Source organism: Hypomesus nipponensis, chromosome 18 (genome assembly GCF_054491055.1).
Source record: "Hypomesus nipponensis isolate SF chromosome 18, ASM5449105v1, whole genome shotgun sequence".
Lineage (NCBI taxonomy): Eukaryota > Metazoa > Chordata > Actinopteri > Osmeriformes > Osmeridae > Hypomesus > Hypomesus nipponensis.
In genome coordinates this window covers 6229420-6298104 of record NC_140378.1, presented here as the reverse complement: position 1 = coordinate 6298104, position 68685 = coordinate 6229420, and the positions used below count along the sequence as shown (strand labels likewise).

Genomic DNA, 68685 nt, shown 5'->3' with positions numbered 1-68685 from the left:
AGTTTAGCGTGACAACTCCTGTTGAGCTTGCCCTCTATAACCTGTGTGTGTGTGCCAGTGTGATTATGCGTGATTATGTGTGTGTGTGTGTGTGCGCATGCAGGGCTAAGCAAGCAAGAGAGAGAATGCCAGCGAGAAAAGGAGAAGGAAAGCAATAAAAAGAAGAAGGGGAGGAGAAGGAGGGGGTTGGGATTTTCAGCGAAGCGTGAAATGAGAGTTTGAAGGGTTTTACCTGGTACATAGACAGCACACGCACCACTCTCTCTCTCTCTCTCTCTCTCTCTCTCTCTCTATCTTTCTCTCTCTATTTCTCTCTCTCTCACACACACACAAAGCCTCCCTGAACCTCTCATCACCCTCCAGTCCCAACCGAAAACTCTCACTTAAAATTCAAGACCCCTATCTCCCTCTCCCTCTCCCTCTCCCTCTCCCTCTCCCTCTCCCTCTCCCTCTCCCTCTCCCTCTCCCTCTCCCTCTCCCTCTCCCTCTCCCTCTCCCTCTCATTCTCCCTCTCCCTCTCCCTCTCCCTCTCCCTCTCCCTCTCCCTCTCCCTCTCTCTCTCTCTCTCTCTCTCCCTCTCCCTCTCCTCTCTCTCTCTCCTCTCTCTCTCTCTCTCTCTCTCTCTCTCTCTCTCTCTCTCTCTCTCTCTCTCTCTCTCTCTCTCTCTCTCTGTCTCTCTCTCTCTCTCTCTCTCTCTCTCTCTCTCTCTCTCTCTCTCTCTCTCTCTCTCTCTCTCTCTCTCTCTCTCTCTCTCTCTCTCCAACCGTCAGCTCTGCCCTCCACCCTCCTGTCACCCTATCTGGCCCAGTGTCTGAGGTGGCAGGCGCCTGGATGGGGGTGTAGGGGGGGTCAGCCGTCTGGGAGACACATCAATACCCCCCCACCCCCCACCCCCCTTTCTGTCCACTGCCAGGTCCATCAGAGCAGCCCCCAGGCAGGCACAGCTCACCTCCATCTCTCCCTCTGCCTGGACAGGGGACAGGTAGACAGGCTGGTGGAGCAGGGAGCAGAGAGAGAGAGAGAGAGGCTAGTGGAGCAGGGAGCAGAGAGAGAGAGAGGCTAGTGGAGCAGGGAGCAGAGAGAGAGAGAGGCTAGTGGAGCAGGGAGCAGAGAGAGAGAGAGGCTAGTGGAGCAGGGAGCAGAGAGAGAGAGAGGCTAGTGGAGCAGGGAGCAGAGAGAGAGAGAGGCTAGTGGAGCAGGGAGCAGAGAGAGAGAGAGGCTAGTGGAGCAGGGAGCAGAGAGAGAGAGAGGCTAGTGGAGCAGGGAGCAGAGAGAGAGAGAGGCTAGTGGAGTAGAGAGCAGAGAGACAGGCCGTCTCTCAAAAGACAGCGTGGCAGTGAGACAGGCAGACACACCAGAGGAGCAGGGAGACATCTGCTGGTGGCAAGGTCAGGGCTTCTCTGTCGCCACTGATTATCAATAAGATCAATACTCACAGAGAAGAGGAGAGGAGAAGTGAGCAGAGGAGGCACACATTCCAAGACTACATCTCTCTAGTTTCAGCCTCAAGGTGAAAGCCAGACTCATCTCTACCGTTCCACCAGTACATGGTGTGTTTTTGAATGTATGCTTGACAAATGAAAGACACATTTATCAAATAGAACAGGTAATGTGTCCTTTGTGAAGAAATCAGCTCTAAGAGTCATGAATAATTATGCGTCACAGTCAGACATCAACTCCTTTTAAAGCTCCGTCATTCAGTAATGACAGCCAAAGGCATTAACCTGAACTTGATGAAAGAGAGTGATTCTAAGCATGGTTGAGTATATGGAGCCTGAGAAAGAGAATGATGAAAGATATTGCAAAAATCAATGGGGATTTATAGAAGAAAATACCCATTCCCAGTTTGAGGCTGCATCTGAGACAGGGCTAAATGCAGAGGTTATAGAGTGCAAGGCTGGAGGCAGGGGTAGGAGGCAGGTCTGGAGGCAGGGGTTAAAGACGAAGGACTGGAGGCAGGGGTTAAAGACGAAGGACTGGAGGCAGGGCTAGAGACAGGGGTGGAGGCAGCGCTAGAGGCAGCGCTTGAGGCAGGGCTGGAGGCAGGGCCGGAGGCAGGACCGGAGGCAGGACCGGAGGCAGGACTGGAGGTTCCAGAGGCAGGGCTGAGGTGCTGACTGATGTGTAATGCTGGAGGTGTTTGTGTTGGCCTGTTGATACAGAGAGCCAGTATGTGGAGGCTGAAGGCTCTCAGACACTCTGATGAGGGCTGCCGAGAAGCTCACACACTGGAGCTGGAACCGTTTCTAGTCCTCAGAGGGGCTGGAATTATGCTGACACCACATGACATGATAAACACCCCCCAATGAATCACATCAGTTCATTGACACCCACATATAAACAATTGGGTTCTCGCACTGATATTGCTAATGAGATGAGTGAAGGCTCTGGCTCTCTAAAGTTATTCAAACACACACACACACACACACACACGCACACACACACATGCACACACACTCTCCTTTGGGGTAGCAGTAGATTACCCATGCTAGGCTGAAAGCAGGGCTCCCTGCACCATTCCTGTCTTTGTCTGCCTCTAACAATGTCAAACAGCTTTCCAAGACAAATCCAGGAAGTCTGGCCTTTTGGAAGTTTAAATCCGGATCAAACCTGATCGGTTCCACCCGGCCTCTCCGTCCACGCTCTGACTACTCCTCGTCATCCAGCAGAGCCCAACTCTGCTGACAGCCATGGGGGTGCCACCTAGAGCTGAGAGCCCAGTCCTCCATTCCTCCAGTCCTCCATTCCTCCAGCCCTTCAGTCCTCCAGTCCTCCAGTCCTCCATTCCTCCAGCCCTTCAGTCCTCCAGTCCTCCAGTCCTCCAGTCTTCCAGTCCACTAGCTCTCTAGTCCTCCAGCCCTTCAGTCCTCCATTCCTCCAGTCCTTCAGTCCTCTATTCCTCCAGTCCTTCAGTCCTCCAGTCCTTCAGTCCTCTATTCCTCCAGTCCTCCAGTCCCCTGGTTCTCCTTCTCTAGTCCTTTACATTCCTCCCCTTCTCCCAATCCCTCCCTCCTCTCTCTCCCAGTCCCCTGGAGTGAGTCAGCCAGTCTGTCGGTATGAATACTGCATGGTGTCAGGGTCTCAGAGGATGGGGGGGGGAGGTGGTCTGGAGACTCTGACCCACTTCAAACACAGCAGGGAGAGGGGTAGGGGGGGAGGAGGGGAGGAGGGGAGGAGGGTGGGAGTCTAGGTAGAGGCAGTGAAAACCATGTCTCCAAAACGTGCATTACTTCTAAAATCGCCCTCTCTTCCGTCTTTCTTCCTGTCTCTCCCTCTCTCTCTCTTGTCTCTCTCTCTCTCTCTTGCTCTTATCTCTCTCCCTGGCTCTCTCTCTCCCTCTCTCTCTGGCTATCCCTCTGCCCCCCTCTCGTTATCATTCCTCCTCTCCCTATTATACCCAATCCGGCCTCTGACCCAAGAGAGCCAGCAGAGGGAGGGTCACTCACCCTACACACACACACACACACACACACACTTGAACCCCCCGTGTCAGTGGGCCGGGCTCGTTCTGGAGAGGATCTGAACCAGCGTGATGTGGGGGGCAGAAGAGGCTGCAGAAGGAGGGGCAATGATCCATGAACGAGTGGCCTTCCTCTAACTGGATTAAACGGATCACAGCATAGCCCTTAAGCCACGCTGGGTGTTTACACATGTTTCTATTTGTTTATGTCAATGTGTGTGTGTGTGTGTGTGACCAAGTGTAAGTGTGTGTTAAGATACATGCGTGCATTTTGTGTGCATTTGAGTGAGGGGATGCACATTAGTTCAGCCATGTGTGTGTGTGTGTGTGTGCGTGCATGCGTGCATCCGAGGACATTTGTTGTTTTTTCTAACAAAGCGGGAGAGGACCCTGCTGTTCAGTATAATACATGTCAGATGACTGTTAATGCAACCATCGCTCCACCGAAAAATCAGTCTGTTGTGTGAAGTGACACGCACCCACGCACTGACACGCACAAACACACCAACTCGCATGCACACGCACGCGCCCACACGCACACACCAGAGCCCCGCTGTTCCTCAAGGCTGATGAGACACACATATGCTGCAGCCATTCCAAGCTTCTAGTACCACACACACAACCTCAGCCCTAACCTCTAGTACCACACACACAACCTCAGCCCTAACCTCTAGTACCACACACACAACCTCAGCCCTAACCTCTAGTACCACACACACAACCTCAGCCCTAACCTCTAGTACCACACACACAACCTCAGCCCTAACCTCTAGTACCACACACACACAACCTCAGCCCTAACCTCTAGTACCACACACACAACCTCAGCCCTAACCTCTAGTACCACACACACAACCTCAGCCCTAACCTCTAGTACCACACACACAATCTCAGCCCTAACCTCTAGTACCACACACACAACCTCAGCCCTAGCCTCTAGTACCACACACACAACCTCAGCCCTAACCTCTAGTACCACACACACAACCTCAGCCCTAACCTCTAGTACCACACATACAATCTCAGCCCTAACCTCTAGTACCACACACACAATCTCAGCCCTAACCTCCCAGTAGATCAAGTCTGATCCAGCAGCTCTCACCTGGTGCCTTATTTAGACAGAACAGGAATTTTATAGGGCTTGTCACTGAAATAACACAATGCTTCTGGGAATCCAGGAGTTGTGTGTGTGTGTGTGTGTGCGCACCCACATACCAATGATTATGTGTGAAAGGTGCTATGTTTGTGCATGAGTCATCTGTCTTTATGGATCAATAAAACTCACATTCTGACACTGTCACAGGTGAAAGATCTGACATGTGTTGCCACGGAGACGACCTTGAGTCTGAAATTACTTTCACAGTATCAGGCACTGGACTGGCAAATGTCTGTGTTTGAGGATGCTAGTCTTCCTTTGTGTCACAGTCAACATGACTTGAGCCATCTTGGACAGCATATTCCTAAAGTCAACACATAAAATAGTCTGAGGCTAGGGCTGCTGTATTAGGACACACACACCTGTCAATCAGTTCAAAGTTCAAGTCCTGACAGGAAACACTGCTAAATCAACATCGCAACACAAAACCACAACAACAGCCAACACGTCCTCGGTGTCCACACCCCCTTCTCTCGCCTCGCATTCTCTTCTTCCACAAGTGTGACGTCAACCCCCTGCCGTGGCTCCCAGACCCGCGACCCAACGTCAACCCCCCGCTCATCCCGTGTGCTCCTCACCCTGCCTCCTCTGGCGGGCCGGCGGGGGTGCGGGCGTTGGGGGTGGGACAGGAAGCGAGCGGCTGGTGTCTCAGCCTCCCGGAGCCCAGCGGAGCCCCAGCGGAGCCACGTGCTCAGCTGCAGGACGGCTCACAGCCCCCAGCTCCCCTCTCCCCCTGCCCCAGCCCCGCCACAGGAAACACATACCGCCAGGCCCCTTTAAGACGGACAGAGAGAGAGAGAGAGAGAGAGAGAGAGAGGGAGAGAGAGAGAGAGAGAGAAAGAGACAGAGAGAGAGAGACAGAGAGAGACAGAGAGAGACAGAGAGAGACAGAGAGAGAGACAGAGAGGGGCAGATGGTGCGGTACAGTGCTGTGTAATGTAGCTGGAGCGAGGGAGCCTAATCTGTGTTGCACTACAGTACCTCCTCAGAACTCCCAGAGCCTGCTTACATCAGCACGGCCAGAACGAACAAGTGCCGACATTAGAGAGTGTGTGTGTGGGGGGGGGGAGAGAGAGAGAGAGAGAGAGAGAGAGAGAGAGAGAGAGAGAGAGAGAGAGAGAGAGAGAGAGAGAGAGAGAGAGAGAGAGAGAAGAGAGAGAGAGAAAGAGAGAGAGAGAGAGAGAGAGAGAGAGAGAAAACAAGCGAGAGTGAGAGAGCGTGAGAGAAAGAATGAGAAAGAGAGAGAGTGTAGGAAAGAGAGGTAGAGAGAGAAAAGAAAAGTAGAGAGAGAGAGAGAGAGAGAGAGAGAGACAGAGAGAGAGAGAGAGAGAGAGAGAGGGAGAGAGAGGCAGCGAAGTGAAAAGTAGGACAGCCACAGTACCTCCCACAGCAGCAGGTCCAGCGTGTCTCGGGGTAGCAGGTGTTGTCCCGGGGTGGCGACCCAGCAGAACCACAACCACAACCAGGGGAGCAGGAGGAGGAGGAGCAGGGACCAATCAGTCAGCCATCTCCTCTCCGCCGCTCTGCTCCACTCCTCTTCCTGTGTCTGTCTGTCTGACCTCTACTCTGCCTCCACTCTGTTTCTTCTCCGTCCCCACTCTGTTCCTGCTCGCTGTCTAACTCTGTGCGTCTGTCTGAGCATATGTGTGCGAGCGAGTGTGTCGCAAGCAGCCTGACAGCCTGACTGACCACTGTTAGCTCTCAGACGCCCGTACAGAGGAAAAAAACACTCATGACACACAGAGAGAAGAGAAGGAGGGAGAAGGGGAGGGGGAGTTCAGAACGAAGAAAAAAGTCCTTTTCTCCAGAGTTGCACTTCTCTCTCTCTCTCTCTCTCTCTCTCTCTCTCTCTCTCTCTCTCTCTCTCTCTCTCTCTCTCTCTCTCTCTCGCACGCGCGGTCACAGAGTTCTGGGTGCAGTAGCGGTAGTGGTGGGGCAGGACAGGCTGAGCCATCTGTTGCAACACGTCTGCCTGCCGCTCTGCTTTACCCAACTACTCACTCTCTCACGCACGCACGCACACACACACACACACACACATACACAGCGGCGGAGCAAGCTGGGAGGGAGGAGGGTGAATAGAGGGGAGGATTGGCCTGCCTTCCTGTACCCAATCTGAAAACAGAACACTTTCTCTTAGTGAGGCAGGCGGAGCCAAAGGATTGGAGGGAGGGGGGAGACCAGAGGGAGAAAAAAAGACATGCACAATTTTTTTTAAGACACGGCAAGTGGTACAAAGACCAAAGGAGAGAGAGGGGGGGGGGAGGGAGAGATAGAGGGAAAGAGACAAGTTTATAAGAGAGGAGTGGCAAGACAGAGAGGGAGGGAGGGAGGGAGGGAGGGAGGGAGGGAGGGAGGGAGGGAGGGAGGGAGGGAGGGATGGAGGGAGGGAGGGAGGGAGGGAGGGAGGGAGGGAGGGAGGGAGGGAGGGAGGGAGGGAGGGAGGGAGGGAGGGAGGGAGGGAGGGAGGGAGGGAGGGAGGGAGGGAGGGAGGGAGGGGTGAAATGGAGAGCTTGGCTGGGTTCCTGTGTGTTCATGTGTCTGGTACCTCTGGCTTAATGGGCTGACAGCGCCAGGACAGAGAGAGGGAGGTAGGGAGGGAGGGAGAGATGGAGAGAGGGAGGGAGGCATGGATGGAGAGAGGGAGGGACAGGGGTGCAGTGTTACACTGCACATGACTTGAACACAGTAAAGTCCGCTAATGCGCTCTAATACTGGAAACTTACCAGCACATGTACAAAACTTCACAGCACGTACGCTATACACTGAAAAACAGACAGACAGACAGACTCACAAAGAGACAGACAGGTAGCCAAACATACCGACAGACAGACAGACAGACAGACAGACAGACAGACAGACAGACAGACAGACAGATATAGAGACATACAGATACAGATACAGACAGACAGACAGACAGACAGACAGACAGACAGACAGACAGACAGACAGACAGACAGACAGACAGACAGACAGACAGACAGACAGATATAGAGACATACAGATACAGACAAACAGACAGACAGACAGACACAGAGAGACAGACAGAGACAGTACAGCAGGGTACAGTGTTCTAGGAGAAAGACATGCCACAGCTCTCTCTCCTCCTAACCGGCGGGCTAGTCCCTCCACGCTGGACCCTCCCCCCACCTCCCCCTCCGTCCCCTCCACCCGCCCTGCACCATGGGAACAGTGGGAGGCAGCTGCTTCCCCGGGTCCAGGGCTCTCTCAGGGTGGGTTCTGTACATGCTGTCTGTGTGTGCGTACGGCTGGCAGCTCACAGCTGACTGGGAGGAGAGAAGCAGCAGGCTGAAATCAGCCATGACCAGCTGATCCTCCTACAGCACTGAGGGGGCACACACACACACACACTACCACACACACACACTCTACCACACACACACAAGCTGCGATGCACACACACGCACACAAAGTTTAAAAGCATGAACTGACTTCCTAAAGCAAGGTGGAGAGATGGTGAGGATGGGTATGTGAGCGTGTATACGAGTGAGTGAGTGAGTGAGTGAGTGAGTGAGTGAGTGAGTGAGTGAGTGAGTGAGTGTGTGTGTGTGTGTGTGTGTGTGTGTGTGTGTGTGTGTGCGAGCATGTAGGAACTGAAAGAGAGAGAATAGAGAAGCTATGTTTAGATTCTGAGAGCCTACAGGCCTCTTCTGCTCCCTTAACCTCGATTACAGAAGAGACATGATACAATAACACCCCAGCTTCAGTCCACACATTAACCAACACCACATACACACACACACACATCTACTATACCATAAAAGCTGCTATTTGGCAGGGAATGATGTCATATAATCCCATCTGTGAAATTAGATTAATGGTCCAGCTTCTCAGACAGCCATCCAGCCATCCAGCCATCCAGCCATCCAGCCATCCAGCCATCCAGCCATCCAGCCAGCCATCCAGTCAGTCAGTCAGTCAGTCAGTCAGTCAGCCAGCCAGCCAGTCAATAAATTGGCATGCACAAATTACACTTACCTTAGTTCTCAACTAAATACACCACACACAGGCCGCGCACACACACACACACATACACTTTACACACACACACCACGCGCACATCCCCCACTGACCTTGGTGGCCTCGTTCTCCTCTGTCTCCTCTCTCTCTTCCAGTCGCCCCCCCCTCAGCAGCTTTCAGAGGCAGCTTGTCTTTTCAGCAGGGCTGTCATGTTCCTGAAAGACAGTCACCACCAGTTAGACCACCCTGCCTCTGGAACAACCCCCCTCCCCCCCCACCATGGGTACAGGGGGAGGCTGGGGAGGCAGGGGAGGCAGGGGAGGCTGGGAGCCGGGGGGGGGGGGGGGGGGCAGGTGGTGGGCTGGGAAGAATCAGAGTGGGAGATAATGATGCATGAGCAAGCATGAGTACACACACCCACACACTGACACACACACACACACACACACACATACACCTCCTGCTGGAAGCTGCGTGACTGACCCCGCTCTTCCCTTCCCCCCTCTCCTCCTGGAAACAACAGCAACCTTCGGGCCCTTGTATTCTCTCCAGCCTCATCTTTATTTATGACTGCATGTTCACCCAGCCGCTCTGTGTTCCGCTCGGCTGACAACGTCGCTAACTGCATGAGAACGGCCCTTCCAATCACCTGCTTTTGGAGCCAGAGACAAGGAGTCCTCACGTCATCTTAATGAATCAGCTCTAATTAGCGTGTTTACCTCCAGGCCTTTGACAAGGCAGGTCAAGATGTTTTTCCTCTGATCACTCAAAGACACTAACTCTGCTGATTCAAACATGCGGTTAATGGCTGTAGCGCGTACACAACAGGAAGCTGCCCAGCTCCTGTTAGGAGCTCACGTTGAGGTGGAGAGGTACCAAGTGCGCATGTCTCTTTGAGTCTGTCTTTCTCACACACACAATTTCACAAGTCTTAATCACATTGATCTGTGTTGCCGTCATGCCGGTAGAGACCTGGCCAGTAACATCGGACTTTAAAGGGGAGTAACCAATCAAATGTATTGATGCTAAGGACCCTTGACACACATTAAATGGTCAGGCTGGCTATGATCTCATGGCTGTGGCCTACCACACAGTGCACACCCACACACACATTAGCTACAATAGAACTGCACTTTCAGCTGTAGCCTTCAGAGAATGAGACTTTATATGACCATGTCCTGATGGAACTCCTGTCCTGATGGAACTCCTGTCCTGATGGAACTCCTGTGCTGATGGAACTCTTGCGCTGGTGTAGATCCTGTGCTGATGTAACCCCTGGTTTCCATGGTTTCAAGGTTTCCACAAGTACTGAGAATATCATAAGTCAGCCAGGGGACAGATAGACAGTCCACCTAGCAGATGAGATTGGGGAGAAGAAGAAGATGAAAAGAGAAAGAGAGAGAGAGAGGGAGAGAGAGAGAGAGAGAGAGAGAGAGAGAGAGAGAGAGAGAGAGAGAGAGAGAGAGAGAGAGAGAGAGAGAGAGAGAGAGAGAGAGAGAGAGAGAAATGAATAGTGGGAGAGGGAAGATGGACAGTTTTTAATAGCCTATTGTGTGATTTACAGACTGAATTCATCATCCTCCACACCAGGTCTGGTCGTCAATCTCCAGGAGCACTTCCTGTGCCAGTGTAGGTCACATGGCATTATGTCAGCTGGGTGAGGGACAGACAGTTAGTCTGGTGGATGGATCCTTCATGTCCTACAGGAGGAACGCAGCTAGTGTCTGTCTGTCTCTGTCTGTCTGTCTGTCTGTCTGTCTGTCTGTCTGTCTGTCAGTCTGTCTCTGTCTGTCTGTCTGTCTGTCTGTCTGTCTGTCTGTCTGTCTGTCTGTCTGTCCTCGTCCCTCATCTCTACGGCAACACACAGCAGCCAGACACTCCTCAAGGCCTTCACTCCCTGCCATCACTCACCAGCTTTCACCTCAACAAAAACACCCACACATGAAAACTCATTTTTGGATTTCCTCATTGGTTTTGAGGTGTGTTCTTTAAGGAATGTGTGGACTGTGGGGGTGTGCATCTCCTCAACACTTTGTAACAACTGTGTACACTTTAAAAAGTTTATCCAAAAGAGAGTTTATCCCAGTTTGTGTTTCCCGGGAGTGTGTGTGTGCGTGCGGGTGACTAGCGGGGCTAGTCAGTGTGGCAGTGCTGGGCTAATTAAAAGCCAAGTGGTGTGAAGTTTTAATTGGCCTGGTGTCAGTCTGATGGATGCAGTGCTGCACATCACTGTAAAACTCCCTCACCACAAACACAGTAATGAGTACATGTATAAACACACGTCTCTCTGGGGAGGGGCTGCGCGTCTCCTGGCAACGAGTGATGCCAGAGCAGAGAGAGGATAATCCCGTCCTCCGTCTCCTCCTGTAGGAACTGAGATGGCGGTGGTCATCCTTACCTCCTGCTGATGCCATTACTGCTAACTGTACTGCCACACACACCCAGACACACACACTTCCTTACATACTGCGCACACGCACTTCTCCCACATATAGTGTCAGGGGGCTCTGGTCCGTATGCAGTATATGCCTCTGCAGCTGCACCTGCTCTTTGAAATCGGAGGCAGAAGCAGCTCATCTTGTGAACCTGGTTCCTAACCCCTCTGCTGTTCAGGGCTGCTGTAGGAAAAGATCTCATTTTACTGTCACTGAGAGGCAGGTTAGCCTTAGGCAGATGACAAAGGAGATACACGGTTGCAACAACATCTAGTGTGTCAGTCCTACAGCAAGACTGCACATTAGCTCGGGAATAACCCCGTGGAATACTTTTGTGTCCACATCAATAACCCAATATGGTCCTAGCCACCACAACAGAGCTGTCTAAGAGCAATCACATGAGCAAGGTGTGTGTGTGTGTTGGGGGAGCCAGACAGAGCTAATCTGATCCCTGACGGGTTATTGATGGGATTTAAATCTCCTTGTCAATAGAAAGAGAGGTCAAAGTCATCTCTCCTTCATCCCTTAACCCATCTCATTCCCTCAACAAAAATGTGGCTGACCCCCACCCCTCTCCACACACACACACACACACAAACACACACACGCCACTATGCTGATCTCTCCTCTCTAATAGTAACTATGTTAGATCTTTAATGGAATATCTAAGGCCACACGCTCCATATCAACATGGAGACAGACAGACAGACAGACAGACAGACAGACAGACAGGCAGGCAGGCAGGCAGGCAGGCAGGCGGGCAGACAGGCAGACAGGCAGACAGACAGGCAGACAGGCAGAAAGATAGACAGGCAGGCAGGCAGGCAGGCAGAGACGTCCGGCAGCACAGAATGAGGGAGAATAACAGACCAATCTTCCTGAGTATCTGCTCCACTCCAGCACTGCATAGAACATCTCCAACATGAGGCAGCATCTCCAGAGAAAAGCCTTTTTGTGTTCTATCAAAGGAGCAGCCAGAGTGATGGAGGTGGAGTGGAGATGTGAGCCAGTCAGTCAGACAAAGACCTCCTTCTGCTCTAATAGCAGCTCCTCTGTAATGTCCCTCTCATGACAGTGGCCAGTGCCCCACCACACAGATGCTACTCACAGCTAATGAGACCAGAGCCTTGGGCTAGGACACACACACCCTTCTCTCTATCTCACACACACACACACACATACCCTTACAAGAACACACACCGATGGACACACGCACAATCACATACACACGAGCAAACGAGCACGCGCACACGCCATCCCCACGCGCACGCGCACTCACATGCACACATCCTCAAACACATGTACACACACACACACAATCAGCCACTCACAGTCACGTGCACACACAAGCAGGCGGCCAATATTAGCAGTGGAGCTGTCTGTGTTGCATCCGGCCATGCTGGAGCTGTCTGTGATGATGCGGACAAGAGTGGCCACAGTCTTAGCAGAGCATATCTAATCTCAGCCCTCAACACAAAGCCTTTGCAATGGGCCTCTCTCTCTGATACACACACACACACACACAGAGCGGTTGCATCCACAAACGCTTACACAGAGCCATGCATTTATCAAGGGGTTGGCAGGTTTCATAAGTGTCATCTGATCTAGTTGTTGTGCAGTGCTTTAATCTGCTGCAGGTTGCATAAGAATCAGCCAATCCCTCTCTCTTTCATATACCAGGTCTGGGGATTGAGGACATCTGAACCACTCTCATGGCAGGGATAAACCTGATAACCTGGTGCTGCTGTTGTTGTTGTTCTACATGCATGGATGGTTGCATAAGTAGGACAAAACCCTGTAACCTCTGACCCCAAATATATAAATCTAGATTTCAGTCAGGGTAGGGTAGGGTAAGGTAGGGCAGGTAAGGATAGGGTAGAGTAGAGTAGGGTAGGGAAAGGTAGGGCAGGTAAGGATAGGGTAGAGTAGAGTAGGGTAGGGAAAGGTAGGGCAGGGCAGGGCAGGGCAGGGATTGCTGTGCAATCCACCACTAAAAGCTATCTAGCACTGCAAGCATTGATTTGTCCAAGTCATAAACACAGTGTGTCTATATAACAAGTAAACTACATAAACTATTACAACTATGTTTATCAGTGGACCGAGCAGGAAAGCCTCTTTATAGCACAGTGATCAAGGCAGATTATCTCACAAACAATTTAAAGCCTGCCTCCATAAGCCCTTTATTGGAATAACCGTGGAGAGAAATTCACAGCTGAGGCAAATAAACATCTAAGCCATTAACTGTTTTCTCGCACACTGCAGGCCTGTTTAGAGAGGGGAGGTCTATAGTGGAGGGCAGTAGAGAGTGGTGAGGATCTGACCTCAACTGTCCATTAACATTCTGGAACATTCATGTTCGAGGCCTCTTAACACTGTACAGCAGGACACCAGAGGATGACACAATAACTCAATTCTGTTCCCCTGAAACCACATGTTTATGGAAAAGTGAATGATTTACTATCTGGATAGAGACAGAGAACAACAGGAGAACAGAGTTTGCTCTGTGCTTCACTCTTCAGCTCTTCTTTTATCTCCCTCTCTCTCCTTTTGTCCACTCTGTCCCTCGTTTAGCCATGTTTTCGTGTTTAGAGAAACCAGCCCATTGAGACTCATTGTAGCTGTCCATTGCTCTGTCGTTGTCACTCTCACAACAATGGAAACCTGACTAACATCTCTAAATGATGGGAACCATCACTGTGTGTGTGTGTGTGTGTCCGTGCCTGCACGCACCCATCTATGCGTGCGTGTGAGTCTTGGCATGCACGCGTGCATGTGTAAAAGGGCGGGCATGCTTTCCCACAGCCATGTAAAGAAGGCTTGGCACAGGTCTGGTATGTTAGTCATGTTTGTGTTGCATCTATAGACCGCCACTGACAAGGTCATAACACCAGCCCCTTGTCTCACCCAGCCCTCAGGCCCCATTTACCCCCCAGGCCTCCCTAGCTTCTCACCCTGAGCAGCCTTTCTCCCAGGCAGGCTGCTCCTCGTTAATTAGCCGGTTTGTTTTCCCCTCTGTAAAGGCACGCTGACTCTGCCGGGGCCCACACACACAGGGCCCTGACAGGGACAAACGCGGCTCTTTCACTGCGCCGTGTCTCTCAGGAACACGGCTCTCACACAGAGCAGGGAGAGCATGTTTCACACAGTCCCAATAGTTCCCACGTCCACACAGACGGAGGCGAAGGCGTGCCTCTCCGTTGTTTGTTAATGAGCTGAGGGTCTTGGTCCTGTCTCTGGTACTGGTACTGGAGATGCGGCAATTATAACGACTGTGATTAGCTGTGCTGTCCATGGGCTTTCAGACATGACTGATACACCGATCGCATTACAACTCTTTACCTATTTAACCAGCAGCAGAGTGAGGGGGAGGGGAAAGGATACTAAACGGAGAGACACTATCTTCCCTATTCTGGCACTTATCTGCTCAAAGCTGCTTATTAATCTGTTAAACACACACTCTTACTTACAATGTCCAGGATGGTGTACTTTACAAGTGGGTCTGGTCTGGTAGAGAGGAGATGATAAAACCGTGTGTCAACAGAGTTTGGATGTGAAGCCAGGCCTGCCCTGGCCGGAGGGGAACCTCAGCAACCACAGGCCTGCCAGACACTGCCCACACGGCAAACCAGCTACACACACACACACACACACACTGTGGGGGAGAGGGAGAGAGACAGAGAGAGAGGACTAACCACTTGACACACACATAGAACTGACCACTCTTGAAACCACTCCTCTGAGGTCCTCTCCTAAGCCTTGAGGACAGCACAGGCTAGCTTCTCTTCTCCTCTGCCCACCTCTCTTCTCTGTTCTCTTCCCCTGTTCCCCACCCCCCCCCCTTCTCTTCTCCTCTCCCCACCTCTCTTCTCCGTTCTCTTCCCCTGTTCCCCCCCCCCCCCCCTTGTCTTCTCCTCGCATGTCCTCTCCTCCCCTTCTCCTCTCTGTCTAATGGGATGGCTCTATAAACGCCAGTCTTGTTCATTAGAGGCCCAGCCTCATCTGGGATGACTCCCACATAAAGAGCCTGTTGGTGGGGGAGTGGGGCCAGCTTTCCACCAAAGCCTCCACAGACCCCATTAAACTGTGGCACCAGATCCATGTGGCTGAACAGAGAGAGAGAAAGAGAGAGAGGGAGGGAGGGAGGGAGGGAGGGAGGGAGGGAGGGAGGGAGGGAGGGAGGGAGGGAGGGAGGGAGGGAGGGAGGGAGGGAGGGAGGGAGGGAGGGAGGGAGGGAGGGAGGGAGGGAGGGAGGGAGGGAGGGAGGGAGGGAGGGAGGGAGGGAGGGAGGGAGGGAGGGAGGGAAACAGACAGACACATAGAGACAGACAGTGTGAGACATTGACAAGGAGACAGGTCACAGGAATGTCGGAATCTATGACAGAGGTGCTCCCTGTTTGGATCTCAGCCATGGAAAACTGTGAAGCTTCTCCTCCCAGCCCTACACCTTCTCCTCTCTCCTCCCCCTCCTCCTCTCCCTCCCCCCCTCCTCCCCCCCTCCTCCTCCCCCAGTAACACCACAGGAAGGAGCAGCACCACCACCACCTGTGGCCTCTGCGTCAACAAAACATGCCTGTAAGCCTACTTTGCTTTCCTGCACATGGACCAAATATATCTACACCTACATAGGTCAACAGAAGATAAACCACTCCCACAGCCACATACCTCACCCACTCAGTAGACGCTCATTGGCAAACACCATTTGCGCAATTTCCCCTTGCTGATGAATAAAGTACCCGCCGACAACGCACATGAACACACACATACACACGCAAAAACACACTCAAAAGCATGAACAAACCTGAAATATGTGTTGCCTGAGACCGTGCGGTGCCCCAAACCACAGTGACTCATCACAGGATAATTCTCTAAAACATTTCTGTGGAAGATTTATCATAGGGAATTTCACTTAGTTCTCCCTCTTTTTTCTCTCTTTTCTCTCTGTCTCTTTCTCTCTGTCTGTCACCCTGACTCAGCTAAACCAGGTGGAAGGGTGGAGAGATGGAGGACTCCAGGAGGTCTGGGCAGAGCAGGGGTGTGACTAGACACTCCCTGTATCATAACAGACTCTCCCTGAGAGAAGGAAGGAATGCCAGAGTAAAAGAGAAAACATTCCCAGCTGAATCAAAACCATGTTCAACCACGCCTGGGAACATGATACCAGCTACCAAATGTACAGTCTCCATGGTTTCCACAGCCAAACCTCACCCCAAAAGACAAAAACTGGATCTGTATTGAGCTTTGGACATGGTAGCTGGAACACCATTCTGCCAAAACCTACCTGTCAGGACAAAAAGCCTTGCCCTAACCATCAGGCATTCTGGCTCCACCACCATGAAGCCTGAGCATACAAGCAGGTAATCTGAAGGTCGCCAGTTCGATTCCCGGCCGTGCCAAAAATGCCTACTTGCCTTTGGGGAATGTCCCTGTACTTACTGTAAGTCGCTCTGGATAAGAGCGTCTGCTAAATGACTAAATGTAATGAAAACGTGTTATAGTAAGGCCAAAGTGAAGTAAGGACAAAGTTTACAAATGCTAGGAGAAGCAAATCTCAGCAGAAGAATGCAGAAGAATGCAGCAGTCTGCATTCCTGAGAGAGAGAGAGAGCTCTGAGCTCATGGGTGTTGGACAAACTTAGTGGACAAACTTAATTGGTCCTCTTGATGACTTGCATAAGGCATAAGGCCTAGGCAGATTCCACTGTGCAAGTGCTTGTTCTCGCCAGCCTTTAAATTATAGATGAACACATTTAAAATACCAATACCTGTTCATAATGCAAAAGCACAAGCACTGCAGGAAAATATCCTCTAAAGTAGCTTAATTAACACCACAAGGAATACATTCTTTATCAATATCAGAGGGAACGCCAGAACTGCAAAGGAAGCTAAATGATGAAAGTAGTTTGACGTAGTACCTGGGACTCCAGTTAGAGGAGTGAGTAGCCCTTAGCTTATAAGCTTTTATTCATGAATCTTCAAAGTCCTCGATGAAAACACCACTGAAATATTGATGCTGCTCTGTCACTGAACAACTCAAATAGGCTACCGTAGGCATGGTTTGACATGCTGTCAATGACTCTGACACAGACAGAGCATACCCAAGACTACGCGAGGTTTATTTCCTACCATATCTGCCGATTAATTAACCCAGTGGTTAGTTGGATGTATAACTGGTCATTTAATGTAGACTCAGCAGTATTAGGACATCTAGTCTAGTTCTGCATTCATAAAACATGTTGTTTACTCTCTCCTCCGGCAGTGCTTCGCTTTCTCGATCTGAATATGCCACACCACTTAAGGGTGCCTGACGTCTAAATATAATATTAACACATGAAAAATACTTATTTTTGTATCAGTCAAACTCATCTCTTCCTCTGTCATTCTTTTCATTTAAGATAACAGGTGTCTCCTTGCAGTTGTGTGGTCTATCGTTGATCCCCAGGATGAGTAGCAGTGCTATGCGTCTCCTGCTTGCAATTATCCTTGAGCTCATGCGTCTCACATGGAGGGATAATTACCAGGGCTAAACCTCAGACTGGCTGTTGCTTCCCCTCGATTAAATATTATGAAACGGCCTACTGTAACATGGGCAGGAGGGAACACTATTTTAATTAATTGCTGTCCAACAGAAGGTGGTTTTACGCATGGTCGAATTAGGAAGGAAATCGATAATCCGGTCAAGGACAAATTGATATTTACAGCGTCTTTTGAAGGGCTTAAGAATTAATTGCAGTGTAGACAACAGCTGGCACCTCAGCAAAAGGAGTAGCGACGAATTATATAATTGCATTTATTGAGCAAAGGTAAAATAGTTTGGTCGGGTCTGACAGAAAGGCTGGCTGTAGCCCATCCATTCATGTAAAGGCAATTCATGCCTGGTTCAGGTGGTACACACATAGCTTCTCTTTCTCTGGAAGGGGGAAGAGAGCCACAGCATGGCCTCCTGTAGCTCCCTACCTCAGCCACCCACCCTCCTTCCTCACAGTCGCATTCAATCATCTCTATCGAGCCCATAGTCCCCCATCTACCCTGAGAACCTGTTGCTGTGGGTTACATGACCCTGTCAATCATGCATTCACAATGTGGGCTGCAGAGGGCTGACAGAGCTCTCACCCCAGGACACAAAAGCTGAATGGGGCCTCACTGTTCACTGGGGTGGGAGCTAGAGGGTGTTTTGAATAATTAATGAGTTGTTTACAGACTAAAGGTTGGGACCACCATGACCCACCCCTAAGCAGACACACACACACGCATCCTTCACTTCCCCACACTCGCACACAACACACCACAAATGGCAATAGATTACTAGTACACTTCCTGAGGGATGACAGATAAGGATGGACAGAGAAAGAGAGAGAGAGAGAGAGAGAGAGAGAGAGAGAGAGAGAGGGGGGGGGGGGGGGGAGGTAGAGAGAGACTAAGCAGCAGGTACACTCGGATCAAGATGAGTTTGAGTGTTTTTGGTGAGGTGAGGTTGCAGGGACAGTCTACTTACCTGTACACACACGTACACACACACACACACATAAACACACACACATAAACAACGCTCACATCCCAGCACTCAGGTTTAATGAGCTGAAGCTGGTCCTTGTTTGTCCCAACACAGCTGTCCTCTGAGCTAGTTACCCTGATACGTTAACAAGGTGTCATTTTGACAGGTGCCCTCCCCACACACACACACATGCACACTCAACACACAACCCTTTCTCCTGCTCCAGCTGTAATGTAGCTAACCTCATTACAGTAGAACAGAGCTGCTCTATGTGAGACAGCTGACCAACAGCACCTCTTCACTTTAGTTTACACATAATTCACTTAGTGTGACCTAACAAAACAACAACCTGTAGCTCAAACCTATCTGATGAACTCAATATCTTGACAAAGTGACATTTTCCTATTATGTGTGTGTGTGTGTGAATAAGTTAAATTCTTAGTTAAAAGTACTTAACCAGTCAAGTTAGTAGCAGTGCTGTTTACAGACCCAGCTAGATTCAGACCTGATTCTAAACTCGACAGTGAGGTCCTCTTGCTCCCAGACTGTAGCTTTTGATTAATGGCAACAAGCTTGTCGTGGTGTAGTGAGACATTCAGGAGAAGATGAAGGAGAAAACGGAACCTCTGGAGATGTCAAGAACACAGCTGAACACTCCCCAGGGACATAGGAGCCGTGTACACTAGGAACTTGTCTTATCAAAACCATCAACAAAAGGTGGAAAACACTTTGCTCCCAGAAGCCACGCGCTGGAAACCCGGAACAAGATATTTTCTTGTTTATTTATCTGTCAGTATATCTGCTTTCTTGCCACAGCCTGGTGTTCTTAACAGGCTCAGGGCATTCTTCTATCAGAACACAACCTCTGAGATAGAGGCAGAGAGAACGAAAGAGTAAAAGGAGCAAGAATCGAGACACAGATTGTGTGAAATAGGAAACCATTCTCAATCTGTGAGAGAAAATATCCAACTGACAAGAGCGAGGAGAGGTGAACAGTGTGAGGGAAGACAGGAATGGGACGGAGATTTAGGACACAAGATCCCCACTGAAACAAACTATCTCCCACACATAAACAATTACACACACCCCACCCCCACCGAGCCCAAGAAGTTGACAGGTATTGTGTAGTTTTCTGTTTCTTCCCAACCTTGTGGGTACAGATCACACACACACACACACATGCAGGCAGACAAACAAACACAGAGGTAAGGTAAAGACATGATGTGTGATGATTTCGGTTCAGGTCACACCGTGAGACGTTTGAGCAGTGTGGAGAACTGCCTGTGTGAGAACTGCAGGTATTCTGGGGGATCGGGGTTGGAGAGTGTTCAATGCTGGGGTACGTGAAAGACATGGAGTAATAAAGAGAGGGAGCAGTAGAGGAGGAGAGGGAGAGAGAGGATGGACAGAGAGGGTATATGAAGTGGACAGCTGTCATCTCCCTCCTGATGGCTGGTTTCTCTCCAACTTTCAGGCAGCGCCGTCCTTTTCTCACCTCTCCTCTCGACTCTCTTCTCGTCTTTTTTTTTCCAACAGGTTCTCTAAGGGACGACTATTAAATATACATGTTCCTGTCAGCTGATCTGAGAGCAGCTAAGTTGCCTCGCTGCACCTCTCTCCTCCCTCTCTCCTCTTTCCCCCCACCCTCCAACCTAGCTCTGCTGAGGAGTCCAACCCTCATGAGTGGTTTACCATTAACAACTCCTCGAATATTTTTCACCAAATCAAATCTCCGACACGGAGACACCCAGACAAACAGTAGCGGCAGCTGTTTGAGTTGGCGATGGAGCCTGGCTGCCAGGAGGGAGCTGAGAGTGGCTCCTGTTCCTGTAAACAACCCCCTGTCTGTCTGCAGAGAGAGAGAGAGAGAGAGAGAGAGAGAGAGAGAGAGAGAGAGAGAGAGAGAGAGAGAGAGAGAGGAGAGAGAGAGAGAGAGAGAGAGAGAGAGAGAGAGAGAGAGAGAGAGAGAGAGAGAGAGAGAGAGAGAGAGAGAGAGACACTGTCCCCGTGACTGTTCCAGATGTGCATCATCACAGATCTATATTCACAGATGAGGCCGACTTTTCCACACCCGCCCAGAACAACAACCATGAATAATCACATATTTCCCTGCCATCCACGTACAGAGAACACTGCAGTCTGGATACCCATCTGGCCCTGCTACAAACAGACACACAACCTTCCATGCACAAACATACACACACATTCTGGCTGTCTTTTGGAGGTGGTAATAGATGCATGGTGTATGTTCCAGGTGGCCACTGGGGACATTTTACCCCTCTCTCTCTCTCTCTCTCTCTCTCTCTTTCTCCCTTTTTCCCTCTTCTGACTTTAGTTCCTGACCAGCAGGCCAAGACGCCTCCTCTACTTCTTTACATAATCCCTTTATGAATAAACATATCCTCTCTGGTCCCTGGGCTGCTGGGAATGGGCTCCCTGTTTCCCAACACACACAGACACAGACACATAGACCCACACGCACACACCAGGACATGAATATTCAACTGTACGCACCCCCCTTCCCCCTTTTTCTTTCACTCTCTCCCTCTCCGTCTGTCTGAGCAGATCTAGGATATGAGAGCCAACCTCTCTGTCTATGCAAGCTCCGTGGGTTGCAACAGCAACTTGGTGGCGACATATTACGGGGCAGGTAGACGGATTTGAACACATTACAAAACGTCACCGGCATTTGTATCGAGAATAGCAGAAATGGATCTTATTCGCTTTATCTTCGTCCAGCCGGCAGGCTGGTAAACAAGGCAGACTAGGAGGAAGTCAGAAGGACTTCTGTGCTGTTTGTCCTCTACACTATGTATAGGGACATGAGGAAAAAAATCCATTCTTATTTTTATTCAGTCTCTTTCACTCCCCCCCCACAATCTTTTTCAATTCCTTCTGTTCTATTCTGTTTGACATTAGTTCCAGTAGCTTCTCTCAGAGTTGTGGTGCAGACACACATACATTTGTTCCAGTAGCGGCAAAGGATTACATCAACATGCACGAGGGGTACTAATTCTCAGGTGAACACGGACAACATCGATACTCCCACATCCAAACGACCTTTCCCTAACCTATTCCTTCCTCCTGGCCGGACCACCGAGGATGCAAACGCCCTGACAGGACTCCAGGCTGGGAGCAGCAGCTATCGATCCCCTGACACTGCCTTGTCAGTACTAACCTCCACCTTCTGGTCCCTCGCCCCCTTGCTCCCGCCCCCTCTCCCAGCCTGCTCCATCCCCGCAGGGCCTTCCGTTCCTCTCCCTAACGCTTCTTTGTTTCCGACAACGTTAATGAAACACAGGGCTGATGCTGTGTTGCCTTGGCATTATCCAGATTGCTTACTGGGACGCTGAGTCAGTCAGACTTCAGTAGATCTGAGCCACGCAGCAGGCTGGTAAGGGATGAACAGAGCTGATTGTGGTGTTCTCTTATCCTATGGTGTCCAGCCCTGAGCTGAGACCGTCCAGCCTGCTGTCCGTCTGTACAACCTCGAGCTCAGGCGGAGAACCCTACCTGTCGTCCAGCAGTGCCGTCCAGCCACTGCTTGGTGAGGCCTGCCCCCTGGTGGTGGGATGGACACGGTGCATCTCATTGGCAAAAGGAAGTCCCCCCTCCCCCCTGGGATAAGCAGTGAAGACACTCTAGCCAAAAAACCTGATTTATTAACATTCAAAATTAAACACAAAATAAATAGACGACGAATGCAAAAAAAAAAAAAAAAAAAAAAAGTCAAATTCAAAACAGACTGAGACTAACCCTACCACGCACCTTTCTGTTCTAACACCTGTTGACAAGACACAAGGTGAACAACACAAAACATGAGACACACAAAGCCTTCAGACAGGGGGGGGAACCCCTCTGGGTTCTGAAGGACCATACCGACTAGATCGACAACCATGGAACAACATACAAACAGCTCCAGAGATCTGACTACATCGGGTGTCTCCTCTACGTCGCTCCTCTCTGACAGCCAGCCACCAGCTGGCGGTACACACCATGGATGCACTGGAATTATATACGGAAGGGCCAGCGGTCCTGCATTTAGCTGTTGTGGGATTAACTGTGCCGGTTTAACTACAAGGCAAACTAGAGCTGTAGACGGTGTCTGTCCTGGTCCTGGAGCACCGAGGATGGGGGTGGGAGGTGTAGCATGGAGAAGCCTCTGAGGGGACAGTCTGGCCTAAGGGTGCTCCCTGGTCCGTCCTAGTCCATCCTGGTGTGTAGGAGCCAGGCCTGGTCTGGCGCCCCCCCCCCCCCCCCCCGTGGTCTCCTTGGTAAGTCATCTGGGAGCCCCTCCCCCGTGGGTCTAGGTGCGCCTCCTCTTGGCGCCCCCGGGACTGGAGGGGTTGCTGCTGGCGCTGAGCGCCTTCTCCGTGGCGCGGCTCCTCTTCCGCTTCTCCGCCTCCTTGCCCGTGGACACGTCGGCGGGGGCGCCCTTCTCCTTGTCCCGCTCGCGCTCCTTGTCTCTGCTGCCCGCCCGCTCGGTCATCTTCACGGACGAGTTGCTGCCTGGGAACAGGAGAGGTTTAGAGGGGCTTAGAGAGGGAGGGGGACTCAATCATGCCAGGGAGAGTTGTAGTTGGTGGTTCAACTTTGGCGGGTTACTAAACTGGGGAAGATATGGGAAGGGAGATTAGAAGATTAGAAGATGTTCTTCATTGTCCGCAAGGGGAAGTTCATTATGTCTGTGAGATATGGGGGGGTAAGAAGGAGAGGTGGAAGGAGAAAAAGAGATGAAGCAATGCAAGTGAGGAGAGGGTCAAGGGGAGGAGTGGAGAAACAGGAAGGAGCTGTGATACCTTCTTCATGTGTGGCAGGAGGGTCTCGCTCCTCCTTGTACTCCTCCTTCACCTCCTCCTCAGATCCCAGTTTACCTGGAGTGGACGAGAGACACGATGACGCGCGCACACACAGCCAGGGCTCTCGAGGGCCTTCGCCGCGGACGTTTTCTGCTGAGTTAAGAGCTGTTTCCCCAATCAGAAACACAGCCCTCCCTCCCTCCCAGATTTTAGTACCCAAATGTTGACAGGTATGGTAATCTCATGCCAAACTATTGATTAAACTTGAGAGCCCAGCGCTGCAAATGTCTAGAGTCCATTATTGAAAGGCTTGGAGCAAAGGACCACTATAGAGAACCTGGAAGGTGAAGGTTGTGGGCCAGGTAGAGATGTGTTGTGTTGAGTGTCTTGTCTAAGGCATAAATGGCTCCATACCTTCTTTTACATCCTGGATCATTTCATCAGGCAGCATGAAGCCCTTCTCTGAGTTTGGGAAAGGCAAGATCTCCGACTCGTGCTGAAGCCAAACAGGCAGAAAAGAAAACAATAACAGACAGCATCACAGACAGAAATCCCCTAGAAAGCTCTGCTCTTCTCTGCAGACTCCCATGTGTCATCGAGTTACATGTTGTACTAACCAGGGCTTGCATGTCGTACATGGTCCCTAGGTGGTCCCATATGACGCTGGAAGACACTTGCCGGCCAATGTTCTGGCTGAATTTATCCCGGATACAGATCATGTGGAAGTGGCGGTTAACTCCTACAGTGAGGACATATCGTCAACACAAGAACAATGTACAGTACAGCCCTCATAAAAGCTGAAAACAGCCAATACATTCCAGCCATAGATAATATTAAGATATATTTTTTTCTCTGCTAATTCAATCAACTTAATTTGAGGACGTCTAAATTTGTCTCACTCGCTCGTGCTATTAAAATAGCAAGCGAGCTATCCATTAGCTTGGTCTATTGTTTACGTTTTTGTTGACATATTCTAAACACAAAAAGTATGTGGCTAAAGACTTAGCTTAAAATTTGCCAATGATGCTACACCTTCCTGTTTTTACATCAAATATTACAATGCTAGTTATCTTGTTAAGTAGTCAACTTTGATTGTTTGTCAAGCGCAGAACATCGTCACTCCAATCCGTGGCTTCGGCCTATCCTAGCCTTACTAGCTGGTTAGCTTTCGTTAGCTTGATTAGCTTACGTTAGCTTTACTGCACACAGCCGGTTTTTGAACGTACCTACGGGTTTATGACCAAGCATTGCATGGAAAAGGCACACTTCGACCTCTTGACTCCATACCACCGAGTCCTCGAGGGGACCGATTCCCGAGTCTGCTTGTTTGTCTTCGGCTGAAATCACCTCGGCTTCCCCCATCCTGCTGCTGATACTGGTGTAGCGCAGCTCAGTGGTGCTAGTCTAGTCATGTGCAGTTTCCGATTGAGTCGTTTGTTTGTTTGGAGTCTACTGCTGCTGAGTAAACTGAATTAACGCACCACTCACCTGGATCTAATCGGGAAGGTATTTCCGACTTTTGCTAGGCAGGCACACAAAACAAAATAACAAGTGTGTGTTTAAAAGGTATTTGCCCCAAGTTTGATTTTCATCACTGTCTTGCATCCTTTTGGCTTTAGGAAGTTGAGCAAAGGGGACCAAGCGGCAATTCCACACTTGTTTGAGAAGAAAGCGTCCCCAGCTGAGGAGACACACCCATCAGTCCCCCAGGCTGCCCGGCACCTGATCTCTACTTGGAGTGAGCACATATTTTATTTATATCAAGTATTGTTGATAGGACCGAACTTTCCCTCTGTTAACCTTGACGACCCCTAATCAGCAGTAGTCACAAACACATTAGAAGCCAGATTGAAGCACACTCGTTACATCTGCTTGACAATAACATTTATTGTAAATAAAACAGATGTGGGACCAGAGTAGAGATCCAAGAGAAAACAGATCATGGTTTATTTCCTTAAAACAATGATGGGTTGCATGGATTTCACCAAGCAGAGGGAGCATGAGCTTCAACAGTCAAACACTATATTTATACAAAACCCCAAATTCATTTCAGACAACTCAACCACTATGAGTCTGCTCTCCTCTAGGAGAGCCTCTTCTAGGTTCTGGCCTTTCTGGAGAGCAGTGTACACTGCATGAAACAGAACATGAAACCAGACCGACCGGAGGCCAGCTCAAATGCTAACTTACCATTCCATGCTAAAAGTAATCAACTGTGTTTGGATAGGTCTTGAACTTTCCACAGTTCTGTGATGGCCTCCAGAATGAGGTCAGATTAGAGGCCTGGTAATGAAAATGACAACTGGGATTCATCTTTAAACAGTAACCCCCCCCCTCCCCAGATCCTGTCATTGTACTAATTTGATGGGTAACAGCAGACTTTTTCACACAGCCGTCACCAAAGCATACACGATGCATCAGGGATTTGTCCAACAAGGGAAGATGGCATTCTAGAGTTTTGCCAGGCCCCTGGTCACAGCCAAGCTCAGAGGTTCATTGGTCCCTTTGGTCTTGGGGGAGACTGTCTCCCCCTAAAGACTGTCCTCTGAAACACCCAATCAGAGTCAAGTACTTGCTCTACTTATCAGACACTCTCCATACTATAACACACCGGTGATGTCATAGCAGATCAAGTATAGAAGACAGAATGATCCCTCATTTCAATTTCAGACAGTTTCCATTTCAGTATCTAAGACTATGTGAGGCAAATCTGAGATGTTGATGAAGGTTTTATGACAGGGTGGATTTAGAGTACAGAGTGGAGGACATTCACTTTCTAACCCCTTTTGCTGCACTCACACACACACACAATCATTCAGAAACATACACACCTCGCTCACTGGCTGAGGGGTTGACAGACCACTGAGATCAGACCCAACTAGACAATCTGAAATGCTTTGTGGCCAGCAGCTTTCCGCTCCTAAAGTAACTATGCAACTTAAATCACCCATTTTAAAATGCTGGCCTTTCAAAATAAAGTTAAAAATGAAAATATCAAATGAGAACAGACAAAAGGCAAAATGGATCAATCAGAAAAAGAAACATGGAGGACACACGAGGCACAGAATAAGCTGTTGTACATCTGTAACAAACCACTTTACATACTAGAAAAACATCCCATAGTCAAAACTATTAGACAACAGGTCAGCTGTATCCATGGGCAACACAAGCCCCTCCCACTGTGTTTAAGGAACAGAAATGTGGTGGCAGTGAAGGAGGGACTGAAATAGCGAGGAGGGGAGAGAAGGGGAAAGAAGGGGAAAGGTGGTGTGGGAGGCAGGAGAGCTGGGAGGATGGAGTTTACTGATCCTTCTTCTCAGATTCGGCCTCTTCTTTTGCTGCAGCCTCTTCTGGAGAGACTTCCTCATAGCTGGAGAGAGAGAGTAAATCACTTTAGAATATTAGAATCAAGTGTCTTGATATGACCATTTCCAGTGGGAGAGCAGGAATGAGATGAGGTCTGAATGGTGGGCCAACAGAAGAACCTTGATTTCCAGGGACAGACCGGAGCGCTAAGATGATTCCTCCAGGAGGGGCAGCAGAGAGGGGTGGGATTTGTCTTGGTGCAGACAGGCAGCAGAGAGGGGCGGGATTTGTTTGGTTCAGACGGGGTAGCACAGACGGGTGGGATTTGTCTTGGTGTAAAGGGGCAGCAGAAAGGGGTGGGATTAATTTGGTGTAGAAGGGTGGGATTCGTTTTGGTTCAGACGGGGTAGCACAGGCGGGTGGGATTTGTCTTGGTGTAAAGGGGCAGCAGAAAGGGGTGGGATTATCTTGGTGCAGAAGGGTGGGATTCGTTTTGGTTCAGACGGGGTAGCACAGAAGGCTGGGATTTGTCTTGGTGCAGACGGGCAGCAGAGAGGGGAGGGGCAAGAGCCATCCAGTCCTGGGTGGCCGGGGAGTATGAAGCAGAATGGAGAGGGGGCGTGGGAGGCGTACCTGCCCAGGAGAGGGGGCGGGGCCTTTAGGAGGTGGGCGTGTATCGGCGGCGGCGGGGAGAGGAGGAGGCGGGGTTCATGGCTGTGGCGAGGCTGGCAGGAGAGCCGGAGACGCTGGGGAAGGAGGTCAGCCGCGGGGTGTGGGGGAGGAGCTCCTCGGACGACTCATAACTGGCCCCGCCCCCACAGAACCAGGAGAGGAGGGGGAAATGAGAAAAGATGAAAGGAAAAGAAAACCAGAAGGGAGCAAGAGAAATAAAGGGAGGGAGCAAGAGAGTGAGAGAGAAGTAGATAGCAGGTCAATAGAGTAGTAGGTAGTCTGAAGGTATTAACAACTCTAGAGGTGAGGAGGATGAGGAAGATGGAAAGCTGAAGACGGGGGAGGGGAGTGAGGGAGAGAGGAGTGGAGGACGTAATTCAGCCGGCTGGGGCCAGGATGGCTGGTTTCTAAGTCCCAGAGTCACCATGGAACCCCCCGTGGTGAAGAGATGCGTTTTAGTACCCATTCTAGACAACACAGAGCAGCTCTGATTGGAGCATGCTGGTACAGGATTAGACTGTGAAACAGAGGATGGATGGCTGGATGGATGGATAAGAGACAGGTGACAGCCTGAGAAGGATCCAGGATGTGCCATATCTGGCTGAAGCAGACCTGTACAGATCAGAACGGTTCTGCAAATCTCACCTGAACATCTCGGTGAGTTCTCCCTTCACCAGAGCCACCACCACTGGGAAGCCTATGCAGGCTGGCACCAGGTACAGCAAGGCAGGCTGAGAGACAGGACATGGAAGCAGTCAGTCAGTGATCTCAGCCGATTCTGGAAGGACACCAGACAAGGCCTGAGGAAGGCTACTGTTGAAGTCTTACCTGGGCATGTTTGAAGGTGTGCATGACAAAGATGGTGAGGCCCAGACCAAAGATGTAGGCCAGGAAGCTGGCATAGAAGTAGGTCCTGGAGTTCTTCTTCAAACTGGGAGACAAGAGGACTGTGGCATTAGACACGGTGTAATGAGTGAGAGAGAGAGAATTTTTATAGCGATGATGACACAGCCGATGAGATATAAGACTGGAGCTCACCTGACATCAAACCTGAGCAGCAGAGCAATGAAGATGCCTGAAGAACAACAGGAGAGAGTGTCAGAATTGAGGAGTGGGTAGCAGGACGTACTACTACAGATCTAAATATAGCCTGCTGCTACAGGGAGCTCTCTCTGGCTCCAGCTCCATACTGGTCCTATCAGATTGACTAGGCCTGATCTTGATAACGCAACAAGCACCAGATAAAACCCCATTCTCACTGTGAGCAACACTCCTGACTGAAAGGGCATGTGTTGGTTTATGTTACTGGCACAATAATCTCAAATGAGTCAGACAGTGTTCATAATATTGGTGGACCAAATGTAATATTTGGGGAAGGTGTGTCATTCCCTGACCCAATCCTGATCTGGCTAAATAAACAGGTGCGTGTGCTGCAAGAGTCAGACTGTCTTAGCCCACACACCAGATAGTCAAATGTAGATATTGTAATGCAATGTAGGATTTCCTTGAACAGTGAACGGTGGAGTGGTGCTAGCAAAATAGGGCCTTTGTGAGGAACCTTCTACATGCATCTGGCGAGACAGTCTCTGTAGTGTGTATATATGTATAAATGACAGCATCGAGATACAGGGCATGGATCATGTGTGCTGGGTGTTGTCCTACCAGGGATGACGATGTCTCCAAGCCCCAGCATGGCAAAGTTGCTGGCGTCCAGCCCCCTCTCCAGCAGGTCTTGAGGAAACACCACTGAGGGGGGAGAGGGAGGAGTTCAGAGAAAACGCACCCAATCGCTGACTATCACAAAGCCCAGACAGCCGGGGTCTACTCACACTTGATCGGAGCCTCAAAAGACTTGGCCACGGTGACCATGACGTTGGTCCCAAACACCTGGAGAGAGAGAGAGAGAGAGAGAGAGAGCGAGCGAGAGAGACAGAGAGGGAGGTTGTCACCACATAGCAGCGTACAGTCGTGTGCCCCAGGTATGCTCAGGTGGGAGGGACACTCACCCAGAAGACGTCGTACACAAACAGCCCCCCCAGCAGGATGCAGCCAGTGCTGACAGTGTTCAGGTGCAGGAGCTCCACCCCGTTCAGGGCGAACGCCAGACCAAACAGGTTATTGGCTATCCAGTGCTGTGACATCATAAAAACATAGCAATATGTTAGCGCTTCGCCACAGCTAACAACCCATTAGGTTATTGGGGATCTGGTTTTATTGACAAAGCTCCCAGAAAGACATGAATCATTAGATACTTTTGTTTGGGGGTCGACTAGCTGGACTTGTCACCTTTTTGAGGATGTACCAGACTCCCACCACACTGCTGATAGCCAAGCAGATCAGGTCCTTGGTGTCAAACTCATAGTTGACAATCTCTGGAAGAGTGACAGTCAAAATGACTAAAAACACTGTCACTGTCACACACACACACACCTCTACAGTGCTGTCATCATCTGTGGCTGGTCTCACCTTCTTTGGTCTCTCCTGAGCCCTGAGTGAAGAGCAGCTGGTACTGCTTAATGGGTAGATTGGCAGGAAACACCCGGTTCATGAATGGACTGAAGGAGTGAGGGAGAGAGAGAGGGAGGGGCGGGGGGAGAGGGAAAGAGACATGCAACAAGTCAACAACGACCCGGTCAAATCTGTCCACTTCCAGGTGGTTTCTGGGTCTCTCCGCTCTCTGCGTTACCTCATCGTATGCGACAAGGCCAGGATCCCCAGGACGAAGAAGTACATGGAGAGCAGCATGTTGATGTACTCCTGGGAGAAGATCTAGGGGAGAAAACACACCGTCATCCCCACACTGGCATCGGTTCACCGCTCAACAGGAACACAGCCTCAGTCCTAAAGCAGGAGCTCCAGAATGAGACGAACCAGACAACAACACAAGGGGCACAGGCAGACAGGGGCACAGGCAGACAGGGGCACAGGCAGACAGGGGCACAGGCAGACAGGGGCACAGGCAGACAGGGGCACAGGCAGACAGGGGCACAGGCAGACAGGGGCACAGGCAGACAGGGGCACAGGCAGACAGGGGCACAGGCAGACAGGGGCACAGGCAGACAGGGGCACAGGCAGACAGAGGACATGACGAAACTCACCTTGAAGAACAGGTATTCTATTATATTGAATGATTGTTGCATACAAATGACCAGATGTTACGTACTATATAAGACTGTTTGTTTATTGTTGGTCACCTATCTGCCGAGCGACTGTAGTAATACGTGTCCTCCAGTATGACGGGTCACACAGTACTCTTTTACATGCTTTCACATTTCCAATAAATATTTTGTATTAATCTGACAATCACAGCAATCCAGTTGTACAGTGTCTTCAGAAAATGTCATTTTTAGAACTCACCTTGAAGAAGAGGTAAAGGCCAAAAAGGGTGCAGCTGGCAATGATGGGAAACCTGGCTGCATCTCTGCTGGTGATGGTCTCTGGCATGTCTGATGCATTCTGGGAACACAAACAGACAAGAGGTTGAAAAACATCACTGCAGAAGAAGGACCAGAATCCTAGGACACTGACAGAGGCACTCCTTGAGAAACCATCAGGACCACCCACGTGGAACACTGGAGCAGGCCACTGGACACCCTCACTCCCTCCTGATACATGTTTCTGTAATATTCTTGTCAATGGAGCACAAGTGTAATAGAACACTATTGGAACTTTACACGTCTCATCTTTACACGTCTCATCCCAATCTGGGCTGGAACGGGGGCTGGGAATATCCAATCGGATGTGGTGATGAGCAGATCCCCCAAGGGGATCTTCTAGATCTAGCCTGATCTGCCAGGGGAATCTACTAACTGGGTCGGTGAGAGGAAAGCAGAAAAGAGGAGGCGAGATGGAGGGAGAAAGAGAGGAGGCAGAACCACGGTCAGTCCTTCAGCAGACCAATTAGAGAGGCTGGCCAGTCAGGCCGCTGTTTATACAATACCACCCCCTAAGGCCTTGTACTAACAGTGTAACCACGTTAACCGCAAGCAGTCGCTCACTCCTGTCACTGACTCCAAGACGACACCATACTGTGTACAAAGTGTGTGTAGACTGCCCTTCTAATACTCACGCGGTACGCACCATTTTCTCCATCGACCTATAGATGAGATAAGTGTACAGAGAGAGGGGTTAGCAGAGCGTGAGGGGCAGACACTGCAACCACACACCGGCCTCCAACACGATGCACTCTGCAGCAGTGGGAGTTTAGTAGAAACACTTCAGTTTCACACCATTCGCCTACCCTGGCAGGCATCCATGACAACCATGCAGTATTTCTACATACTAGTGTGATATGAGGAAGGAGTTGTGGAGATGAAACTAGATAGCAAACATGCAAATAACGGGAGGGCAGGTGGGGGTGACGGCTAGTACCAGTCACAGTGCTGACTAGACCTTCATTGTGAAGACGTGGGTGTCATCTGAGCTTGCAAACTTACACATAATCGACTCTGCGCATGTCTAAAGATATGACAGGAAACCCCCTCCCCCCCAAAAAAAAAAAACCCCCACGAAAGTCGTTGTACACGTCTCCATCCATCATCCCCTTGCTACCTAAACCTCGCGTTGATCTGTCACTGTGAGATTATGCGGAATGGATTGGTAAAGCAGCTGGCTAAATAAAAGGCATCACGCTAGCTACATACCAGCTGCAATCCACATTTCAAGCACATAATTGCGAGGGAAATTAAGCTAACTCTAGAAATGTCATCAAATTGACTTAGCTAGCAAACATGTTGCAATCAGTCATTGACGCCGGCCGGCCGGCCTGCTCTATCCGGTGTCACCTGCGGTGCAAGTTAACTAAAACTGTACTACGATGCAAATGGGCTAATTACTTATTTAGTCTCGTCGAGAGACTGGTTGCCATGTCTTTTGATTATTGAAAGGTGGCAAATCCAACGTGTACTTAAGCCAGATCTGTTGAGGCTAGCTACAATAAACCTCTGCGAAGTAAATTGGGGCAACAACATACCAAGGGCTAGCTAACAACCAGTTCCCGTTAGTACCTTGGCTTTGGAACAGTTGACGGACCGCAGAGCTCCGAAGAAGATGGGCAGCAGGGCCATGAATACGAGGCTCCCATATGCCAGCGCGGTGCCCTCTGGTGTCGCCACAAACTTGGCCACCGTGGCGTTCACGGCGTCGGTACCGTTGGAGTCAGTTGCATTCAGGCCATCCAGGGTTGATGGAATTTCAGTCGGTAAAGCCGACGCTTGGTCAACATCAGCCATTGTTGCTTGTTGTTCAGCAACCCTTCAGAGAACGCGCTGTCTATATGCTGTTTGAAAACACTTGTTTCTCATTCATTTAGGTTCTGTTTCAGTTAAGGCCACGTTTCCTAAATCTTCTCTGCAACAGCTGGATTTCGTTGGTTTTGACTGAGACGGGTTTTGTTGTGTAGATAACATTCAATGTTTCACGTTACCGCCGCCTAGCGGTTTGGGTTAAAAGAACCATGACGTACCAGTGTATGCAGGTGATTTTTTTGTTCTACAGGTCAATTATTTGTGGCTTGCCCAATGTAGGCCTACTATTTGTGTTTTTTACATTTTATTAAAACATATAAAAAGTACAACACAAAAAGCATCATGTAATAGACATTTCTGCAATAATAAATGTAAATTAATTCATGTAAAAAAACAATTTAAATCAAGTTATTCACAATTATCAATATTTTAGGGAAATTATATTGAGAGCTAGATACAGTTAAATGAATCAATATCTAACCTGAAGCTAGTTCCACAGCAGAGTCAAATGATCCAGTCTCTTAAGGCAGATCTTAAGGCCTGTTCCATAAAGGCCTCTCAAAAAAGCTAGACCTTAAGTCCTAAACCAGACTTGAATAAGTTCAACTAGTCAAGCGGGGCTAAAGCGGTTCCATAAAGGCCAATTTCAGCTCACGCAATCCTTCTAATTCAAGTCAGATTTAAGTAGTCCAGCTAATTGCGTGTGCACCCAATTCTTAAATAGCCCGAGAGGTAAAACATGGATCATACCATCCACCACGGCAAAAATCAATGCACACGGCCACGTGACTTCTTCCAGAAAGAACGTTCCCTTTAAATCGTGTACAATGACAGCTCCCTCATCCACCGCTTCAAAAAATGACATGCCATGATTGACGTTGTGAAGATAGGCTACGTAGGAGGACCTTTTTAGACCTTTACTTCGTTGATTAAAAAACACCCTCTAAACTCATCTTAATCGACTTTTTGACATGTTTAAAGTAAATAGCCTACTATTAATCAATAACCAGTACATTGTTTGTGTGTTGGGGAAACGGAGGGTGGATCGTTCGTTTTGCAATTGTAGGCTGTTAATTATATTGCTATGATAATTACACTCGGATAAATTTGATTGAGATATAGGCCTATGCCTGATGCCTAAACATTTGAAATCACAAACCAACATCCATACATTTAACGGCTATAGTGTGTAGCCTATCAAAGCATTGTTCATCATTGTTTAATGCATTAGGCTAAATGTAGCTATATGCTATTTAAGTTTATTTTCTATCAATGTTGAACATATTGAACTAATGAGAATAAGAAAATTACAATATAAGTGGTAAATCATCGTTTTCCCGTTAGGGTCAGTGGAACGTCTGTTTAAGCACCAAGTCGCTAAGCCTGACTGTTAGTCTGACCCTGACCAGACTAGTTTCGCAGCCTAAGTTGCCATAGTAACCAAATTCGAACTACGTTGAGCTCGCTTTATGGAACCGAATGAACTAGAAATGAGTACGATTAACTGACATAAATCTGGCTTATTCGGTAAACTCGCTTTATGGAACCGAATGAACTAGAAATGAGTACATTAACTGACAAATCTGGCTTATTCGGTAAACTCGCTTTATGGAACAGGCCTCTGGTATGAATCAGGACAGGGTGTGTGTGTTTGTTTTCCAATAAAAGATGAGTTGAAACAGAAGGACGGAGGTTTTTCAAACTGGGAGGCTCAGCGATTAACCAACCGGCAAGGTGGTTAACTGCCAATTGAGGTGATTACAGATAAGTGCAGGCTAGACCAGATGATCCCAGAGAGGATGATGACATGAGGCAGAGCCTGTGTAGGCTGTGCAGAGGAAACGGTCCGTAGCTTCACCTCTACAGGGAAATGGTCGCTCACCCTCAGAACCTGCACACACAAAGCCACAACTATCACAGAACAGCATGACCTGGGGGGTATTCCAGAAAGCAGGTTATGCGACATACCCAGGTAAGTAACTCCCCAGCTGACACCCAGCGTTATAGTAACATTGCCAGTGGGTTGCTGCAACATTGTAAATCAGCTGGTGGGTTAACTTAACCGGTTATGTTGCACAACCTGCTTTCTGGAATACCCACCTGTGCCCCGTTCCATAACTCCTAATTCCAAGCCACACACACCCCTACACTGCTAGTCATTTCAAGGGAATTAAGTAGGGAGCAGAACAGGATGTTTTCTATTGAATTAGAACCACTGTGTGTGTGTGTGTGCGCGTGTGTGTGAGAGTGAGTGAGTGAGTGAGTGAGTGAGTGAGTGAGTGAGTGTGTGAGAGTATTGTTACCCTCTGTTTAGTCATCTTGAACTCCTTGGCAAAGTCAAACACCTTGGCTGAGTATGGCTCGATGTTCTTCAACAAGGACGCACCATGGACCACAATCCTAAGAAACACACACACAGGCAAATGTACCCTCTCTCATCACACCCTGCTCTAGCCTGTCCTATCCCATCCTTCCCTCTCTCCTCTCTCACCTGTCATAGGGACAGTTGGTGATGTCACGAACGGTGGTGTCCACTTTGTCTCCTATTAGCCAATAGAACCCTGGCTTGGTGAAGAGTCGGATGTCCTGCTTCATTGTCCGGGTCATGTACCCACAACCTGCCTTGAAGTCCCCCAGAAACATGACATTCTAGGAGAAAGGGGGGTGATGACCTACAGTTAGGTCTTGTAACATGACCAGAGACCCCCCCTCCCCCCAACAATGACCTTCCCTTCTCATTACCGAGGTGTTCATGAGTTTTAAAACCTCCGGAAGGATGTCATAGAGCTTGTCCATCTCCTGGACTGCGTTCTTAGGGTAAGAAAGAGGGGGACCAGCGCTATCTGTCCCAAGTCTGGAAGAACAAGGAACACAACATCAGACACGGCAGAGGGACTTAAAGGGGATAGTGCACCACAAAATAAAAAGTACATCTTCGTTCCTTTTATTTACTTTCTACTGAGTGACACCCGCCAACCGCATCATGAACATGGCCTCTTGTGCATGCGTAAGGGCATGCTTTCTTCTGTGCGGTGATACAGTACAAGCGGGTGTCGTTCGGTAGAAAGGAAATACGTAGTTCTCACAAGCAACTGCTCACAACATGGTCTGTGGATTATCTGGTCATGATTTCTGACAAAGAGACATTGCTGTTGAGTTTTTCAACTGGCACAAGACCCACTCTAGTTCCATTATATAGAGAAGGCAGACATATGGCCAAGATCTCCAAAACTTTGCGACTAACAACCTAGATGGATAAATGGTAAGAGGAAACATAAGCATTTTTTATTTTTGGATGAACTGTCTTTTTAAAGTCTTAGACTCCAAGACTTTAACAGCATTACAAAATAACATGTTTACCAACCGGTTTTGTTACTTTGAATGATCAGCACAAATGGTTCTCTGAAGAAATCATTATTTGTATCTGGGTACTGGTACTGACCAGTTATATTCACTGAGCCGATCCTGCAACATAGACATGTTGTAACACACACAGAGACAATTATAACAGGATCACTGTTTAAGGGGACACGACAGTACATGACTGAAAGAAAAGTGAGACTGATATGTGTGTGTGTGTGTCAGAGATTGATGATTTAGATGAGGACAGCTCAGGGGAAAGTCATCCTGTGTTTCTGTCCTTGCATACTTGTCCTTGTGTCAGACTGTTCTTACCCATCTGGGAGGCAGATGTCAGTGTGCCCTTACCTATACAGGTACACATATTGCTGCTTGTCTGCAGGTTTGGGTCCCAGACCTACACTGGACACAGACTTGTAGCGGTTGTGCTCATTGTACCTATGAGAGCAGAAACAGACAGGAAAACAAGGACACTATAACTGTAACTGGCACACTCTCCAGAGGGGTATATATTGTAATGCATACACTTCCTCACCGAGCACCATCATGCCAAGGAACATCTCCATAAAACAGCATCTCTACAAAAAGAATATTTAACTGCATCTACTTCTTTTACTAAGGCAATACTAGCTCTCACTGAGACCAATGTCGACTAGTTTAGACTGAAATAGAGTAGAAATGAATGATATTACAACAGACAAGATTCTGCTGACATTGCCACAAGAGGAAAAACTCCTTATATTTCAGCCAAGTGGGTTGCCTTGACCAAACAATTAGCTGAGAGCTTGTTTACACCATCTGACACCAAACAAAAGAATCCCAAGAACCCTAGGATGTACTGTACATTTCATGGTTACGGTAAATCTAGTTGGAAAATTCAGTCATCCCTTTTCCTTTAAATGATTTGACCCCAAACCTGGCATCATCTACTGTACCTGTTTAAGGACGTCACCAGAGCCTTGGTGGCCTTGCCCTTGGGGTCCCTAACCCCCTGCAGCAGGCAAACGTCACAGCGAGACACGATCTGGAGACACAACAACAAGCTGATCATACCATGAATAATACAGGTCATGGAGGTTGAGATGTTCTGCTGTGGAATGCACCATCAACCTGACCTTCTTTCTTTCCCGCTTTCATGTAAACTGTGATTTAACATTAGTAAATGGGTAAAAACTAAGGCCCCGGTCATTGATCTGCTCATATTGGGGAATTTCCCAGGCGAGGGGAGGAAATGAGGTTGGTAGCATTTATAGAGAACCCAACAAACTTGTTTTTGTCTCGCCTTTGTGAGTGTGTTCAGGATTTGAAAGTTGGTCGCCTTGGAGCTGTTGAAGCCCTGGGTGTTGAAGGCACAAATCTTAAAGGCTCTGCAGGAGCCCCATAGCAGGAGCAGGGAGAAGAGGAGAAGTGGAGGAGAAGAGAGGCGTTGCATGTTTCTGGCTGGCTGTCTGCAAAGAGAGAAGACAGACATTTGGATCAAAACTGAGGCTTAAGAGCAAGTGGGAGAGCAGCTACAAGAGTAGTCAGCACACTGAAGCACTTCCTGTTCGTCTTGGCTCAGGCATGGCTAGTTGGACAAACTGAGTTAATAATTTCATTACCTGAACACAACTGCGTGAGGGAAATAGGAATCCTCATTTCCTATGTAAACTTGGTTCACTGAAAGTCACAGCCAGGGATTGTTGACAATGAGACTGAATGCTTTCCATGCAAGTTGAGACAGATTTAATAGATTCACTGACTAACTTTACACTATAGCCGAAATTCATCGAAGTGTAGTAGAACCAGTCGTCCTGCTTTCAGGATGGCCCGGAGGCCTCAGACCACACTAGAATTATAGAACCATCTTAGAACCACACAGGTTCTCCTCTACCATAAATGATATGATACTTTTAGTCATGTTGAGCTCCTCTGATATCCAATGAACAACACTTCCAACATGTTTCACAAACTGCAACCTAGCTGTTTGTCTAAGACGGTCTTTGCTTTAAGGAGTTGTCTGGTTCTCTAAATACCTTGACATACCAGTCCAAACTACAGAGAGGATTTCAACAGACAGAATGGACATGTTGGTATCCTGTTCTCATAAATGGGGTCATGTTTTCTATCCATAACCTCAAGTTGTCAAAGCTGTTACGAGCCTCCTACTTACAAACATCAATAAACCCCAAAACTCACATGCCCACTTACTGAGTCGTGTGAGGGTAAAGTTATGTAGCAAAAATAGAATCATATTACCTTATATGTTGGATGAAGAAGAGCTGGTCAACTATTTGATAATCCGTTGGTAATTTTTCTCACCAGAAGATTCTCACCTGGGTGCGACCCAGGTGTCATTTTACATCCACCCTTTAACGAGATTTTACGGCTGTCACCTGACATTCTCGCCTATAAGAGGCGGTGGGTGGAACCGCAAATTAAATCTCCACAACATTTTTGCTGACCCCTAGCGTCAGCAACTGCAACTGCATACAGACTGCTTTGGCCAGCCAAAACAGGAGGTAGGACTATACAGTCACACGTCCCACTCACAATTTTGGGATGACATGCTGATGAAATAACGGTGTTTTACTAAACCATCATATGGGTGAGTTTGTTTTGTGCAAGTGTACATTGTTGAGTGGATTGTTTATAATAGCTAACTTACTTTTTTTTAATTGTTGAATGCTGTCTACAATTAAGCTACATGCATAACAACAACTTGTGGCTAAAGGTAGCTAATAAGTTAGCTAGCTCGCTCGTTTTGTAGCTTACTAGTTTAGTAAGTAGCCAGTGCATATTTGTTTGCTAACTGATAATTTGGTGTGTTAAAAAGCAAACCAGATGAAGAGTTAAACTTGTCAGTCGCGGGCATATTTATGTTTATGTCAAATTGATTCGCTACAATAGCTTAGCTAACAGCACTTTGTAGACTAGCTAAGTTGCGAGTAGATGTGTTTCCAGCTGGCTAGTATGTTATTTATATGCAGTTGCCTTTATAGCAAGACCGCAAATTTGGCCAAAGTTTATTTGAAGTTGCTTGGTACTGTACAGAATGCATGTCTGTTGAAACAACGAACGTAAAGTTAACCGTCAAAATTCAACTTTCTTTAAAATGACTCCGCCCCAGACAGTACTGTTAGTGTCTAGTTACAGTGAGTGATGTCTTATCCAGTTATTGATGCGCTAGAAATTATGCAAGAGTCAATGCTGCTCGCGTCCTGTTCCTCGACAGCACAGCCGTTTCCGTTATGTGCACTGTCCCGGTCTACTCCACTGTGTTGCAATGTCAATTGCTGGTATAAATGTATGCTGACACAACAGACCTACAAGCCTTTTTTCTCCATGTAGGTAGAAGATGAGGCTCTCTGTAGGTCTTAAAGTTAAGGGTCTAAAACACTGACTGGACTCTTGGGAGGTTTATTACTAGTAGAGACTCAGATGTTCACTTCCCCACCATTTGGGGAAGTGAAGTTGTATTGAAATGAATAAATGTAAGTGTATTAATTGCTTTCATATTTATAGTTTCGAGTCGTGAAAAGGTGTCAGTGACGTTTGCATAGAGCTGTGTCTTGTTGGTCAGCTGACGTGACCGTTGTGTCGATGACTCTCCCCAGTGGTCTGATGGTATGGCCTCCCGGCTGCTGGACCGGCTCCGCCGCTCGTTCTTCAGAGACGGGGACGCGTGTAAAGACGAGGACGCCGTGGAGGATTTCCCAGAGAGCTCGGAGCTGGAGGACGACACGGAGTGCGTCTCTGAGCGCCTCGGCGGAACTCTGTGTTTCGACGGCTCGGGGGGGGAGACGGAGGAGGCGGGGGGGAGGGCTCGGGGGCCGACAGCGACTCGGACTTCTTGGGGGAGTCTCTGGACGAGGGATTCATCAGCACAGGTAACGCCTGCGCCATCTCCAGGATCTGCACCATGTACATGAACCCTAACCCTAATACATTCTCTAGACTGTCTGCATTAGCCACCAACTGTAACAGCACCACAGTACTCTACCATGTTCAAGCCCCAACACCAGAAGCAACAGCTTTCACTTCCTCCTCGGGTAGCAGGCTCAGTTCCTTATTCCTGTACGTCTGCAGACGCCAGTCCAATCGGCTTGTCCCCATCCGGCCCCTCCCTCCTGACCCGGCAACTGCAGGAGAGCTGGAGGAGCCTGCGGGGTCTGGGCGGGTCAGGGGGGCCGGGCGGGCCGGCGGCCCAGCAGGGGGAGAGGCTGCTGTTTGAAGTCACTGACGCCTGCGTGGTCCAAGATGGAACCTCCAAATATGTGGTGAGGAGAGGCCTGGAGCTTTACAGTGACGACATCTTTCCTCACCTCCTGTTTCACTAGGTTGGGGGAGGGGCTAGTGTAGTGTTTCACTAGGTTGGGGGAGGTGCTAAGGTGGTGTTTCACTAGGTTGGGGGAGGTGCTAAGGTGGTGTTTCCTTTAATTTGTCCCCCAGCTGTACACCATCCTGGTCATCCAATCGGGGCTCTCCGACAAGACACCGGCGGTGATCTCGCGGCGCTACTCCGACTTTGAGCGGCTACACGCCCGGCTGCGCCGTCGCCACGGGGACGAGATGCAGCGTGTCTGTTTTCCTCGGAAGAAGCTGCGTCGGAACTATGTCGCCGAGACCATCGCCAAACGCAGCCGTGCCTTCGAACAGTACCTGAGCCACTTGCACTCCCTGCCGGGCCTGCGGGGGGCGCCCTGCCTGAGGGAGTTCTTCTACCTGGGGGACCTGCAGGCAGGGCAGGCCCTGGTCAGGGTCGGGCAGCACCAGGAGGCCCTGGGGCCTCTCCTCAACGCCCGCAGGCTGCAGGAGAAGCTGGGCCAGGAGGGCCAGCAGGCCTCCCACTGGCTGTTCACCGTGCTGGGCCTGGTGTGCTGCTTCCAGGCGGTGGAGCAGCTGGAGGAAGCGGCGGAGCACTGTGACCTGGCCCTGCAGGAGCTGGCCCCGCCCCCTTCTCAGGAGACGGTGCGGCCCAGCAAGGTCCACCCCCAGCTGGTGCCGCTGCTGCAGATCACGGTGCGTCTGTCCTGGAAGCTGTCGCGAGACAAGCGCCGCTGGGAGGCCCTTCTGCAACAGCTGCAGGAGGCAGGGGTGGATCCTGCCGGCCAGCCCAGCCTGCAGGAGTACCTGGTCAAGGAGAGCCTGCTGGAGACTGACCAAGACCACGTCTAGACCACCTGCCCCATGCAGACTAGCCTTAGACCACACCTACACAGGATACCCCTAGACCTCTGTGGAGAATCCCCAGCCCAAAGTGTGTTTGTGTGCGAGTGAACTGAATTGTCGTGTTTAACTTCAAGTTTGCGGTTGTGACCCTCTAAATTAACACTCCACTGACCTTCACTCTACCAGCACGCAGAAGACAATCACTTCCTCCTGAGCACAAGCGTTGGTAACCTTGTTAAAGGAACAGAGACTGAAGCTAAACACTAAATGTTTTAATATTTACAGTGATTTGTTGTAATAGTAGTGAAAAGGTGCTGCTGTGAGAACTAATTTCACCACGTACTTTTCTCTAATGTTTTCACAGCAAACAATGGGTCAATATTTCCTAACCAGGTAAAGGCTGCATTTGATAAGTATTTGATTAACCTTTCATTCTTCCTTTTTAATAGGACATCTTACATGAAATGCAGTTAGAATGTCTTTGTATGGGACATGGGATTGTAATAAGGGAATAGGATTTCAAAATGAAATGTTTGCACAGCCCAAGTCTGACATTAGACAGATCAGTGATGTGCAGGGAGAGATCTGAGTTTGCTTGTATACTAATGATGGTAGTAAGGGAAAAGCAGAGCTGGACGTACTGTATTGCTCGGTGGAAGAGGCTAGCTGCGAGTTTACGGTCAGGGAAGATTTATTCTGCATCATTGATGTGATAAAGCCACTTTTAGCGTGTATGTAGGTTTCTAGTTAACTCCCTTGCAAAATATATTTAGTTTGTGTGTGCGAAAGAACAAGGTGGATAGAAAGATGGTATCAAGATTGAGTTTGAGGACTGACCAGAGGGGTTGAGGTATTTCCGTTCAGCAGACTAACGCTAAGCATTCAGAGCATGTCAATTAACGTATGTGTGCCCATGTACTGCTTTGCCTTCTAGCTACGATAATCTCATTTTACTAACAATGAGAAATGTCCTACCCAATATGCGCTACGAAAGAGATACCTCTGTGTATACCCACAAACATTTGTACTGTACTGTTTGTTTTATGAAATGTGGAATGTATTTTATCAAATAAACCTATTTTAAACAACTTACTTTCTGGTCACGTTCCATCCTGTCTCGTTCCGGCCAATGGGCTTCTTTCGGAATGAGCTAGAAGCTTAATGGCTGTTCATATGGGTAACGTGTTCAGACTACCTTACTGTAATGCACTCTGGTCTGCTCATGCACACATGGAAAATACCAAAGTGAAACAGCAGGTCTGTTTATTTAGCATGTTTATTTCAGCAAGTGTGTTCTGTTTGTACAAGTCAGTCTCCAGAGCATCTGACCACATCTATGAACATGGCATGCGGTATTATCTAAGCCTGCTCTGGAGTCAACACACACACCTGGTGAACACACACCTACAGCAGTAACGAGAGATGATCACTATGTATAAATATCACTATTGTACAGCGCAGTACACGTGCTGTCCTCTACCTCCCAGAACCAGTCTGCTGAGAGGACAGGGTCCCAGAGATGGCTCTGGGGACATGAAGGCATGATCACATGATCACATACACAAGGTTCTTCTACTGCATGAGGGGGTTGACCACTGGCTGGACTGGCTGCTGGCAGCAGAGCAGCAACCTCACTACTGGCAGACTGCTACTGGAACACAGCTTGCTGTCTCGTGTCCTCTCTGCTAGCAGACGCTCTGACTGGAGGCCTGAGGGCCGTCTGATGGGCTGCTGGTCCGACTCCTGTAAAAGCACGGGAACACCACTACCAAGGAGAGGCTAGGGAGGCAACGTGAGCTAAATGCTAGCAGAGGGCTCAGGGTCTCAGCCTCTACAAATGGTTGTAGATGCGGACACACGATGTGATGTCATGGTCTGTAAATGTAGGGACAAGAAATGAGGTCATTCTTTGTAAATGAGGCAGGATGTCATTGGAGAAGTGCGGAGGAGGGTGTTTTGACGTTGGTCATGGTTTGTACATCTGATGGTTCCCCCCCGCAGCACTGGGAGTCATGTTGGGGCCGCCTCCTGATTGGACGTCTACGAAGCCCAACCTCTGCCTCCTCTTCCTCTGCTCCGTCATCTGCAGGAAACACAAAGTCCAACTGTCACATGACCATATCAGGAAGACTATGTATCTATTTGCTGAGCTTGGATAGATAATCCCTTTATAGTGGCTGGCCTACTGTAGGGATTATAATCTTATCGTGTAATACGGTAACCCTCAGTGCCCCTTCAAACAGAGGTAGGTGAGGTCGGTGTGCAGTAGGGCGACCAGGAAGTGAGTCTGACCTGTTCCTTGAGCTCTGTGAGCTGTCCGGTAAGCTGCAGGACCACCCTCATGGTGGACGTCAGTCTGTCCTGCAGGTTCCTCATCTCGTTCTGCTCCCCATCCTGGTCCGTCACCACCAGAGACATGGCCTGCATCCGAGGGAACCAGTCCAGGTTCTTACTCTGAGAACAGGAGAACAGGGAACACTCTGTAGCAACTTATGGAACCATCATGAGTTCTCCTCAGACCACGGCTAACTCCAGTTCGTTCTGTCTACAAGTTCAGAGCGGGTTCAAGAACTTCCAACATGGATACCACGATCATGATGGACCAGTACTGGTGCCACTATGCCTCTATCCAGCGTCCTGCCCTGCCTAACTCACCTTGATCATGAGGGCCACGTAGCTCTCAGGCCCGGTGTAGTCGGTCTTGTTCTTCTCCCTGACCAGGACGATGAAGTACAGGTAGTTCCAGATGTTGTGCTCCAGTTTGATGTGCTCCTCAAACGACACAGTTTTGTTGTCAAACTTGTCCCTCTCCAGACCTGGAGGAGGGGTGCAGGGCATCAGAACACCCTCGCACACACACATACACAAGCGCGCGCACACACACACACACTTCCAGCACTCACCGCAGATGAAGCAGGTGGTTTTGAGGATCTCTTCCTTCTTCTGTTTCTCACTCCTCAGATCCGCAAAAGTATCGATAATGACACCAAAAATGAGGTTGAGGACAATGATGATGACAATGAAATAGAACAGCAGGTCGTAGATCACACGGGCAGCAAACAAAGGCTCCTGTTCAGGAAAGGGAATTGAACCATTTTAAAATATAGGCCCAGTGTAGGACTGGTCAGTCCTTTGTAAGGTTGGCTTTCTGATTGGTTAGTCTTCAGTTTATGAATGTGGTCTATATTAGGGTGTGTACGTGTGTGTGTGTGTGTGTGTACGCACGTTCTTGGAGGGCTTCCGCAGGACGTCCCCCACCCCTCCCCCGTTGCGGAGGCCGTGGTTCATCACGGTAACGATGCACATCAGCAGAGTGTCGCACGCTCGCTCTGAAGTGGGCTCTTCTGCAAGGAACCACAATCAGACACACACACACACACACACACACACACACTGGAAACCTCTCCCTGCAGTACTTTACCAGACGCTCAGCCAGGAGAAACCATCCTGGCTGAGGTTCACTGCCAGCTCTCCTGTCCCTTCCTCTCACCTTCAGCTACATCCTCCGAGGTGCAACTGACTCCGTCTGCCGTGCACGACGACAGGAAGTCCTTGGACGCCTCTGATTGGCCAGGATCTACACACGAGAGGCAGTCAAACAACACACATCACAGTCCCTATTCCCCCACACGTCATTCATTTGGGTCCCCTCCGGTTCACTCTGGTATAAAGCCCTGTAAAGCTTCTTCTCCGCGGGGTCGCTACCTGCTGCCAGCTGCAGGAGGGGGTCGACCTCCATGATGAAGTCGTTCTTGAGGCAGAGGAAGCCCACGATGGAGAAGAGGTAGACCAGGATGAGGGCCAGCAGGGCTGTCAGCAGGATGGAGCGCCCGTTACGGGTCACGCTCTTAATCACGTTGAACAGAGTCTCCTCCCGGTAGATCAGGTCAAACAACTACCACACACACACACAAATATACACACACACAGCAACTAAATAAATGTGTAGCACTTAAAAAATAGTGTGTGTGCATGTTATGGCATGTGTGAGTGTGATGGTGTGTGTGTGTGTGTGTGGTGGTGTGTGTGTGTGATGGTGTGTGTGTGTGTGGTGGTGTGTGTGTGTAATGGTGTGTGTGTGTGGTGTGTGTGTGTGTGTGTGTGATGGTGTGTGTGTGTGTTCGGTGTCTGAGTGTGATGGTGTGTGTATGTGAGTGTGATGGTGTGTGTGGTGTGTGTGGTGTGGTGTGGTGTGGTAGTGTGAGTGTGAGTGTGATGGTGTGTGTGTGTGAGTGTGATGGTGTGTGTGTGTGGTGGTGTGTGATGGTGTGGTGGTGTGTGTGTGGTGGTGTGTGATGGTGTGTGTGAGTGTGTGTGTGGTGTGTGTACCAGGATGCTGTAGAAGAGCTCGTGGACACACAGTCCCAAAGTGCTGGTCAGGACGTAGGCCAGGTGATACAGGAACTCCACGTCCATTACCATAGCACGGTACCCCATAATAAACGTGCCGTTGTTGCCAACAAAGCTCACCACAAACACTATTTTATTGATGAGCTACAGAGACAAACAGAGGCAAGTCACACACATGCACACACACACACACACAATGAAAGGTATTAGAAAGAGAGGTATTCTCGTCTGGTTCTGAATGCTGTCCACTTGATCCATGGAGCCTTACATTGAGCGTGCCCAGTACGATGAGGGTGGGGCCGATGCCAAAGTAGTAGATGGACCTGATGATGAGGGCTACGGACAGGGGCCGCAGGCCGTAGCGCTGCGAGAACAGACCCATGATGGACAGGCCAGCAAAGCCCCAGAACAGCATAGACAGCATGGAGTCATCTATCGCTCCTGAGAAGAGAGGAGAGGAGAGGTGAGGAGAGGAGAGGTGAGAAGAGGAGGGCGACACGGTGACATCACAGTGGTGGGACGTCACACGGCTGATCTGACTTGTCGTCTGTCTCCTTCTTAGCAGGCCCACACCCACACACACACACGGTAAAACAAACACAAACACACACTCCCTCGCCCCTACCTTGCCCAGAGTCGTAGGGGTAGAAGAAGGCGATGATGAGGTTGATGAAGACGGCCAGGTTGAAGGAGATGGAGCCCCACAGAGTCATCCTCCTGGAGAACCAGTACAGCACCGGCATGCCTGTCACACACACACACACACACACACACACACACACACACACACTGTAGACCCTGTATATTCCCCACACACGGTACACAGACACCCCCCCCAGGTCCGGCCCCGCCTTACTGCGAAGCTTCTTCTGCCACTCCATCTCGTTGTGCAGGAAGGAGGCCTGCTGGAAGAAGTGAGTGACCTTGCTGCCCTGCTCGTCCTGCTCCGTGGTGTTGAACACCCGGAACTTGGACTCCTCCGTCAGGAACTCGCAGATGGGATGAATCGGGAACACGATCTGCTCCATGCTGCGGTCGTCACGCACAATCTGGCATGGAGACAGACAGAGAGAGAGAGACACGGAGAGAGAAAGACACACAGAGAGAGAGAGAGAGGAGGAGGGAGACGGTGGAAGCCAAACAGGTGTTTAGGATCACCAGTGTGATACGATGGCTGGGCTACTGCAGCAGGGCTGTGGAGGCGTGGTTGTGCGGCGAGGGACCTCGATCTGAGACGTGTGCTGCTCGTAGAACTCCAGAGGGTCCTGCTCCTCGCTCTCAGCCGGAGCCGTCGACTTCAGCATCTGAGACAGCGGGCGGTTGTTCAGGTTGAGCTGTGGGAGGAGCCACGTTAGAACATTCTAGCAACACAACACAACACAAAGCTTCTCACATCAGAAGAACACACCGTACACACATAGTAGATAAAAAGTAGACAAATATAGAGGCACGCACAGGGATAGAGATAGAAGGTGGATAAAGAGATATACATAGATAGAGGGATAGAGAGACATAGAGAGAGAGTGAGATATGAGAAAGAGACATATGGATAGAAATGTAGCTAGACAGACACTGACCATAGAGGAGATCCCATCTTCTCCCTCTTCCTTGGTTCTCTTAGGAGGCTTCAGCAAGTTCAGTAGATTCTTGTTGTGTCTGGCAAGCTGAGACAGGCAAACACGCACAAACAAACAGTGTAAACACGTCTCAGATAGACGATCATGGCATTCCAGGGAGACCAGGGAGACCAGGCAGGGCGTTACCTGAAGACCCAGGATGTAGATGTTGTGTCCCACCTCCCGCGGAGACACTTCGCCGCCCTCACACTCACTCTCCTGCTGGTACGCCTTCTTTATCACCTCCACCTGCACATCACCATCAACAACACCGCTTACACCCTGCACTCAGAATGCCTATAACGGTCGTTTCAGACTTGTTTGGAGTTGAAATCTGACAAACAGATGGAGGATAGACGGGGAGAGTGGGAGAGGGGGACGGATTGATGGAAGAAGGGGAGTGTTTTTGATGAAGGGAGGCATTGTGGCTGACCAGCTCCCGGGGTCGGAGATTAACCAGGATCCTCTCTGCGTTCTCGCTGTCGTGGCGACTCTCCATCAAAGCCAACAGCAGCTTGGAGGCGTTGTCCTGGAAACCGATGGCAAAAAGACGTGGATACGTTTTAAAGCAGTCGTGCAGTCACGTGATGGAAGTACAGTATGCGGGAGGAGAGCTAAGCCCGGGGCTGTAGGAGCACTAAGTGTGTATGGTAGACCACCACTTCTAAAACGTATCATAGTGTGGTGTACATAGAGAACATAGGGAACATGAGAAGGAACCTTGAGCTGCAGCACCATCTCCATCTGGTACCGACACAGAGGGCTGATGTCATTCAGGATCAGAGCGGTGATGATGTCAATACCGTTGGACTCGTGGGTCACAATGCAAGTCTGAAACACAGATACCAACAGAGACCTGAATGGATTTTGCACAGACCTCCACAGACAGTCAGGCTTCAACACACTAGAACTGTGACTGGATTCATCCATCTTCCCTCAACATGAGAACTGGGAACTACTCTGTGATCGTCTATCTGACCTGGTTCTCCTGGCAGGGCCCCTGGCAGTACTCTGTGAGCGTCTCCAGGGTCTGGGTGATGAGGTCCACATTGCCCTCGTTGATGTAGAGCCCCAGCAGGCCCAGCCCCCCCGTGGTGCTGCCACACATGATATCCAGGAACTGCAGCGTCTCACACACCAGGTTGTAGTTGTTCTTGTTGTTCTGGCAGCGCAGGAAGTTCTGGACAGGAGAGAGGGAATTAACGACCAAAGGAAATGGCAGCAAAGCGGGAGTGGACCTGTTAAGGAAGTCTGGAGGTCCTTTTCTCCTTCACAGCGGTGTGTTTGTGTGCGTACCTGCAGGTCCTGGTTGTGATTCTCACAGAGCAGCTGTAGGAAGCGGAGGATGGGCTTCATGATCAACACAGCCGGGCCCATCTCTGTCTCAGGCTCCCTCTGCTCCGGGGCGGCCAGGGCGGGGACCACCACTGGGGCGATGGAGGGCCCGGCGCTCAGGATAGGTAAGCCCCCTGCTCAGAGAACCAACCACAAGCTTGTGAACATGTATCATCTCTCTGACCCATGGGCCCAATCCCCACTAACCTGCTCTCGTTGATGTAATGGCCCCGGCCTCCTCACCTGTCTCAGCGCCCCCCTCGTTGGCCTTGTTGCTCATCTCCCCCACGTTGACCGACACGGTGGCCTTGATGTCCTGCTGGGCCTCCTTCATGCGCTCGTTTAGAACCTTGAAGAACTTCTCGGACTTGTTGTCGCCCATCATCAGCTTGTAGAAGGAGTTCTGGAGGAGACAGATCACTGCTTACCCCCTGACACACACCCCTCCTCTCAGCCCTAACACACATGACCAGTGGGTACTGTGTGTGTGTGTTTAGGGAGAGCGTGTCACTCTGTGTCAATGTGTGTGTGTGTGTGTGTGTTATGTACCTGTATTTCAGTGTTTCCTCCCTCCAGGAGACAGATGGCTAGCTGGATGCTCTCCTGGAAGATCTTGTCGTTCTTGGTGCTCATCACCAGGTCAGTGAACAGCTTGGTCCCTCCTTCTCTGTCCAGACGACACTGCACAGCAGCGACGGCAGCCCAGTCCCTCTCCTGCTCCCACCCTACACACACACACAAACACACACAGTAAACACCGGGCACGTTTGTGTGATAAGGCCATGTTTAGTACTCGGGGGCCTGCAGTACGTACCTACAGCCCCTAGCTCTGCCAGGTCGGTCTTGGGGCTGTTCTTCTTGTTGGGGAACAGATAGTTCTGAAGCAACACTCTCCTCAGTGCTATACCCTGAGAGGAGAGGCACATGCACAGTTAACACACCAGCCAGCCACCTAGGCAGAAATCCAGCCTGGCAGCCAGCCAGCCAACCAGCCAGCCAGCCAGCCAGCTAGCCAGCCATATCTGGTCCTCACCTTCTCATCAAAGTCCAGGGTTCTGATCAGCATCTCCTGGAGAGTCCTGAGGACCTTGATACACAGCTTCTCCTCTGAGCTCATTAGAGCCTTGGTGTGCTGGATCAACCTGACAAAACACACACGGGTCACAGAAATGTAAACTTTTAGTGAATTCCATCTGGTATGTTCCTGGATCCCCCCCCGACCCTCTCTGTCCTACTTGGAGATGAAGCCTCCTGATTCGCAGCGCTGCCGGGCGTCTGTCCCCTCCAGGAACAGCAGCTCTGGTTGGTGCAGCACGTCCACCAGCACCGACAGCTCCGCATCCACCAGGGGCTTCAGACGCTCCTCCAGGGTGTTGATGATGTCCTGGACACGCCAACACACCAGGACAACGTTACAACAATGCTACAGCAACACTACAGCAACGCTACAGCAACGCTACAGCAACAACCACAGTGGGAGAGATCAAGAGGATGACAGGAGTAAATAAATATAAAACAGTAAATTATATTTATTTATTTAACCTTTATTTCTTTAAGGAAGAATCCATTGAGAACATGTTTTCCTAACGATGGCCTGAGGAATATACAACCAGGCGCATAGCCAGTAATGGGCCAGGGCGGCACTGACCCGCCCACATTACTCACTGGCCCGCCCAGGCAAGTTTGATCAAAATACATTTTTAGTATTCAAATGTATTTAAGAAAATATATTAATATAAACCTGATTTACTGTTGATGTGTGATGGTGTGTGTGTTTAATTTGTTTTCCGAATAAAATGGAACTGTTGAAGCACGTTGTAAGAAGCCTCCGGAACATAATTGGTTGCTATGGTTGCTAGGGGTTCCGACAGGAAGACTCTCTGAGCGGCCTTTAGCCAGCTAACATTGCTAGCTGCTTTTTGGCCAATGTATTAACATCACCACAAAAACTACAGGCCCACTCACTTTTGCACTGGCCCGCCCAAAATACAATTTCTGCCTACGCCACTGTATACAACCAACAGTAATTGACCAGATGTGACCCCCCCCCCCCACCTGTAGTTTTTCGATGATGTTCTTGTAGTCCCAGGGGTTGTTGGGCGCGGCAGGGCGGGAGGAGCGGGAGGAGCTCTTGTAGTTGGGGTTGGAGCGGGACATGGAGTTCAGAGCACTGAGGCTCAACATGCTGCTGATCTGGGCCTCCAGGTCCAGGGGCCGAGAGATGGAACGGCTCTTAGCTACACACACACACACACACACACAGGATGATGTGGTTACAGTAGAATGTACTCTGTTACTGCTGTATGATGTAGCTACAGAAGGATGTGATGCAGCTGTAGTCGTGTCTGGCTGCAGTGTGATGCAGCTGCAGTCGCGTCTGGCTGCAGTGTGATGCAGCTGCAGTCGCGTCTGGCTGCAGTGTGACTTGGCTGAGGGACCTCAGACCTGTCAGGTGCAGGGTGCGTATGCAGGCCTCCACCAGGCCGCGGTGCTGCTGCTGCAGCCAGGGACAGTCCAGCAGGCGCATGCTGGACTGGAGCAGCTGGGTGACGATGGTGTGGTGGGTCTGGGGACAGGGAGGGAGGGAGGACAGGTCAGCCTAGCTGGATGGACGACTCGCTTCACGTTTGTTCCGTGTCCCCTCGCCTCCCCCCCCCCATACCTGGAGCGAGGTGCTGTTCTCAGAGAAGGGCGAGCTGAAGAAGGCGTTGATGGTGTCGAAGACCACGTTGATGATGTACTTCTCCAGGATGGGGTCCGTCAGACGCTTCTCACGCTTGTTACACACCTGGAGAGGACAAGGGGAGGGGGAAGGAGAGAGGACAAGGGGAGGGGGGAGGGGGGAGGAGAGAGGACAAGGGGAGGGGGGAAGGAGAGAGGACAAGGGGAGGGGGGAGGGGGGAGGGGGGAGGAGAGAGGACAAGGGGAGGGGGGAGGAGAGAGGACAAGGGGAGGGGGAAAGGAGAGAGGACAGAGGACAAGGGGAAGGGGGAAGGACAGAGATGGGAGAGAGGAATGAGGGGGTGGAACTATGAACAGACCCAACCTGGTCATGTCCACAGTACCAGACCTACCCGGGCCATGTCCACAGTGAAGTCCTCAAACAGATTCCAGATGTGGTTGCTGGTGTAGATCTCCTTCATCTCCACCTCAGTGTCGACATAGCAGTGGTTCACAAAGTTCACATAAGCCACCTTCACCTGGGGGACCAGTAGGAGGAGACGAAATATCAGCATCACAAATCAAGTGAATGAAGGATTAAGATGAGTCAAAAGGCTCCTCCTTCTCCTCGGTGCTTGCCTCTGTGATGCAGTCCTCATGGGTGACCACCCTAACCACGTCCTCTAGGGGCAGCAGAGAGGTGCACTTGATCTCTGTGTAGACGTTCTTGCCCTCGGCGCAGGCAGCCAGCAGCTCCACCAGGGAGATGTGGTACCTCAGAGGGCTGCTCTCCCCCACGCCCTCCCTGGCCTCGGCCATCAGATCCAACATGGTGGCAAATGACGCCTTGTCATTGTAGAACACCACCACGTCCTCCCCTGCGTTGGTCAACTGGAGGCAGACGTGGCCCGTGGTTAGTAACAGGGAGACGGAGAGGTGGGTGTGGGTGTGTGTGTGTGCAGGTGTGTCTTTGTGTGTCTGTGTGTGCAGTTGTGTGTCTGTGTGCATGTGTGTGTGTCTGTGTGCAGGTGTGTGTGTGTGTCTGTGTGTGTGTGGGTGTGCAGGTGTGTGTGTGTGCAGGTATGTGTGTGTGTGTCTGTGTGTGTGCAGGTGTGTGTGTGTGTGTAGGTGTGTGTTTACGTCTGTGTGTGCAGGTGTGTGTGTAGGTGTGTGTTTACGTCTGTGTGTGCAGGTGTGTGTCTGTGTGTGTGTGTGTGCGTGTGCCGATTCTCTCACCTCAGTCATGATCATGTCCTGACACTTCTTGACGTACTTGCCCTCGGCCTTGATGATGGTGTGCAGGAAGTTGAGGTACTGCACGTGGCGGCCGTGTGAGGCCAGGCAGTGGATGAAGTGCTGCAGCACCACCTCGCTGATCTCCGTGCACAGCTGGTAGTTGTTCTCGAAGATCTGCTGGACCGTCTCCGCCTCTAGGAGCTGGTGAGAGGAAGACTGGGAGTTAGAGACGGGTGGAGAGAAAGGAGAAAGGGAGGGAGAGAGAAAGGAGAAAGGGAGAGAGAGAGAGGCGGAGAGGGTTTCTGAGGAGAGAGAGGGTAGAGGGACAGAGGAGGCTGACCCCTGGGTTGAGGAAGAGGTTGAGGTTCTTGTGGAGCAGCGCCTGGTTCTCCTGGTTCCCCTTGCAGAACTTCTGCAGGAACAGGTGGGTGTACTTGATGATTTCCAGCATCTTGCTGTCGTTCTGCAGACGTACACAGAGAGAGAGGAGGGGTTACCTTCCCTCACCAGTGTCCATGCATGTGATGCACGTGGTTGTGTGTGTGTGTGTGTGTGTGTGTGTGTGTGTGTGTGTTGCGCTCACCTTATCGTAGGAGACCTGCAGCAGGTCCAGCATGACCTTGTGAGCCCCCATGTTCTTCAGCAGCCTCTGCTGCTTTTTCCACACCCCAGAACTACACATCTTATTGAGGCGTTCCAGGATCTGACAGGAACATGACATCCCCACAGAGTGTATGAGTATGCAAGGCCAAACACACTTACTTAGACGCCATACTTCTACGACTATGACTCATCAGCCTTGCATATGTGGGACAGCATCATTTATTATTATTATGATACAGCGAAAGGATAGAGAGAGAGAGAAAGAGTGAGAGAGTGATGGATGAGGCGGCTGGAGTACAGAGGAATGAGAGAGAGTGAGAGAGAGAGAAAGAGAGAGAGGATCAGAGAGATAGTGAGGGAGAAAGAGAGAGAGAGGATCAGAGAGAGTGAGGGAGAGGAGAGAGAAAGCAAGCTGACCTCTTTGACCTTCTGGTAGTTCTCGTTACTCTTATCCTTCTTGGGGGTCGAGTCATCTGACGCCGTCTGGGGAAAGAGAGACATCAGTCAGCATCTTGGGGGATGCAGGGACACCTGTCTGCCTGCCTGTCTGTCTCTCTGCCTGCCTTTCTGTCTGCCCGCCTGTCTAGCCGTCTGTCTAGGGCTCCACCTGTCTCACCTCTACCTTGTCCTTCTTGCCGTCCCCTCCCCCCGAGCTGTTCTTCTTCTCCACCCACAGCTCAGACTTCTCCACCATGGTCCTCAGGAGGTCCAGGTTGCTCTTGATCAGCTTGTAGCTGTCCACGTCCTGGGCCGAGATCAGCAGCTGCACCTGTTAGCCGGGCGAGTCGAGGGGAATGTGTTGAGTTTTTTCCAGATGTATTTTTGGGTGACATTTCTGCCTCTGTCATTTTTTTAAGAGACAGTATAGTCTGACATCAAAATCATGAGAGAAAGACAGAATTACTGATGGACATTTTCTCTTGTCTCCTTGTGTGTGTGTGTGTGTGTGTGTGTGTTGCGACCTACCTGTTTGAAGGTGTGTAGGACCTCCTGCCTCTGGCTGAAGTGTTTGAAGAGCAGCTGCAGCGCTCCAGACACCAGGGGAGGGTAGTCGTGCATGGTCAGGTGGATCAACACCCTCAGGAACATCCTGCCGCCCTCGTCGTCCACCTCCAGGATGCTGTTGCCCTTCCTGACACACAGAGGGCCACACGGTGACCAGGAGGCCCCGGGGAACGTGTGGAAGATGTGGGGCGGAGAGCGTGAACCTACCCTACACCAAACATGGCCTCCGCTTGCTCCCCGATCTGCTGGAGGTTGATGGAGGCTGCGAAAGGACAAAAAGATGTGATGTCATTTAGGACCACCCACAGCACCCCTCCATTTGAGTGTGTGTGTGTGGACTACCTGCTTGCTCCATGGCAGTGGTGGCATCTGCGTCGGACATGGGGTACACGTCCACAAACTCCTTCTTGAAGACGGAGAGAAGGAAGGAGAGGCGGTAGTCCAGTCTGACGTTCAAGATGAACTGGAGGGGGGAGGGAGGGTGGAGATTACGGATGGAAGTCGAAGGGTCCTCTGGTTTGTCTGTGCCGCAAACCGATTGGACGATACCTGCAGGATCTCGAGAATCTTGAGCTTGGTGTCCATGACGGTGACATCCATCTTGTCGATGCTGTCCTTGGTGCGCAACCCCCCCTCCAGACCCGCAAGGGCTTGGCCCACTCCAAACATGGACTGCTTCCTGCTTAAGACCATGGTGGACATGATCTGACCCATGCCATGGATGGAGCGCTTCATGTTCTTAACTGGACGACAAATGGATGCAAGAATGAAGGTTCGAACTTGCTCTCTGTCGGCCTGACTGCCTAACCATCCGTCTGCTTGCCTGCCTTTATGCCTGTTTGGCTGACTGTCTGTCTGCGTGTGACCTGTCTGCCTGCCACCTGCCTGTCTGTCTGCCAGCCTGTCTGCCTGTCTGTCTGTCTGCCTGCCCTTCAGTCTGTCTGTCTGTCTGTCTGTCTGTCTGTCTGTCTGTCTGCCTGCCCTTCAGTCTGTCTGTCTGCCTGCCTGCCTGCCTGCCTGCCTGCCTGCCTGTCTGCCTGTCTGTCTGTCTGTCTGTCTGTCTGTCTGTCTGCCTGCCCTTCAGTCTGTCTGTCTGTCTGTCTGTCTGCCTGCCCTTCAGTCTGTCTGTCTGCCTGTCTGCCTGTCTGCCTGTCTGCCTGCCTGTCTGTCTGTCTGTCTGTCTGTCTGTCTGTCTGTCTGCCTGCCCTTCAGTCTGTCTGTCTGCCTGCCTGCCTGCCCTTCAGTCTGTCTGCCTGTCTGTCTGTCTGTCTGTCTGTCTGTCTGTCTGTCTGTCTGTCTGCCTGTCTATCTATCTATCTATCTATCTGTCTGTCTGTCTGTCTGTCTGTCTGTCTGTCTGTCTGCCTGCCCTTCAGTCTGTCTGTCTCGACAGCCTCACCTCCAGCCTCGTCTTGGAACATGGCTCCCCCGGTGAGTCCGGGGCTGGGGACACAGTCGATGATGCCCAGCAGGGTCCTGGTGAGGCGCAGCAGCTCAAAGAAGCTGTAGAAGCCAAAATAGATGAGGTGTCTGGCCAGACTCACCACCTGCAGGGGGCGACAGCGTGTCAGTCAGTCTGGGAACCTTACCCGTGTGTGTGCGTGTGTCAGTGTGTGGGTGCACGCTAGGGTTTCTGTGTGTGTGCGTGCACCTCGAAGGTGAGCTTGTTCTTCTCCTGGTCGTGGAAGGGCAGCTCGTCGTTGAGGACGTTGTTGAGGTACTCCTCCATGAAGACCATGGTGTTGGCAAACTTGTTCTTCTTGTTGTCCCGAGAGTCGTCCATGTTCGAGTCATAACTGAGAAGACAGACAGAGCATTCAGTCGGATAACAAACCCCTATTCATGGAAGAACTCGCTCTGGCATTCTCTACTGTTGTGGTCATCAGTCAGCGGCGTGGGGTATTCAGCGGTCGTACTCTTTGATGGTGATGGAGGTGGGGATCTCGGCCCAGAGGCGGGCGAACTTGACTGGGGTGACGAGCTCCTGGGGGTCGCGGTCCACGTGCGCGTGCAGCATGAGGCGGCAGAAGGAGGCGCGGAGGTCAAAGGGCAGCGTCTCGTCCATCATGCACAGGAAGATGAGCTCCACGTCTAGCTGCTTGGAGATCTCATCAATGGCCAGGTACTGGCGGTCCAGACACATCCTGGCATAGAGCTTCAACTGGTACCTGTACACACACACACACACACCACACACAGACACGTATAAATATACGGTATATATAGTAGGGATGGGAAGATTCACCGGTTCGCATTGGTGCATCGGCATAAAAGCTCACGATGCGATGGCCCGTATCAAACAAGTGTGCACCGGATACAATGTGGGAGGAATCGCGATGCATCGTTTCTAACATCTTTGCATCGGTATAATCCGATGTATTTATATAGAATCGTGTGTATTCGAACACCTTTAGTATTTAGAAATGTGACCAATAATTTTATATGTAGATAGATTCCTCCTCTTTAAGTGTTTCTTAAGCGCACTCTCATCTCCACTGCTGTCAGTGGCCGATTCTCGTCAAGTCTCTCGGCCAAGTTTCCCACCAGTTGGAGGCGTGTTCGGGCATGTGTTATTATGTTGGAGGAAGAGTTACATGTTTCTAGGAATTTCAATAAATCCAAGGTTTGGCAACACTTCGGATTTTCCAAGAAAGATGGGAAATTTGACAAGACCCATGCAATTGGCAAGATGTGTCGTGCTGCTATAAAGTACACAGGCCACACGGCTAATGTAGGTAGTCACCTGAAGAGGCTACATGGTATTTGTGTGGAGACGTCTGCCTCCCCCTTGGATTCAGCTATGGCTACAGTCAGTGGCTAGCTCCACTGGTACCCCTAGCAAGAATAGGAAGCTATTCTCCGAGAAACCAATCCCTGTTGTGTACGACAAAGTAAGACGAGAGATACAGTAGCTGAGTCAATGAGAAAAACCTTAAATAGGACGTATGAGTTCAATTTTGTGTGTGAGGTGTTATGACAGTGTTTACAGCAGCTTGTGCCAGTAATAGTTTAGAGAACTCACATTTAGAGAACTCATACAACAGGAAAGAAGGACTGGTTTAAGGGAAGGTCCAGGCCTGATTTTATTTGATCTTTTGTCAGAGACTTTGTTTAATCTGTGAAGTAAAACGTTCACTTTTTTAGTTAATTTATGATTTTCTGTCTGACAAAGAATAAATCATTATGTACCATATTAAATTGCATAGCATCATATTGTTTTGCATCGCACTGCATCGCAATAGGGGTGAATCGTATCGTATCACATTAGTAGTTGCTTTAATGTATCAGATCGTTGGCAGTGCATCGAGATGTGTATCGCATCGTCATCAGTGATGGAGATGCACATCCCTACGATATAGACACACACACACACATAGGTAAGGTTATGTGTGTGTAATAAAGTCAGGTGGGTGTACACACACTTAAACATACACTCACGATAAGACAAGAATGACGATAAGTGTGTGCCCACCTATAGTAGGTGAGGACGTTCTCGTCGTGGGCGTTGCCCTGGCGCGCCTCCTGTGCCAGCTGTCTGATGCTCTTCTCCTGACGCTCGTTGGTCTTGTCCGTCCACACCAGCCACACCTCGTCGTCCTCCGAGAACTCATCCAGCGCTAGGTACTCTCCTCCACCATGAGGCAGGTCCTTAGGGACACGCCGCCTGCACACACACACACACACACGGGTTGGAAGGACTTATATGTGTGTGTGTGAGTGTGTGTGTGTGTGGACAGGCAGCACTACTCACTCAGTCTTAATGAGGATGTCCTGGTTCCGGGGGTCCAACACACACTTACAGATCAGCTCCTGAGTGACTGGGATGGCCACGTTGTTGGACACGCACAGGTCTGACAGGTAGTCCAGGAACCTGCACGGCAGCACACACACAAACACACACAAACACACACAAAACCACACAAACACACACAAACACACAAAGCTGTTCAGATGAACCCACCAGTCGTAAAACAGGACAATAAACAGGAGCAAGTTCTGGGAAAGAAGCTGTCACTGGCTTCTCTCTCATTTTCTCGCTCTCACCACCTAGCCTCGTAAGGGCTCTCCCTCCCTGCCAGCCTCCCTCCCTGCCAGCCTCCCTTCCTCCCAGCCTCCCTTCCTCCCAGCCTCCCTCCCTCCCAGCCTCCCTCCCTCCCTGCCAGCCTCCCTCCCTCCCTGCCAGCCTCCCTCCCTCCCAGCCTCCCTTCCTCCCAGCCTCCCTCCCTCCCAGCCTCCCTCCCTGCCAGCCTCCCTCCCAGCCTCCCTCCCAGCCTCCCTCCCAGCCTCCCTTCCTTCCAGCCTCCCTCCCTCCCAGCCTCCCTCCCAGCCTCCCTTCCTCCCAGCCTCCCTCCCTCCCAGCCTCCCTCCCTGCCAGCCTCCCTCCCTCCCAGCCTCCCTCCCTCCCTGCCTACCTGGGCTCCCTGTTCTTGCGGACCAGGCTGACGAAGGTCTCCACCTCAGTCTTGGTGATGTGCTTCTCCAGCAGCTTGCGGTTGTTGTGCAGGAGAGCAGTGATGGTGTCCTCGGCCAGGATGTCATACCCAATCTGGCTCTGCATCACCCCAAACTGCTTGGCTATGTGCTCCTGGAGGTGGAGGGGGGCGCAAAGGGGACACAGGGAAAGGATGGAGAGGGAAGGGATCGTTTGTCTGCCAGGCAACACATTCTCCAGGAGTTATGACTTCCAGGGGCAGCACCGAGTGCTGCTGTGGCGCTGTTTGATGATGTCACGACTGGGTCACCTGGTTTTTGCGGTAGTCCTCCTGGGAGTGTCGGAGGACCCGGTAGCACAGACGGAACATGTACTGGTAGGGGGCGTTCTTCTGGTCACTCAGCTCCTCCAGTCGCAGCAGAGGGCCCTCCCCCCCTTTATCGTTGAACGGAGCCTTGATGATTCCAAACACCTGCGGACAAACACAGAGACGCGCTATCCCACAGGATGTTCTAGAGGATGTGCTAGAGTGAATGAGCCGGGAGTAGATGTTGTGTACACTTGCACTTAGAGATTCATGTTGTTTAATTGTAACTCGCTTAACTACATGCTCTTATGGTTCTTCCCTTTGGCACTTGTTTTTTGGTTGTACACAATGTGTGCTTCTTGCGTCTGCTAAATGAATACATGTCAATGTAAAATGTGTCAGTGCTTGTGGTTCCGACCTGTTTGAGGATGTTCTGTTCCCTCATGAGTTTCTGTCTCTCTCTGTTGGCTTTGGTCATCACCACTTCAAGGACGGGCTGCCCACTGCTGGTCTGGTCCACCACGAAGAACACCAGGTCTTCCAGCAGCTTGATGGCAAACCTGGCGGTCGTACACACACACACATAATCGCACACACTTCGGTCACACCTGGAGCACACCAAAGACCGAGCAGGGTTTTAAAGGTCAACAGATCTCTACTATCGTGGTTGTTGACCCTGACCCTTTAACCCTAACCGTGGCCCCTCAGATGAACCCCTGACCCCATACCGGCGGTCGTTCTGGCTGATGAAGCCCTCGTTGAAGCGGTCGACCACGGTGCCCAGCATGAAGCTGGCGTCGTTGGCAAAGTCCAGGTCTCGGATCTCCATGACGGGCACAGACACGATGGCAAACGCCTCCTTGTCCTCTTTGGTGGGGCAGGTGCCCAGCTGGGACACACACACACACACACACACAGTACAGCTGTGACCAAGCTGCTGACAGACTGACGCTGGCAGTGTGTCAGTAGAGTGTAGAGGACAGTACCATGAGTCGTATGGGTCTCTCTTCATCTATGTCAATGGGAACGTTGGTGCTCTGGATCCAGGTGTTGGTGCAGAGGTGTCTCAGACGCACGTACGAGTTACTGACACACACACACAGACACACACAGACAGACAGACAGACAGACAGACAGACAGACAGACACACACACACACACACACACACACACACACACAGACACACACAGACAGACAGACAGACAGACAGACAGACACACAGACAGACACAAAAACAAAAGCAAAGACAGGCAGACATGTTAACAGACAGACAGGTAGAGACAACTTGAAATCAAAAGACAGGAGTTGTATGCTCTCTACACAGCATTGTGTTGGTGTGGAGGGTGGTACCGTGGTACGGAGGAGTCAGTCTTCTGCAGGGTGGTGGGGTCCAGCTCAAACAGAGAGGCAATGTCGCTCCCGTGAGGCACGGCAACCAACTTGTACTTGATCCTCTCCCCCAGACTGCGCTTGTTGGCACGGCTACTGTCAATCTGAATGGGGGTCAGGGATCGAACATACACACACACACACAATATTAGCAACACCAACTGTCCAGTGTGCTGAATCAGAGGCAGTCAGCCTGGTTGTGTGTCGACTCACAGTTGCAGGGATCTCAGGTTCGTCTCCTTTATAGCCTGGGTTCTCCTGCACACATCAGTACAACACATCAACCCACTGTCCTCACAGTTATTGATTGATTGATTAATGAACTAATTGATTGACTAATTCAAAAGCAGTCAGGAGGTCAGCATTGTTACCTCAGCAGCTAGGTAATGTCCGGTGGCCATGTGTTTGAAACGGTACAGACTATTCCAATGTCCCGCCCCTCCTCGACAGGGGTCATGATGAACAACCTGAGGAACCAATCACAGAGTCAGAAAAGCTGTTTGTGACAGTCCATCCCACAATTCTTGTGCTAGGGCGTGTTAGGAAGCACGCGTGTGTCACTGACCTCGATCTCCCAGAGAGCGTTGGAGCTGGTGGCGGAGGTGGCGGACTGGCGCAGCGTGGTGCGCAGGAACACATGCAGCTTGGTCTTATACTCGTCACACGTCAGGAACTTCTCCTGCTCTGCATGGAACAGCCTCACCACATCCCCCTGGAACACACACACACACAGTCAGAAGAACTGGGGATGATGGTGGGGATGATCATGAAGATGGTAGTGATGGTGACGATGGTGGTGGTGGGTGTGTGGATAAATAACAGTGCAGACTCACTCCCTTTAGAAGTTCATCTTTGTGGTCACTGAACATCATGAACAGGTTGATCTTCCAACTGGTGTTTCCATTGACAGAGTTGACCTGGAGACAGAAAGAGAGAGAGAGAGAGAGAGAGAGAGAGAGAGAGAGAGAGAGAGAGAGAGACAGACAGGTCAGACCCGGAGAGAGAGAGAGAACGACAAGCAGCAAGACATCCAGACTGGTGACAGAGATGTATAGCGAGGACAAGAATCTCTGCAGCAGAGCGTGTGTTGTGTGTGTGTGCTGCCTCCCTCACCTCCTTGCAGCCAGGGTGGTCTGTCAGCTCGTAGCTGCTGGCGTGGAGAGGCTGGCCTGCGTTGACAGGGTTCAGCACCACCTTGTCCCCCACCACCACCTGCAGCAGGGACAGGGACCGTGTTGGGGATGGCTCCAAAACATGGGAAATGTGGAGAACTGTTTGTGTGTGTGTGTTATTGTCCATGTGTGTTAGTGCACATGTGAGTCTGCAGTGTGTGTGTGTTACATTGTCTCCGTTGGCGCGGAGCTTCCAGAAGGGCTGGATGAAGACCCAGGAGCCCTCGTTCCCCGTGCCGTCCAGTGTGACCCGCATGGCGTTCTTCTCCAGCAGCGCCGGCAGCCGCTTGTTCACCGTCAGGTACTTGTTACTCTTCATGTGCAGCAACTGGCAGGACGCACAACACACACGCGCACACAGTCACACACAGCCATGTTCCCATTCACACACTGAGTTACACATGGATAGATCAATGAAGAGTCACACTCACCACACTGGCTCACTCACGACACACACACACACACACACACACACACACACACACACATACATACTGGACAGAGTCAGGGGGATGTGTGTATTGTATGAGTCAGCCAGTTCCCAGGGAGAGAAGCCCCACCTAGAGAATCTCCCAGAGCCCAGCACCAGCCTGGGGAGTATTTGACTCCAGATAACAGCCCTGCACGGTCAATATTGACACCAGGTAAAGCTCATTAGATTGTGTGTGTACATGTGTGATCGGGGGAATTATTATTTCCACATCAGACTAAACATGTGTTTGGGTGAGTGTGTATCTGGAGGTGTTGGGGTGAGTGTGTATCTGTAGTGGAGGTGGTTAGGGTGAGTGTGTATCTGTAGTGGAGGTGGTTAGGGTGAGTGTGTATCTGTAGTGGAGGTGGTTGGGTGAGTGTGTATCTGGAGGTGGTTGGGTGAGTGTGTATCTGTAGTGGAGGTGGTTGGGTGAGTGTGTATCTGGAGGTGGTTGGGTGAGTGTGTATCTGTAGTGGAGGTGGTTGGGTGAGTGTGTATCTGTAGTGGAGGTGGTTGGGTGAGTGTGTATCTGGAGGTGTTGGGGTGAGTGTGTATCTGTAGTGGAGGTGGTTGGGTGAGTGTGTATCTGTAGTGGAGGTGGTTAGGTGAGTGCGTATCTGTAGTGGAGGTGGTTGGGTGAGCAGACCTGCATGACCATGCCGTACTTGACAACGTCTCCATGGACCTTCTTATTCTCAGTCTCGTTCTGCTTCTGCTCCAGGTTAGAGGCATGCTGCACGCACACACACACACACACACACAAACATAAATACCTTCACTTGTCACACTGTAATTAAGTTTCCATCTTAATTTCAGTACATTAATATGATGGAAACTGCGGTTGCTTTGTCAAACTAGCACTGTCACTTTATAACCTTTATTCAAATAGATGGAACCAATCCTAATTGACAGTGATAGTGAACCCAAGGGTACCTGGAGTTTCTGTAGCAACACCACATCAGCTATCTTGTCCTTCTCATGTTTGGCCTGCTTGGCCTTCCAGAACTGCTTCTGGGCAGAGTAGCGGTTCATAGGGCACACCTTGAACAGACAATCTGGAGGGAGACAGAAGAGGGTGTGAGTCCGCAATGGACCTTCACAGGTAGTTGAGAGTCTCTCGTCAATATTGACTTGGGGTGGGAGGTGGGGGTGTTTGTTGGTGTACGTGTGTCTGTTTGACATGAAGGGCAAACATAATTTCCATATATAGTATGTCTCAAAAGGGATGTCAACAGGGACAGACATGACAATAGGGAAGCATGAAGCTCTTGATTAAAACTGTCCATTGTGTGGTTACTGGGAAATAATCAAATCATTCAGTCCGGAGAACAACAGAAATGCAGACATGGCACACACACATAACCTGGACCTGCGTGATCTTGATATCACTTAACACACGAATGAGGAACTTACAGTACAAGCTGCGAGGCACAGCAACATACATGCTGTAGTTTTATGAATCGTGGGAACAAGATGGACCATCAGGGGTGACATCCTGACAGGTTTAATACACTTGACACAGTTAGTGAGAAGTGTGTGTCCAGGGGCCTTAACCTTTGGTGGAAAACTTCAAACTTCACTCATTAGCTAGTTCCATGGGATATTTATGACATTTATATTTATTTAAGATCCTCTGATCTGAAATACCAGATGTTGTATAAGTGTGTCACTCCAGCAGTGCGTGCCTGTGTGTGTGTGTGTGTGTGTGTGTGTGTGTGTGTGTGTGTGTGTGTGTGTGTGTGACATATATAGATGTCAGATGCCCAGGCACCAAGGAGACCTGGCTCCACCAGCTGATTTTCCACTGGCTGTCTCCCAGGGGTCTGACAGCTCCCATCCTCCATCTCCATATGACCTGCTACTGAGGACACACACACAGACACACACACACACACACACACACACACACCTCTGAACTTCTTGGGAGGGTTGTCCAGGTCCCCAGCTGCAGGCTCCACCACACATCGGTCGTCCACCAGCCTGAGGAGAAACACGTAAAGAAGATCACTGGCACCGCCTCGACAGCGCCTCGACACTCAACAGGTTCACAATAAATACAATATAACACTACATCAAATACATTTGCCCATTTTGCATTCGAAATTGGGTTATTTTGCTGTCGACATCATGTCCATCATAGACACACAGACGACTCCACAACGGACTGTCAGGAGAGCAGGATCCGTCATGGTGCAGGGTAGCCTAGGCAATGTAGGGATCAGTGACTCACTCAAGGGCCAGTGTTGAAACTGTATGCAGAGTACTGTACAGAGTGAGCATAGAGTGTGCTGAGTGGGTTACTGCTGTTCTTTGACAATGTATAATAAAGAGATATATATGACACAAACGCATGCCTTTCTAATGTATTTATGGCTCCATATTTGTCTGGATGACGGAGCGCAACCTGCCTAGCGACAGGTCTGCTAGTCAGAGCGTGTCCCGGTCTCTCTGTGGAAGATCCACCAGTAGGCTGTCTGAAAGGCTCGACTAATCCTCCCTCTTCAACGGCTGCCTGTCTTCCACAGTCCTGCCACACCATAAGTCAGTGCTCCTCTGGTTAGTGTCTGCTGCCTCCTATATCCTCATTGAATGACAGGGACCCCCGCCCCCCTTTATTGTCACCTAATACCCCGCCCTATCTCCAGGCTAACTAGAGGGTGGGGAGGGATCTGGGCAGGCTTACAGCAGCCAAGCACAACACATGAGCACCTGGTCTTTGATTTGTTTACTATTTGCATCAGATAGCATGGATGGGTCCAGACACGAGCACAGACACACACACACATGGACACAGACACACACACACATGGACACACACACATGGACACAGACACACACACACACACATGGACACACACACACATGGACACAGACACACACACACACTCGTAACAACAGATTTCCTACTGAGCCGCTCAAGGACCATCAAATGAATTCACCCACTACAGAGATCCTTTCATGTTGTGAAACCCTGCAGGACAACAGTGTCTTTTTTCGCAGCGTGTCCATGATGAGTGTGCCATCATCGACCTGTCTGAAAGAAAAAGAGAAATAGAGAGGGCCTGACCGCAACGAGGAAGTAAGCTTGGCTTGTCTTAGTTCCATCTACTAGTTCTACAGCTCCCCATGGTAACAGCATATTGGCAGGGCAGGAGGGTTTGGTCAAGGAGTGACTGGAAAAGGAGGGGCTGGATGTAACATGGGCCCAAGGAGACTTAGACTAGGAGCGGCCGTACAATGCGTTAAGTGTTCAGGAAGGTGAGTGTTGAGGAGGGTGAGTGTTCTGGATAGTTTAGTGACACCAGCAAGGTGAACATGTAGCGCATTCCTGCATGTGAGTCATGCCCCAGGTGGGCTGAATAAAACACCTTTCTGCCTGGGGGAGGGGGGGTGAGAAGGTAGGGGTTTAGGGGGGCTGGTTGCTCTGTGATTGGTCATCTTGTGTTAGACCTCTTAAGTAGAATCTGGGCTCTCGGAGGAAACAAAAACAGCCAATCAGGGGCTTTTGTCAGAGTCGGCCAGGTATGTGACTCTGCATAGATCTGGGACAGCTTTCGGATTGGTACATCTTAACACACAAACCTACAGTACATACACATACCATCAACACCCCCCACCCCCACACACACACGCCCACAAGCAGGTACTGTCAAAACTGTGTCTAGTTTGAGAAACGTGTAATTTTACAAGACCTCCCTGTGTCCCTTTATTGTTGGACATCTCTCTCCTGCAGGCAGACAGACAGACAGACAGACAGACAGGCAGACAGGCAGACAGGCAGACAGGCAGACAGGCAGACAGGCAGGCAGGCAGGCAGGCAGGCAGGCAGGCAGGCAGGCAGGCAGGCAGGCAGGCAGGCAGGCAGGCAGGCAGGCAGGCAGGCAGGACTGCGTAGTTAGACAGTCATACCTGGAAAGCTGTGTGCAGCATACTAGGATTTGCCTGCATGGAAAAGAGTCCACCGAGCCACTCTGGCTGTGATTCCAGGGCCCTGCTCTTGGAGGCCTTGTTCCAGAGCCTGCCGCAGCCCCAGAGGAGCAGGACTCCTTCTGCCAGAATGGCCCAGGACTAGAGACACTTCTCTGGATGTGTGCTGTGGTAGAGGCACCCGTCTACACCAGGACAGACATGTGGTCCATACAAGGCCAGCTGAGGTGAGGCGCAGGTCCCTATCAGACTACGACAACTGTCAATCGGAACTTAATCGGCCCTAGTCCAGTAAGGACCAACACAATGTGCCCACCAACACAATAATACCACACAGACACATGCACACAATATTGTTGAGGCCAGAGCTATGCAGTAGGGTAGACCACAGGAAGCAGCGAGAACAGAGTGACAGCAGCACCAGCCCTCCACTGGAAATCTACACACACCACCATGGCTCCACTTCCTTGCATACAGTGCACAAACACACACACACACACTTGCACACACACACACTCACACACACAACCACCACTATCACAGGAACGAGGATGGGTATGTGTACTGTATGTGTGAAAAAAAGAGCAAAAAAGAGAGACAGACAGAGCTTGATAGTGTGTCAAGTATGGCCAACTGTAGAGTATATGAAGAATAACAGCACAACCTCTCCAGTAATGGTGTCCTTTCACATCTCTGTCTCCTGATGCGAAGTCATTGCAGGGATTGCAATATTGCTCTAATGGTAGCTGCAAGTAGGAACTCTCATTTATGGTCCCAAGTAATCAGTACGTGTTTATTGTCTGTTTGCACAGAAGAGCCATACAACACAACCGTTACGCTAACCAAGAAAGCACAGCTCTGGCAAATATCATATAAGTTGTTATGGTGGTAGACAGAAAACCCAGCTAGAAAGACGGGCGGGACGAGTCCTGACCGGTGCTGACAAACTGGTCAGATGCTGCAAACCCGTTAAACGAACCCCAATTATGAACTTACCCCAGAGTACTGATGAAGCCGTTGACAGAGCCCTCGGCATACAGGGAAACTATATCCCCGATGTGCAGAAAGCTGGACATAGAATCTGACATCTTCGGTGCCTTTCCTGTTTCCAAAAGCAACTGAAAAAACTAACTTTCTCCCGAAGTGTCCCTTCCTCTTCACTGAGAGCCGAACTCCTTGGAGCTCCGTGCGCTGCTCTTCCTGGCCAGGAGAACGTGCGCTACGGAGCCACTAACCTCATTCGAAAACAAGATTTGGTGTGCGTATGAACAAATGATACATTTGAACTGTGTTGTAGCTTTACATTAAATATTCCTAAATTAAGTGCAGAATGAGCTGTGCGTCGGTCGAATGAGACAGAGTAAGGTAGAGAAAGTGCCTCTCTGTCAACGTAGTATTCATGTTGACATAGTTGGCACCTGAAGACGGCAGTGGAACCAGGAAGTACAGTTGACAACTCCTGAGACGGAGCACAAGTATACTGGCCTGATAGCATTCACAAACCCCTTATCGACATGCCCCCTCCCTCGGAAATAAAGTAGAAGTTCTTAGAAGTTATTCACTGTAGAGTAGACAGACTCTCACTAGTTAGCAACCGAAACAACTTATTTCACTTTACACTGACCTTTAATTTACCTTTTCACATTTCATACACAGTCTGTATGAAATATCTGCACTTTTGTATATGTATGTATAACTTTGTAAAGGTTGTGTGTGTGAGCAAGAAATAGAGAGAAGGGCAGAGACTGGAATTATTCAATAGTTTAGTCAATTGTGTGGATCCTTTACTATTTGTTTGTGTTGTCTAGAGTCTTCCCACTTACATTTAGCAGACGCTCGCAAGAGCGACTTACAGTAAGTACAGGGATATTCCCCCGAGGCAAGTAGGGTGAAGTGCCTTGCCCAAGGACACAACGTCATTTGGCACAGCCGGGAATTGAACTAGTGACCTTCAGAATACTGGCCCGATTCCCTAACCGCTCAGCCACCTGACTACTTCATGGATTGCAAGATCTTCTGTAAAACCGTTGCATAGACCCAAGGTATGCTTTACATTTAAGTTTACACAAGAGGGGAAATGTCTTCCTCGCACTGTCATTAAACTGTGACAGCTTTTTAACAAGCTGTGTAGCTGCACATGACGTGTGAGTAAGTGTGGTTGGCGGGTGTGTGTCTGTGTGTGTGTGTGTGTGTGTGTGTGTGTGTGTGTGTGTGTGTCTGTGTGTGTGTGTGTGTGTGTAACATGTGTGTTGTGTCAGGTCATATTCAGCTTGAGGCATAGCTGGACTTCCTGCCTCAGTTTTGGGTTAGCTGAGTCAGACGAGCTCTCTTGCACTCCAACTTTCTCTCCCCTCTATTGCACCATAACAAGCTGTATGAAGTTCAGACAGGGCTGGACTTCCACAGTCCACTGGGTGCTTAGCTCCAGATGTCTGTCAGAAGGTCAGAGTCGGGCAGCATTGACATTTAGAACAATAGGCCAGCCTTGTAGTGGCCAGCATAGTTAAGGTCCTGCTGGACACAGACTGGGACAGTCTACCGAACATGTGGTAGTATCTCATGTTTCTCAGATTCCCCATCTTTATTAATTTAATGGGACTGTCTTTCTTATTGAATCATCCTCCCAGTAGGTCAGTCCTCCACCCTGAACAAGCCACAACTGGAGGCTGTCCTTTTTTTCCCTTAACCCCAGACCAAGTTCCCCCACAGAACCAACCACCCCTGTCCTCCTCACTGCTACACATTACTTGAAGCACAAATCTAGTCCATGACTGAAATAACCTTGGTGTTGTTTCAAATCCTGTCTTGTGCAGCATGAAAAAACGTTTTTCTTCTCCAATTCTGAAATTGGGTCTCCTCTATATATGCTTGTGTTTGTACACTGCTTGCCAGAGAAAATGTGTTCATGTTTCACCAAAAACAGGGGTTGGGAAGCAGGAAGCAGTCTCCTCCATTACAACAGAATCAGGATTCTCAGGCATTCCTGTAGTCAAGTCCTGTCTCTGGCCCCCTCCTCCCCTTCTTGTGTGCTCTTCACTTGGTGCTGTTGTCATTCTGGTCTCGTGCCACACCTGTCTGCTGGTCCACCAGCTATAAACCCTGGCCAATGTCTTGGGGACCAT

At 50.2% G+C, this 68685-nt stretch overlaps 5 protein-coding genes and 1 pseudogene across 13 annotated transcripts in view; 1 reads left to right on the top strand and 5 right to left on the bottom strand.

Annotated features, from left to right (window-relative positions):
- The window catches only part of sulf2b (sulfatase 2b), a 40701-nt gene extending 34241 nt beyond the window's left edge, over window positions 1-6460 (bottom strand). For 3 of the 4 annotated variants that reach the window (XM_084680302.1, XM_084680300.1, XM_084680299.1), the window contains exon 1: window positions 5998-6460. The gene's annotated coding sequence lies outside the window, so the exon portion shown is untranslated. The remainder of the gene's footprint in view (window positions 1-5997) is intronic. The other variant, XM_084680303.1, reaches the window with a different exon arrangement.
- Window positions 6461-22165: 15705 nt separating this feature from the next.
- Window positions 22166-25025, bottom strand: mrgbp (MRG/MORF4L binding protein). Of its 2 annotated transcripts, XM_084679632.1 has the most exons (6): window positions 24811-25025; window positions 24549-24726; window positions 23940-24061; window positions 23737-23818; window positions 23323-23397; window positions 22166-23032 (listed from the first exon to the last, which is right to left on the bottom strand). In XM_084679632.1, exons 2-6 carry the CDS (start codon window positions 24682-24684, stop codon window positions 22830-22832), a joined length of 618 nt encoding a protein of 205 aa, XP_084535758.1. In that variant the 5' UTR covers window positions 24685-24726; window positions 24811-25025; the 3' UTR covers window positions 22166-22829. The 2 variants fall into 2 exon arrangements, with proteins under 2 accessions (XP_084535758.1, XP_084535757.1); XM_084679631.1 differs by having other exon boundaries at window positions 24549-25025.
- A 166-nt stretch (window positions 25026-25191) lies between these two features.
- Window positions 25192-32682, bottom strand: hm13 (histocompatibility (minor) 13). 2 transcript variants are annotated; one of them, XM_084679629.1, is made up of 13 exons: window positions 32307-32682; window positions 31370-31396; window positions 30658-30756; window positions 29987-30069; window positions 29767-29855; window positions 29587-29672; window positions 29307-29432; window positions 29130-29187; window positions 28963-29046; window positions 28339-28375; window positions 28129-28231; window positions 27946-28031; window positions 25192-26692 (listed from the first exon to the last, which is right to left on the bottom strand). In XM_084679629.1, the coding sequence occupies exons 1-13, from the start codon at window positions 32529-32531 to the stop codon at window positions 26623-26625; spliced, it is 1173 nt and encodes a 390-aa protein (XP_084535755.1). In that variant the 5' UTR covers window positions 32532-32682; the 3' UTR covers window positions 25192-26622. The 2 variants fall into 2 exon arrangements, with proteins under 2 accessions (XP_084535755.1, XP_084535756.1); XM_084679630.1 differs by lacking the exon at window positions 31370-31396.
- A 1384-nt stretch (window positions 32683-34066) lies between these two features.
- Window positions 34067-38279, bottom strand: LOC146251735 (deoxyribonuclease-1-like 1; annotated as a pseudogene). The gene is made up of 9 exons (XR_014732029.1): window positions 38145-38279; window positions 37189-37354; window positions 36842-36930; window positions 36255-36344; window positions 35911-36011; window positions 35289-35400; window positions 35038-35195; window positions 34850-34946; window positions 34067-34437 (listed from the first exon to the last, which is right to left on the bottom strand). The product of XR_014732029.1 is annotated as a deoxyribonuclease-1-like 1 (transcript).
- Window positions 38280-38373: 94 nt separating this feature from the next.
- On the top strand, window positions 38374-42149 carry snx21 (sorting nexin family member 21). Its single transcript, XM_084679628.1, is given in 5 exon segments — window positions 38374-38493; window positions 39503-39674; window positions 39677-39775; window positions 39975-40165; window positions 40338-42149. Coding segments are annotated over 4 exon segments (1176 nt in total). The 5' UTR covers window positions 38374-38493; window positions 39503-39514; the 3' UTR covers window positions 41064-42149.
- Window positions 42150-42315: 166 nt separating this feature from the next.
- On the bottom strand, window positions 42316-67000 carry itpr3 (inositol 1,4,5-trisphosphate receptor, type 3). 3 transcript variants are annotated; one of them, XM_084679740.1, is made up of 58 exons: window positions 66560-67000; window positions 63546-63616; window positions 62570-62691; window positions 62283-62369; window positions 61334-61492; window positions 61106-61204; window positions 60826-60909; window positions 60558-60704; window positions 60364-60459; window positions 60206-60250; window positions 59954-60096; window positions 59589-59688; window positions 59331-59491; window positions 59021-59162; window positions 58606-58767; window positions 58276-58448; window positions 57615-57734; window positions 57336-57527; window positions 55780-56031; window positions 55515-55659; window positions 55263-55410; window positions 54413-54606; window positions 54206-54326; window positions 54071-54125; window positions 53825-53990; window positions 53475-53627; window positions 53276-53341; window positions 52839-52958; window positions 52596-52718; window positions 52256-52456; window positions 51659-51910; window positions 51433-51558; window positions 51021-51146; window positions 50804-50924; window positions 50414-50595; window positions 49594-49742; window positions 49392-49500; window positions 49173-49266; window positions 48908-49083; window positions 48602-48761; window positions 48320-48492; window positions 48003-48203; window positions 47744-47854; window positions 47457-47552; window positions 47171-47272; window positions 46985-47071; window positions 46631-46741; window positions 46264-46456; window positions 46033-46152; window positions 45676-45848; window positions 45387-45551; window positions 44763-44952; window positions 44548-44634; window positions 44283-44401; window positions 43961-44126; window positions 43713-43873; window positions 43350-43511; window positions 42316-43140 (listed from the first exon to the last, which is right to left on the bottom strand). In XM_084679740.1, the coding sequence occupies exons 1-58, from the start codon at window positions 66649-66651 to the stop codon at window positions 43024-43026; spliced, it is 7968 nt and encodes a 2655-aa protein (XP_084535866.1). In that variant the 5' UTR covers window positions 66652-67000; the 3' UTR covers window positions 42316-43023. The 3 variants fall into 3 exon arrangements, with proteins under 3 accessions (XP_084535866.1, XP_084535867.1, XP_084535868.1); XM_084679741.1 differs by having other exon boundaries at window positions 44283-44398; XM_084679742.1 differs by having other exon boundaries at window positions 53481-53627.
- Window positions 67001-68685: the final 1685 nt, after the last annotated feature.

What these genes read in the sequence shown, in the direction of transcription:
- hm13 (XM_084679629.1), bottom strand. Translation starts at nt 32,531, where the DNA reads ATGGCTGATGTTGACCAAGCGTCGGCTTTACCGACTGAAATTCCATCA. An exon ending in CTCAGGAGAGACCAAAGAAG is followed by an intron (nt 29,673 to 29,766) that starts GTGAGACCAGCC and finishes TCACTCTTCCAG; the next exon opens with AGATTGTCAACTATGAGTTT. An exon ending in CTGCTCAGGTTTGATGTCAG is followed by an intron (nt 28,232 to 28,338) that starts GTGAGCTCCAGT and finishes CTTGTCTCCCAG; the next exon opens with TTTGAAGAAGAACTCCAGGA.
- itpr3 (XM_084679740.1), bottom strand. Translation starts at nt 66,651, where the DNA reads ATGTCAGATTCTATGTCCAGCTTTCTGCACATCGGGGATATAGTTTCC. An exon ending in AGATTCTCGAGATCCTGCAG is followed by an intron (nt 54,327 to 54,412) that starts GTATCGTCCAAT and finishes TCCCCCCTCCAG; the next exon opens with TTCATCTTGAACGTCAGACT. An exon ending in CTCGGAGGATGTAGCTGAAG is followed by an intron (nt 44,402 to 44,547) that starts GTGAGAGGAAGG and finishes GGTTCCTTGCAG; the next exon opens with AAGAGCCCACTTCAGAGCGA.
- mrgbp (XM_084679631.1), bottom strand. Translation starts at nt 24,684, where the DNA reads ATGGGGGAAGCCGAGGTGATTTCAGCCGAAGACAAACAAGCAGACTCG. An exon ending in GCTTGGTCATAAACCCGTAG is followed by an intron (nt 24,062 to 24,548) that starts GTACGTTCAAAA and finishes TCCTCACTGTAG; the next exon opens with GAGTTAACCGCCACTTCCAC. An exon ending in TCCTGCCACACATGAAGAAG is followed by an intron (nt 23,033 to 23,322) that starts GTATCACAGCTC and finishes TCCTGTTCCCAG; the next exon opens with GCAGCAACTCGTCCGTGAAG.